A 72,089-nucleotide genomic window follows, 5' to 3' on the forward strand; every position below is an offset into this window, starting at 1 on the left:
TATTAATGGAAGGACAGAAGGACCATAAAACGCTTTGAAACTGCTGGCGCTGTGATATCACTTTACTACCTACATAGGCACAGTTTTTCATAAGCCCATTTCCTCTGTGCTGCATTGTGGACTTCTTGTTGCAGGAAGGAAGTCATGTCCCTCCTTCAGGGCTAGAGCCAGGTTTGAAAATTCGCAAGCATTTTTAGCGCAAATTTCTCCTAATACACATAGTTTTGTGTGCAATTCTGCCTAACGCCTTCATTTTTGCAAAGCAATTTCCCCTCATATAATGCATTTTTTGTATGTTCTTTTCACTAGCATATCAGTTTTCACACACACCACCCAGTTTATGCATTTTTGTGCACGTTAGTTGGCTGGAAAAGTGCATTGCAAAATTCAGAGAAGTGCAAATTTTTGAAAAATGGCTGTGCTTCAGTTCACATTTAGTTTGAGAAAGAGCAACATAGGTAAATTTGCCTTTAAATGCAAATTGAATTGAATTTCATGCCTAGTGATACAATGAATTTTGTGCTGCTACACATCAGAGCCTAACTTCAGTTGTTTTTTTTTAGGCTGAAGTTTGAATGGTTCTCATTTCTTTGAACTCTCAACCGCCTTGAAGTCGAGAAATGGGTGAAGAAAAGTACAATGATTGGCTTTTTCCGAAAAGAGGAACAAAGCTTTCATTATCATCCAGCAGATGGTGCCACTTCCTCGATTTAAAATGCAGGCATAGTCTGAAAAAAACAAGCAAAATGGCATCTTACTGAATCCAGCCTCTCTGGAAAGGTCTATTTTGAGAGCTATAAACTATTTTAAGCCTGTTTAAAACGTCAAAAGACAATAACAAGATTTAAGTGATGTCATCTGCACCCAATTAAAACACAACATGTACAATGATTGCCAACAAATTTCAGGTACCGTATTGGCCCGAATATAAGCTGCACCCGAATATAAGCCACACCTTTAAAATTGGGGGGGGGGGAGAAAAAAAGAAAAAATACCCAAATACAAGCTACTCCATTCCTCGCTGCTCCTGGCTGCATACTGGGCGGGGCGGAGGGGAGCCACGCTGCCTTGGTGGTGGCTTTCCCCCTTCCTCGCTCTCTCCCTTCCCGGCTTTGGGGGAAAGAACGGGGGACTACGCATGGGGCGGGTGCCTCTTTGCTGCACTCCTGGCACTGTTTGCCCCGCACTCCTGGCTGCCTACCGTAAGGTTGCGAATATAAGCCGCACTTTAACTCTTCATGGTAGGAATTTGGGGGGAAAGTGAGGCTTATACTCAGGCCAATATGGTGATTTTCTCACCCATTTGCTTGACCGAAGCAAGTATTCCCCAAACATATGTATTATGTTCTCTTTCCCCAGTTATGTTAATAAATCTAATGCAGGGGTCAGCAACCTAAGGCCCATGGGCTGGAAGCGGAGGTCGTTTGACTGACCCACAAGCTGCCCCCGAACTGAGCTGCCCGCTCACACACCTCGCTAAACCGGCACAGCGCGGCACAGGGACTTGCTTCCGCGGTACTGAAAATCTTGTCTGTGCATGCACAGATGTCAAAAATCGCACACACACTCGTGCACTCGTAATCCGGCCCACAAAGGGATCTCTGCGGGACCGATCCGGTCCAGGCAAGATTTCTGACCCCTGATCTAATGGGTTCGCCCATTGGGCATTAACTTTGCAAGCCTACGCATTTCCATTCAACTCAATAGTGTTTAGCCCCAGGCAAGTGGATATAGGATTGTGGCCTTAAAAAATTACTTAAAGGCATTGATGACTACTTTAAAATGTCTTCGGATGAGGATGGGCATATCTGAATGTGAACAGGGCCGACCCTATCGTGAAGCAGAGTGAGTTAACTGCCTCAGGAGGAATATACTAGAGGAGCAGTGATGGCAGCCCCACTTCCTCACCTGCTTGAGGCCAGAACTGTGTGTGCTCTGCAGCCTGCCCTGTGTTTCCTCAGCTGTGGTGGACATTGCTGCACCATCGCCAGTATTGAAATAAGATTAAATGTTCAGTCTGGTTGGTTTCTGCATGTGGAATGGGGTGCCGCCGCCATCTTGTTTCTTTACCTCAAGAAACAATATGTCTTGGGATAGCTCTGTTGCTGACACCCATTTGTTGATTCTAGCATTAAAACCAATTGGATAAAGTGGTTAGAGTGGGCTGGACTTGGATTGGGGACACCTGGATTCAAACAACCCCCCACATGATTAATGTAATTTTAAAATAAATGATCCATAATGAATCAGAAAAAAAATGTTTAAAAGTACTTTCCCAGAAAAACCAGAGTCCTTTCTGTTGGGGATAATTCAGACTGAAATTCCCAGGTGTTAAAAAAGGTTATTTATGTATGCCACTACTGCGGCCTGTGTTTCGTTAGCCCAAAAATGGTCCCAACCAAAGAATAATGGCAACTTAAGTTGACAGAATTTGCGCAGCTTGCAGACCTAACATATAGAATACGAGAAAAAGAAAAACATACGTTTAGAGAAGATTGGAAAACGTTTATTGAATATATGGGAAGTAACTGTGTACAGCTGTAAACGTTGGCAGCATTAAGATAAATTTAGGAGTGTAAATAAGTTTTGATAGATGTAATAATGGAATACTGAATGGTATAGTTTTTGTAAAATATGCAGGGATTTTTGATATGTCAAATGAACCATGGAAAGAGAAGAAGGGAAGTCTTTGATATCTTAAGGATGTAAAAATGAGTACTTTAAACTGAAAAACAGAAAATTTAATTTAAAAATTATATACAAAAACAAAAAACACCAACCATATAGTGCAGTTTTGAAAGGGTCAGTTATCCTGTCTTGCTTCAAGATGGTGTCCAGTTATATCCAAACATAGATTGAAACCTGCTCCTTGATCTTAGGAACCACCATTTTTTGATCACGACGTTTTACAAAGCGTCCAAATGCATGCCTACAGGGGTGGGCTTTGTTAATCTTTTGTAATTTGGCACCCCAAAATGGATCTTCTCAATTATGGATCTTCTTCATTTTGTGACCCCCTCAAGTACTGTGCCCTGTGCATGGAAACTGCCCATACTGCCGCCAATCCAGCGTCGATTGTAGGCAAACAATGTTCTAAAACAAAAAGTAGAAATATGTGTGTGATGTCAGGCTTCCCAGCCAAAAGATACAAGATGGCCACCATTTTGTAAGAAGCGGGGCTGAGTCAAAACCACTGATGTTGTTTCAGTTTTGCTATTACCACTCCCGCCACTAATTTGAACACGTCAGTCATCATGTGGAACCTCACACAATTAGGGGAAGCCTCACTCACAATACATTTTTGCTCTCCAAACTGAAGAGAACATTTATAATAATTATAAAAATAATTTATTATTTATACCCCACCCATCTGGCTGGGTTTCCCCAACCACTCAGGGTGGCTCCCAACAGAATATATGAAAAACACAATAAAACATAGAGCATTAAAAAGTTCCCTAAACAGGGCTGCTTCATTTCCTTCAAGACTGATGTTTATTATATTTTGCAACCAGCTTTGTATTGTTTGGAATCCTCCCTGTGGTTGACTTGGCACTGCAGATTGTTAGAGCAAAAGGACACTCCTTGGTATTTAGGGAAGTGAATAATTTTGTTCTTATCAGCAATCGGATATCAGTATGAGGGTGGATAGGCATGATTATTCTGTCATCTGAATATAATGTTTATGAATAATGTGTATGATACATCATTCATAAATAAGGATGGAGAAGATTTTCTCTTTTTTTGCATTTAAATGAGAAACTACCTGATGTATACTTCTTGAATGAATATGAGAATTGAAATTCGCACTTCTCTGAATTTTGTAACGCAGTTGTACAAAAATGTGTACAAAAATGCACAGTGAAAAATAACATACCGAAATGCATTATATTCAGGGAAATTGCTTGGTATACTAGTCAAAACTGCAAACAAAATGTGTTTGTTAAGAGAAATTCACACCAAAATGCTCATTTTCAGAGGGATTTTTATTTATTTATTGCACACAGTGGAGATCTGAATTTAAGACTGGAGAAAAATGAGAAACTTAGAGGACTAAAATGGACAGATTTTTCCATTCTGATAATGTTATCTGTTTACCTCACACTGAATAAAGAAGGGCATAGGGAGGTACCACTGAAATTTGAAGCCACTGATACTATTACATAATGTATGGGTCATGACCATAGACTGATAGGTATGAAACTGTTTCATCCCTGAGACGATCCCTTTTATTAATCCACCTGAGCTTTTCTGTTGCAAGGAACATTGCCTATATAGAGTGCTGTCTGTACTTTAATCTGGCCGCGCTGTCAAAACAGTCAATCCAGTCTTAACAGGAATCTCACCAATCAACATTCCTTTCCTATGTGAAAAAGACAGGATTCCTGTCTGTTGTGGAAAATATAATTGCATATTCTATGATTGCTTAAATGACTCAGTGCACTTCATTTAGCTTAGCTACAATTAAAATTTAAACTACGACGACTGCCTCGTTGTGTTCCTGAAAAAAACAAACACTTGCTACGCATCTAAATGTGAGGCCAAACACTGGAATTGACCGTACTCTTTCAAATGTTTTTGCAAACTGAAAATTGCTCTCCGAAGCAGGAGTGGAAAACCCCCTTTTCAGCCCAAGGGCCACATTCCCCCATGGGAAATCTTACGAGGGCCGGATTTCAGTGATGGGCATAAGGTAAGGTAAAGGGACCCCTGACCATTAGGTCCAGTCGTGGCCCACTCTGGGGTTGCAGCGCTCATCTCACATTATTGGCCGAGGGAGCCTGCGTACAGCTTCCGGGTCATGTGGCCAGCATGACTAAGCTGTTTCTGGTGAACCAGAGCAGCGCACGGAAACGCCGTTTACCTATTTATCTACTTGCACTTTGACGTGCTTTTGACCTCTAGGTTGGCAGGAGCAGGGACAGAGCAATGGGAGCTCACCCCGTCATGGGGATTCAAACTGCGACCTTCTGATCGGCAAGTCCTAGGCTCTGTGGTTTAACCCACAGCGCCACCCGGGTGGAGCCTGAGGTAAAGGTGAGCAGGACAATGAATGTAATCTGTACCTTCGTATTGTGGGTTGCATCCTGGCCCTGCAAAGCCAGATGTTTCTACATGCAGGCATATCTCTCCATCCCTTATCCAAAGAAGATGAATGATCATATACAGACAAAAGCACTTGAGGGCTCACAGCTGAGTCAGCGAGGGTGTGACCTAGGGAGAGTCGGGAGGGCTGGACAGAGAGGACTGGAGTGCCAAATTTGGACCCTGGGTCTGAATAATAATGATGATGATGATGATGATGATGATGATGATGATGATGATGTAGTATATGCCACACATCTGACTGCAATGCCACAGTCACTGGTTCTAATGGTTTAACTCCATAGCAAAACATGTTTGTGTATTTAGGTGTTTTTGTCAGTTTAGAATCTATTTAAGCTACTTTAGTAGTCACAAGGCTTTTTTAATAATATGGAGCATGGCAGCTGTAAAATAGTTTTGACTTAGGTGTCCTAAATTTCTAGGGGAACTTTCCACTTCCTTTTTTTTAAAAAAATCATTTTTATTGATTTTCCAATAAAAAACATCCAATTAATATATTCAATCATAATACTCCAATTAAAATAAAAAAGACCAAATTATAGTCCAAATTATAATTATTAATTTTTCGGAGCTCCCCACGGTCTGGATCTCTGAAGCATATCGCCACATCTCAGTCCTGCCTCTCTTTGTTGTTTCCACATTTTCCACATCTCATTTTTGATGCTTTATAATTCTCTGTCCCTGAGTCCACAATTCTCAATCATGTCAAACACCATATACTTTCATCCATCGAATACAGCTTTATTAGTACCTCTGGTTATGTACTTAATTTGTTCCGGAGGTCCGTTCTTAACCTGAAACTTTTCTTAACCTGAAGCACCAGCTAATGGGGCCTCCTGCTGCTGCCGCACCGCCGGAGCACGATTTCTGTTCTCATCCTGAACCAAAGTTCTTAACCCGAGGTACTATTTCTGGGTTAGTGGAGTCTGTAACCTGAAGCGTATGTAACCTGAAGCGTCTGTAACCCGAGGTACCACTGTATATATTTTTCCAACTGTGGAAACTATTCACTTCCTATTTGGGTTGAGTGCCGGCATTCAAAGGTGCCCTCAAACCATCTCTTAACATCTCATGGCCCACATTTACACACCCACACCCACACACCATGAGAATGATGTTATGTGCTCATGGAATGCCATTCCCAAGTGACTTCTGGGGAAAAAATGGCAGCTGCAGGTGGAGTCCCAGAGGAGCATTCTTAAGGCACCCTTGAATCATTATTTCAGCTTTCACCCCAAGTTTGTGCCCTGAAAAATGTCAAAGCCACTCCCATTTCATGGTTTGTGAATGAAGTATTAAAATGGTGGTGACATATTTATTCATTTTTAAAATAATTGTTTCTATGTCATTTTTTTTTTCAGGTAAGAAAGAACATTTCAAGTGTAACAAGAACAACAATGTATAAAGGACAAAACAGGCATTTGACCCTGAGAACCGTTCTACCCTTTCTTCTCATCCTGACATAATATTTTTGAACATTACAGTATTTTGAAACAGCAACTTGGCTAATTCATTTATTTAAAAATATATATATTAAAAATCCAGAACTTAACCTGAGATGCAGATAGACCATAGAATAATGATCATTTGTTTATGTACATAACAGATGGAAACAACAAGATTCTGAATTAAAATCCTTCCCCCCTCCTAGTTCTTTACATATTCTAGTTTTATGTGTAGATTTGTTTGTTTTGTTTTTTGTGCAGGTGGAATATCATTCAGGTGAATTTTTTTAAAAGGGTGGAATGATTCTTGGTACAAAGTTTTACTCATTGAAATTAATGAAAACACTACTAAGTTAGGACCATTAATTCCACACACTTTCCTTGAATGGAGACCTCTCCTCCAGCTCCTGTCTGCTCAATCCTGCAATCTTTCTGGATTTCAAAAACTTATGAAAAATGCTTCTTTCTTTGGACCAGGCATTTCCCAACTGTTAATTGTTGCCTCGTGTTGCTCAGGATTTACAGTGTTTTTAAAGTTCTTTAGTTTTGATATTTGTTATTTGTAGGTCTGTGTTGTGCTTTAATGTATGCTTTAGAGTTTTGGCCCTCTTAATTACAAACCATTTTGAAATAAAGGAGGTGGCCTATGGCCTCAGCTACATTTGTCCAAAAACAGTGTTTTAAATATGTTATAAATATGTTATATGAAGGAGCGTCTCCATCCCCATTGTTCTACCCGGACACTGAGGTCCAGCACCGAGGGCCTTCTGGAGGTTCCCTCACTGTGAGACGCCAAGTTACAGGGAACCAGGCAGAGGGCATTCTCGGTAGTGGCGCCCACCCTGTGGAACGCCCTCCCACCAGATGTCAAAGAGAACAACAACTACCAGACTTTTAGAAGACATCTGAAGGCAGCCCTCTTTAGAGAAGCTTTTAATGTTTGATGTATTACAGTATTTTAATATTTTTTTGGAAGCTGCCCAGAGTGGCTGGGGAGGCCCAGCCAGATGGGCGGGGTATAAATAATCAATTATTATTATTGTTATTATTATTATTATTATTATTATTATTATTATTAACATGCAACACCAGAGGGTGCTGTAGTAGAGCACAAAACTTTTCTATGCAATTTTACATAGCATTTTTTTCTTTTGTTATATAACAATTTAATTCATGGCTTATTTATAGTGTCCCCACCACCACCATGTGTAGATCCACCCTATCCATTGATTACATAAAATAAATAAAAGTGCCATGTATGATAAATAAAACTTTCAAAGCAAGCTAAAAATGGAAAGGAAATGTAATAACGTGCTAGTGTTCTAAACTGGATATTATTTATTTAAAATGGGGCACATCTGCAGGCTCATTCCCATAATGTCACTTAGGCATTGATGTGCTCGGACAATGCCACATGGGAACTGTAGTTCCTAGATAAAGTAATGGAGAATAAGACTACAGTTGTATCTTGGATCCCGAACGCCTTGTGAGTCAAACGTTTTGTCTCCTGAATGCCGCAAATCCGGAAGTGTGTGTTCCGGTTTGCAAACGTTCTTTGGAACCCGAACATCTGACACGGCTTCTGTGGCTTCTGATTGGCTGCAGGAGCTTCTTGCAGCCAATCAGAAGCTGTGCCTTGGTTTCCAAACGTTTTGGAAGTTGAATAGACTTCCGGAACGGATTCCATTCGACTTCCGAGGTATGACTGTATTGGTGTCTACTAGCCTTGTTCTCCCTCCACAGTTGGAGACAGTGTGCCTCTGAATTCCAGTTAGTCACTGGGAGTCACAAGTGAGAAGAATGTTGTTGCAGTCAGGTCCTTCTCATGAGATCCCCATAGACATCTTGTTGGCCACCATGAGCAGAGAAAGCTGGACTAGATGGGATGCAGAACGGCAAGGATGGTAAGTCCTCTCTCCTAGTCTCCCAGCCCTTGTGTCTGCCAGTGCTAGCCTTGGCACACTCTGAAGGCCAGTTTGCTTTCGTGGTGATGGCAGTTGTCTTGATAGCAGCTGTTACGCTAGTGGTCAAAATTGTGGAAACCTTTTGGGAAAAGTGTATTTCTGAGGTCTGATGGCTCATAACACCACTTTTTTTTGAGTAATACCATCAAATTACATATCAATGGCAAGATGATTTAATGAAGAATGTAATGCAATAACTTTGATGATTATTTATGACAACAACGGTCCTAAAGAATAAACATGAAACACACAGAAAAAATGACATATACAGAAATTCTCACCATGTCAGTTAATACTTAGTTGGGTAAGCTTTAGCTTTAATGATGGCCTTACAACACCTTTCCAAGAAGTGAACCAAGTTTTTTAGTTCTGCAGTTGTAATAATGTGAAACCAAGATGGAATTATTGCCTCTATTAATTGGGTTTTATTGCTGGGTTGCTTCTGACTAACAAGTTTCTTTAGTCTGCTGTCGTAATAAATAATCCTTCATAAAGGTTATTGCATTACATTCTTCATTAAATTTTCTTTCCATTGATATATAATTTTATGGTAAAAGGTAAAGGTAAAGGGACCCCTGACCATTAGGTCGAGTTGCGGACGACTCTGGGGTTGCAGCGCTCATCTTGCTTTATTGGCCGAGGGAGCCAGCGTACAGCTTGCGGGTCATGTGGCCAGCATGACTAAGCTGCTTCTGGCGAACCAGAGCAGTGCACGGAAACGCCGTTTACCTTCCCGCCGGAGTGGTACCTATTTATCTACTTGCACTTTGTGTTATTACTCCCCCCAAAAGTGGTGTTATGAGCCATCAAACCTCATAAATACTTTTCCCAAAAGGTTTCCACAATTTTGGCCACTAGTGTAGGTGGGAGGGAAGAAGGAAACAAGACCCCCTCTGGTGCCTGGTGATGCTGAACTTACCTATGAAAGTGGGAAACACGTGACTTTGATTTCCATTCTTTAGCCAATCTGCTGTGTTCCACGCTCTCTTCTTCATTATACGGTTCAGCATTTGAAAACAGCAACAACAAGGACCGTGCTAATTGGAACGGAACAATCTTGCATTTTGTGCAATTATTCAAGGCCTAGTAGATGAAATTGCCCCATCCTCTCCGGATCGTGTTAGTATCTCATTAGTTAACAGCATGCCCAATAGGAGGACGACGAGGCTTTAATATAAAATGCAGCAGCTAGCGTATGTCGTTCTGCCAAGTTTTCTTCTCCTGATTGGCTCTCTAGACGTAAGTACCACTGTCTTCGTCAATAAATATGTATAAACAGCACAGGGTTTTTGGGTGTGCTTAGAGGCTAATGGCTTTAAACTCCTGAAAACTCCTATTTATTAATAGAATTTCACCCCCAGTCTTACAATTTGACCACAAGCTCAGCTTTGCTAATATATGATTCTACTGATTTGTCTAATACCTTGTCTCATAATATGGATTTTTTTAAAAAAGTGTGTGCCATGAACTGTTTGTTTTATATTGTCAGCATAGAAATGTTTGCAAATAAATTAAAAAATGTGGATTATAAAAATTGAAGGAAACCTCACTGGACATAAACTTCAGTGCTCAATAATGCCAGTTGTTTCTAATTTAAATGTTTCAAGATATAAGTACACCCCACAGTGCTCTGAAATAGAGGCATAGGGTTAGGTTTATCTAATTTGATAATGTTCAAAGATTTTGAATTGTAGATATAGGTTTCTAGGATTTTTAATATTACGGTTGAAGCATTAATAATTGGGCCCGGGTTTAAAAATGAGACAGCATGCACTGATTTCAAAAAGCCGCCAAAACTTCCTACTTATCAGATATTCAGGGAAAGATCAGAATTTGCTGTAAATCTAGATTCAAACGGGGGTAGAGTAGGGAAGTCATTCATTAAACAACAAAGCAAAATGACTAGTTGGTTGGATCTTGAATACTTACAATATGAATGAAAGGATCATTTAAATGAGCAGGCAAGATGTGCTGTGAACATCTCAGGTACAAACCTCACTGAAATGAATGGGGAATTGTGTTCTTCAGTAGTCCCAAGTATTGGCGCCTTGGCAAATATATATTCTTCGTAGATGGTGCTTCATGTCTTCAACCATAAATATATGCTCAGTGTCCCACTAACTAATGTGAGTTGAACCTACAAAATTTAGTGGGGCTTACTTTTGACTAAGCATCTGTAAGATAGGGTGATTTTCTTGAAACCCAGGCTAAATGGTTGTAGATTCTTGTAGAAGCAGGTTGTAAAAACTTGAATGGTTCAAATGATCTTTGCTTTTTAGTGAGATGAAGTGCACATCTCCTGATTTTATTTTCAGGGGGATAAAGGACTAAGGATATCAGGAGTGACCATATTCTGTTCCTTTATTGTGCCTCCATTTTGCCCAAGGAACTCCAAGTTTGATTCCATTCCATTATACCCAGTGTTCCGTTCCTCCTGGGCACCAGTTTACCTCAGAGAACTTCCACAATTAGTTGCAGAATTGAAAATGCAGCCATTTAAGGTAGCTCTCAGTTTCTTCAGTTCATTGTGTCTTTTTCAGTAATGCAAAATGCACTTATGTCATGGATGGAGAACCTGTAGTCATCTAGATTTTGCTGGACTGCAACTCCCATTATGCTTGATTATTGGCCATGCTGACTGGGGTTGGTGGAAGTTGGAGGAACAATATGTGGCAAGCCATAGGTTCCCAATGCCTTATTTATATGATTTCATGCATTTTCTTTTTATACAGTATTTTACAGATGTGCACATCAGTCCATGCACATTATTGAAATGCCACAGAGAAGAATCTTGATACTACTGTGGATACAGTCACATTGAAATTTACATTTTTTGTAGTGTTTTATCAGTTCACATTGTTAAAACACCAATACAATGAATTTGATGTAGTAGTGCATGTATTTTTGGGGTTATCATTCATTTTGCGGTTTCCCCCCTAATGCATACATACAAATTGGATGAAGACATGAAGGAAGGAACTGAAAGCTGTGGCAAGCTCCTTAGGTACAAAGCTCTGTACAGTGGTTCCTTGGTTCTCAAACGTAATCCGTTCTAGAAGTCCGTTCCAAAACCAAAGCATTCTAAAACCAAGGCACGCTTTCCCATAGAAAGTAATGCAAAATGGATTAATCCGTTCCAGACTTTTAAAAACAACCCCTAAAACAGCAATTTAACATGAATTTTACTATGTAATGAGACCATTGATCCATAAAATGAAAGCAATAATCAAAGCACTGTACTATAAAATAAGACAGATAATTTTTTTAAAAAGATGATAAAAAAATTAATTTCCCCCCTTACCTGCACTGATGATAGTCATTGTTTAGATGGGGGACTTTTATCCATTTCAGTAATCACACGATCAATCAATCAATCAGTAGCTTGATTGAACTCAGTTCCACACCATCACAAAAACAAATTAACTGAAAAAGGCTCAAAAACAAAAATGCAAAATAAATAGCAAAAACAAAAGTGCCAAGCTTAATCTGTTCCAGAAGTCTGTTTGACTTCTGAAATGTTCGAAAATCATGGTGCAGCTTCTGATTGGTGCAGGCGTCCCGGAAACAATAGCCGACAGCCTCATCGGATGTTCAGCTTCTGAAAACCGTTCGAAAACTGGAACACTTACTTCCGGGTTTTTGGTGTTTGGGAACCAAGGCGTTTGAGAACCAAGGTACCACTGTACACAATTTAGGAATAAAGAACAAAATAATAGATAATCCCTGATGCAGTTGTTCGGGTGCAGAAGATGGGCAAAGCTGGGTAATTTGGACCTCTAAAATCTGGGTGAAAAATTGGTTGAGGAACATTTTGGAAGTATCACTAAAAGGGCAGGGTCTTTAGTGCCCAAGCCAGTAGCAGCCAGTGTGATGGGGCAGAGTTTACCTGGACAGGGTTGAGGTGGGACAGGGTGGCAGTGAGATTGTACCTGTGTGGATGCATTGAGAGAGGCAATATGGTACTCTTGCTGGTGCCCTCATGCAGCCCTGTCCTCACCACTGTCCTTGCCTTTCCCTTGCTCTGTCCAGGTAAGCTGTCGCAACATCAGCATTGGGAGGGGACTTCCTTCAGCTCTAATCCACCACACCAACCGCCAATGCCTCAAGCATTGGTAGTAAAATCCAATTTCCCTTTGCTAGCCCCATTGCTACGATTAAGGACATGTATGTAAGGCCAGGGGCACCTATTGGCTAGTGTCAGTAACATCACGTGAGGTGTGATACATCATTTCTCTTGTCTGTGGCCATGCAAAGGTTGCTGTTGTTTTAAAACTTCCACTTTCTGTATTTTTTTAAAAAAACATTGCTTTTATTTAAAAATATGTCAGCATCAGAATATTGATGTGGCATTGTGTTATAATGCCTTAAATGCGCATAAACTATACTGCTTTATATTGAGTTTGAATGACCCAGATTTCCCTTGCCACAATGTTTTTCTAAAGGATAAATTAATTTTGACGTGATTTAAAACAACATCATCTTTCTAGTTCCCTATACAGTGGTACCTCGGGTTACAGATGCTTCAGATTACATACGCTTCAGGTTACATACGTTTCAGGTTACAGACTCCACTAACCCAGAAATATTACCTTGGGTTAAGAACTTTGCTTCAGGATGAGAACAGAAATTGTGCAGCGGTAGCGCAGCAGCAGCAGGAGGCCCCATTAGCTAAAGTGGTGCTTCAGGTTAAGAACAGTTTCAGGTTAAGAACAGACCTCCAGAAGGAATTAAATTCTTAACCTGAGGTACCACTGTATTCTTGGGCGAGATACATCCCTCACTTTTCTCTACTGCTGGACAGAATAGGTAACCATCAATGTGTGCTAAATAAAAGCTCATTTTGGAGATGCTTTATTCCAGGCTGAGTTGTTTCTTTGTTTCTCTACATGAGTGCTGATAAAACCCTTTTAAAAAGCGGCATTTGTGAGCATGTTCCCCCTGCAATTTCCAGCTCCAGGACTTTGAGGACATTCGAGCGTAGTGTCCGTAACTGACCTCTGAGACCTGGAAGAGGAGGGGAATGAAAACTGAAAAATTTCTCGTGTTGCCTTTGACCATCATGGATGTGGTGCTTCTGACTGCCTTAGATATCCTCCACAAAGTGAGAATACCAGCTGTGTCCGTAAAAACAAATCAAAATTTGCAGCATAAAACACCAAATATAGCAGTAGGCTAATAATACCGGTGATATTGTCTGGGCAACTCATAGAATGAATTAACTGTTAATTGGAATGTGTATAAGCTATAAATTCATATACACGTTACTTATACACGTAATTATGTGCTGTATTTGAAAAAAAATATTTCCATGTTTCCAGAAGGAAGGAAACATTTCAAATAATGCAGCCAAGTGTCACGTGGGACCTTAAAGACATTTATTATGGCATAAGCATTCACGGACAGGAAACGATTCTTTAATACATTTAAACCATTCCCTTTGTGAGAGTAAAACCGAGTAAATCTTTCTCATCATTTGCTGAGGAAATGACAGGGGAAGATAAAGCAAGTTGATGTATTGTTTGGCAGACCACATCAATTTGCTGACTATAGTTAATTTTGTGAATCAAGGATCCCTTTGAAATGCTCCCATTGGTTTCGGGAAGCTTGGACACAAACCTTTAACTCTTTCATTTTCAGGGGACCTTTTTGTGTTTAAAATATGGAGCAGAAAAATTTCTGCATGCTTTTCTTTTTGGGACTCTCCTATGACTAGGAGAGAGATGTGCATCCTTTGGATGTTTAACTAAGCATGACAATGTGGTATTGACTGAGAAATGTCGGAGAATCTGTACCAAGCTGATAATGAGGTAGCAAACTGAATCATTAGCGCCTATGCTCATTACAGAGTTTGGGATTAAAACTATGCAAGATAGCCGTAGAAGAAAAAGAAGCGGCAAAAGGAATGAAAGACACCAGTGCCCCTTTTTTTGAGCAATACACAATAATAAGCAATTTATTTATCATGGGATTTGGATACCACAGATTATTAATTTCCCTAAAATTCAGCTTTGCATGGTTCAAAATGTGGTTTTTACATATCACAACTGTAGGAAAAATCTCAGCGATACGATTTCTCATTATTGCGTAGATAGGCAGAGTCCCTCAAACCCTGCCCCCCCCCATGTGGAATAACAACTCAAGACAACGTGCTATGGGATTCAATTGGTCACAACTTTATTATATTTCAGATGTGGGTAGACCTTGGCTCAGGCATTGGGCGTTATCCCTCCCCAGTCCCCAGCCAGGGATCTAGGGAACATCAGGATTATCCAGTGTGTGTGTGGGGGGGTGGTGGTGGGCCGGCTCTGGAGAACATATGTTCAAGCAGAGATAGCCGCCTCCATTACGCCGCCATCGCAGGGGAGAGCAATGACGACCTCTCGGCGTACGGTTAAAGCTTCCCCTCAGAAACCCCTTTAACGGGGAACCCTGGTATCGCCGCTGCAAAGAGGAAGGGAACGTGGGTCATTGCTGCACTATTGTGTGGGCAGGTAATCCCTCCCCTACCTGGCCTGGTTTCCTTGGCAACGCTTCCCCCAGACGGGATTGGACAACTGATTGAGGTAGGTGGAGACCTCCAGGTATCCCACCTGGGGGAAGGCGAAGCCAAGCCTGTGCTGATGGAGCCGCACCGGCTCCAGGGGCTGCGTGCGTCCACGCAAAGGACGCCCCCCATTTAATGCGGGGAGCGGTCATTATTGAAACAGAATATGGAATATTTTATGGCATCTTCCAAAGACTTACTGTGCCTTCCAGTGAAGATTTGAGTTGGCGTAATGATGTCAATTTCCGTGGGAAATCCTGATCGCTTAAAAGCAATAGAAAGGTTGCCTACTCATAGCCTAATCTCACGAAGCTTCATTAACAGACAGTTTCATTGGCACACCCAGGTGGCTTCACAACTTTGGAGATGGTAGAGACCATGGTTTTCCCAAGGGAAGGTCTCAAGGCTTGCTTGGGGAACATTGCCTTTGTGGGGGAAGAGAGCTTAAAAACAAAGAAAGAAAGTGGTGATGGAGGAAGAATCTTGGATAGCTAACAATAGCAGCTGCAACAGCCTGTTCACAATCCCCTCTAACAGGTCCCACACCACGCCTACCAGGCGATTCACATAACACCATTCTAAAATGACAGATTTAAGGACTTTCAGCATTTCTAGGGTCCTCCAGATGTGGAGAAACTGCTTTGGGCTGTTGGGGAGAACCTGATATGGCCACCTGAATATTCAGCACCATAAGGCTGTGCGAATGGAGCCCATGGACAGGTGCGACATGAGAACTAGGGCATGTGGGAAGACCATGCTGAAGTTCAAGGAACCAGCCTTTCAACCTGCCTCACTGGAGCAAGCATATGAACATGGCCACCCCTCCCAACACTAATATCCAATGGAGGGGATCGTGTAGATGTGGGAAGGTGGTAGAAAAGGAGAGCACACTGTGTGTGGAATGGTCATATGTTCAGCTTTCCATGTGGCATACTGTTCATAAAACTGACCTCATGCTCCATCTCTTTTACCCCAGCTGCTGTGGTGGTAATAATAATAATAATAATAATAATAATAATAATAATAATAATAATTTATTTATACCCCGCCCATCTGGCTGGGCTTCCCCAGCCACGCTGAGTGGACTTCAACAAAATATTAAAATACAGTAACGCATCAAACGTTAAAAGCTTCCCTAAAGAGGGCTGCCTTCAGATGTCTTCTAAAAGTCTGGTAGTTGTTTTTCTCTTTGACATCTGATGGGAGGGCGTTCCACAGGGTGGGTGCCACTACCGAGAAGGCCCTCTGCCTGGTTCCTGTAACTTGGCTTCTCACAGTGAGGGAACCGCTAGAAGGCCCTCGGTGCTGGACCTCAATGTCTGGGTAGAACGGTGGGAGTGGTTGTTGCCACCTTCACTGCTATCACTGTTGCCACACAATCCAGTGCTGTGCCATCACTGTAGAGTAATTTGGCAGCTACTTGGCCCGAGATGCAGAGGCCTGGTAGCTTAAAACAGTGTATTGTGGAAGCTGACGGATGCGCATGATAAGAATGGGGAATCTAAGAGGTACCTAGTGAAATTCCTAACTATAGGAATTATCCCCTGCCAGGTTCCTTCTTGCGTTTGAGGGTTCGGAAAAATACGTTACCAACACCCTTAAATTCTCGTTTCTTGGAAGATGTCAACAGGCATGGAAACCAAGGAGAAATAGAATGGTGAGATTATAATGGAACAGAACTTCAGTACACAGAAGGATCTGATGAGGTATGAAGGACCAGGGATGGCTACCACCAAACCTGTTGGAAGCATCAGAGGAAGTGATGAGCAAATAATCTATCTCCTTGGCAGTCCCTGCTCTGCCTACGTATAGGGTTAGTGTTCGGGCCATGAAAAATATAACAGAGTCAGAAGCAATAGTGTAGTGTAAATGGCTTGGCTCTTCAGTGGGGCTGGGGGAAGATGATGGAGGAAGTCATTTCCCAGTAAGGGGCCTCCAAGGAGTCTGCCTGCCTCTTCCCACTCAGCCGCCCTACAGCTGAGGGGGAGGCGGCGGGCAGAACATTTGGTGCAGCGTGGAGCCTGTGAGCATCCAAGCCACCGCGTCACTCCCAGGAGAGATGCGTGGCTTGGGCACGCTGCAGGCCCCACGGTGAGTGCCACCCTGCATTTTGTCACTCCCCTCCTCAGTGGTGACACCCGGGGCGACCCGCCACTACCACGCACCCCTTCCTCCACCCCTGGCTAGGCTACTGTACAAAGGCAAAATTTCCATTCATTGATCTACCCACTTTGAATGAAGGGATTTGAACTATTCTACCCACATAACACAGCATGACAAATATAGGCATTATGGTGGCATGACAGCAACATCAAAAAATGTTGCAAAATGATGAGCCAGTGGAAATGTTTAGCAATGAGATATTGCTGTTGTGTGATAAATTTCATCTTGTAAAACACTTGCTGGAACAATTTCTACGTTGTCAATATGTTGTGCATTACATACATTCAACAGCTAGTAATAATAATAATAAACTAATAAGAACCAGTAGGAGGGGGAAATGTATGTTTTATTTAATGTTTTTATAGTAATCAAACCGACATAGCAGGGATTTGCTGATTAGTGATGGTTATTTTATCCATTTATGATGTGCTTTTAGAATGTTATTGGAAACCTTGCAGGGAACTCTATTGCAATTCTGTTTTTGGAATTGAACTTTCATCAAATGCGAAATACAGTGGTGCCTCGCTAGACGAAAATAATTCGTTCCGCGATTCTCTTCGTCTAGCGGTTTTTTCGTCTTGCGAAGCAAGCCCATTGACAGCTTAGTGGATTAGCGCTACAGCTGTCAAGTGGCTTCCAGCGATCAACTGTTAAGCGGCTTATCAGCGGAACAGCTGATAAGCGGCTTAGCGGCTTAAGAAAAGGGCAAAAAAGCGAAAAAACCCCGCAGGGGGATGCAAGATTTTTTTTCGTCTTGCGAAGCAACCCCATAGGGAAATTCATTTTACGAAGCGCCTCCAAAACGGAAAACCCTTTCGTCTAGCGGGTTTTTCGTCTTGCGAGGCGTTCGTCTTGCGGGGCACCACTGTACTGGTTCGCACAAACAAAGGCACACATTTACCCCAGAGTAAGGGAATATAGGGCTGGATTCAACTAAGTAGGGGCACTATTGAGAACTACCACAAGTCCTACTTGTGAAACAGGGCTTTCTCTCCCACCAACATATGCCCTGTGCACAAGAGGAGAAGAGAGGAGAGACATTAGGCAAGTAGAATGGTAGTGTTGATAGAATTGTTTGTGTTAGCGCACAACTTGCATAACATCTGAGTAGGCAAGAACATTACAGTGCAATCCTATGCATGTCTTCTAAGACTTAGTTCCATGAAGTTCAATGGGGCTTACTCCGAGGAAAGTGGATATGGGATTGCAGCCTTTATCCCAGAGAAACCAATGGAACACTTTAGTAATGACTAACCGAAGCTCCATTGATTTAAATGGGATCAAATCATGACCGACACTACAATCCTATGCATGCCTACTCAAATGTATGCACCACTTAGTTAATTTCACTAACTCCAAGTTTATATAGGATGACAATTGGATCAATCTGCACATATTTTTCCAGGTCTACAACTTTTAATTCAGGCATGGTGAACCTTTGGCCCTGCAGATGTTGCTGAACTACATCTCCCCTCAGCCTCATTGAGCATGGGCAATGGCCAGAGGTGATGGGAGTTGTAGTTTAGCAACATCTGCAGGGCCAGAGGTTCCCCACACCTATTGATCAATTCATGTCAGCGTCTGGGCAGAGGAGGAATGGTGGAGACCGCCTCCCCAGCCTGACCCTTAAAGAGAAGAAGGAGACAGTTCAGAATTACAACACGGGTTTGAGGGAAGTCACAGCTCAGAGGCAGATGAGGGGGAAAGCTGGGAAATAATGGGAGAGGAGAAGGAAGAAGCACTAGTGGAGTGACAGCTGACAGACTCAGTGTCTTTAGAAAGCATTCCAGACCCGCCCCCTTCTCCCAAAACATTGCGGGCCTTGAAAGTAGTAGAGCAAAGAGCTCAAAGGCCGAAGTTGCTTTCCAGCACCCATAGCAATGACTCATGAGGAAGTGGGAGAGATGGGTGGGGTAGGGTTTCACTCAGAGCAACGCCATTATTCTGAGGGGCCACGTTCCCAAGCCTCTCTCTGTGAATATTGAATAAAAGCAGATTGCAAGGTGTTGGCTCCTCTGCCACCTGATAATAATAATAATAATAATAATAATAATAATAATAATAATAATTTATTATTTATACCTCGCCCATCTGGCTGAGTTTCCCCAGCCACTTTGGGTGGCTTCCAATCAAGGGTTAAAAACAATACAGCATTAAATATTAAAAACTTCCCTCAACAGGGCTGCCTTCAGATGTCTTTTAAAAAGAAGATAGCTGCTTATTTCCTTCACATCTGAAGGAAGGGCGTTCCACAGGGCAGTTGCCATTACCGAGAAGGCCCTCTGCCTGGTTCCTTGTAACCTCACTTCTCGCAATGAGGGAACCGCCAGAAGGCCCTCGGAGCTGGACCTCAGTGTCTGGGCTGAACGATGGGGGTGGAGATGCTCCTTCAGGTATACAGGACCGGGGCCGTTTAGGGCTTTAAAGGCCAGCACCAACACTTAGAGGGGCCAAAGACTCTTGGTTGACACTGTTCATTACTGTTTCTTTCTTATCTCTTTCAGTTTTTCCTTTGATGAAGTTACCTCATACTATGAGCCACCTGTGGATTGAATACCTAGCACTGTGGGTGTTGCTGATGGTCGACAACGGAAGTGAAATTATGCAGGCGAGAGCGCCACTGTTCCCTAACAAACCATTTCTAGTAGTTTGGAATGCACCTACTGAGCAGTGTCGGCGGCGCTACAAGGTCGATTTGGACCTCAACGTTTTCGACATCCTGACAAACCCAAACGAGACCTTGAGCGGCTCCAGTGTGACAATATTCTATCACACTCATCTCGGGTACTATCCCCATGTAGAAGACAATGGCGAATCCATCAATGGCGGGGTGCCGCAAAACGAGAGCCTCATCAAACATCTCATCAAAGCCAAGGCTGACATTGAGCATTCCATCGCCATGAAGAAATTCCAGGGACTCGGGGTCATCGACTGGGAAAACTGGAGACCCCAGTGGGATAGAAACTGGGGCCATAAAGCCATTTACAGAAATAAGTCTCTTGAACTTGTCAGAAAGCAGCATCCTCAGTGGCCTGAGAACAAGATCAAGAAAGTTGCGAAGGAAGATTTTGAAAATGCAGGGAGGGGTTTTATGAACAGCACCCTTTTCCTAGCTGAAGATATGAGGCCAAATGGGCTCTGGGGTTACTATCTCTACCCAGACTGCTACAATTATGATTACAAGAACCACCCAGACAAGTACACAGGCAAATGTCCAGACATTGAATCGTTCCGGAATGATAATCTACTTTGGCTGTGGAAAGAAAGCACTGCCCTTTACCCTTCCATATACCTGGAACACATGCTGAAGTGCAGCCCAAACGCTTTGAAATTTGTACACCATCGGGTTAAAGAAGCAATGCGCATTGCTTCGATCGCTCGGAAGGACTATGCTTTGCCTGTTTTTGTGTATGCTAGGCCATATTATGCCTATACATTCCATGAGTTGACGGAGGTAAGGATGCCGGTATCTAATAAGCTCCCAGATCCACCAACACGTGTTACCCCTTCTGATATTCTTGCATATTGACGGGATTGTACAGAGGTGAAAACCATAATGTTAGAGAAAGGGACTTATGGAAGATGGCAGGACAGCTTTTGCTAGTAATCTGTACTTTGAAACCAGGACTCCCTGCTATGGAAGGTGGACTGCAGACTTCTCTTAAATCTGAGGGTACACTAGTGATGCCAAACATTCACATGAGCAGCAATGTGCATAAAAGAGACTGCAAAGGTGATATGGGAACCAGGGCCTAGCAGTTAGAGGTCCTCAAATATGTTTCTTTATGGCAGGCATAGGGAACCTGTAGCTCTCCCAGACATACAACTCCCATCATTCCTTTTTTTTAAAAAAAACATTTATTAATTTTTCAGGTATACATTTTCCACAATTAAATATACAATACATCAAATGACTTCCCTTCTTCTCATTCCATGGTTCCTTAGACTTCCAAAATTAACTGCATATTCTATTTCCTCCATCTAGTTTCCCCCTTTCCATTATATCTTAATCTACATTATACTGTTGAATTTACAATTTTCACTTGCTTACATTTGTTTTTCCAAATACTCCACAAATATTCTCCATTCCTCTTTATACACCCATTCTTATTGTTCTCTTACCTTGCTGGTTAGGCCTGCTAGCTCTGCACATTCCATCATTTTCAGTTGTCCCTCCTTCTCTGGACCTTCTCCCACCTTCCGTTTCTGAACTAATATAATCCAAGCTGCTGTTGTTGCATACAGAAATAGCTTTTTTTGCCCCCTGTCTGTACCATACCCAAAAGAAATGCCTCTGGGGTTTTTTTTGGGTGGGGGGGGGGAATGTTCTTTTAAACAATTTTTTCATTTCATTATAAATCATTTCCCAATACAGTCATACCTTGGTTTTCGAACAGCTTAGTTCTTGAATGTTTCGGCTCCCGAACACCACAATAGTTCAGTTTGCGAACTATTTTTGGAAGCCGAATGTCCGGCGGGGCTTCCGATTGGCTGCAGGAGCTTCTTGCAGCCAATCAGAAGCCATGTTTTGGTTTCTGAATGTTTTGGAAGTTGAACGGACTTCCGGAACGGATTTCGTTCAACTTTCAAGGTACGACTGTACTCCTTAACTATTTTGCATGACCACCACATATGATGAAATGCGCCTTCTGCTTCTTTCCATTCCCAACAGATACCTGCAACTCCCATCGTTCCTGACCATTGGCCACATGGACTGGACTTGATGGGAACTGGAGTCCAACAACATACAAGTTTCCCATCCTCGTTTTAGGGAAATGCATATTAAGCCTATCCCCAAGGCTTCATTGAGAGGGGAGTGGGACTCACCTGTCAAAGCACTCACTGGTGACCATGCCTCAAAGTTTTTGCATTTGGCATCTGTGAGGATGGGGTTTTATGTGGGTACATGTTCATGCTGTTGGGAATCCTGACTGAACCTGGGTTCTTGACGGTACGTGTAACATCAGGGAACTGTGGGTGGCAGGCATGTTAATCCCATTCCTCTCAAAAATTCACTAAAGTTGCCAGTGCCCCATGGGAAGGTGCTTATGTATATACCTCAGCTTGACTGGCAAACTGTTAAATGTCTCATGTAAAAGCACTGATCTAAAACACAGTGGTACCTCGGGTTATGAACTTAATTCGTTCCGGAGGTCCGTTCTTAACCTGAAACCATTCTTAACCTAAGGCGTGCTTTCGCTAGCCACTGCCACTGCGCCGCCGGCATGCGATTTCCATTCTCGTCCTGGGGCAAAGTTTGCAACCCAAGGTACTATTTCCGGGTTAGCGGAGTTTGTAACCCAAAGTGTTTGTAACCCGAAGCGTTTGAAACCCGAGGTACCACTGTAACCAGAATAATTATGCAGTGATAGATTGAACTATTTTTATACAATCATGTGCATTCTTTGTAAAGTAATGTATAGCGCTGCATTTTCGCAGTCCACTCTATTTTCTGTGTTGGCCGGTGTGAGGAATAATACAGGGCTGGCAACAAACAGAGGCTGGTGTGAGGTGTATGAGAATGTGAGGGGAGAACGGTGTGTGATTTCTATCACCTCAGTGAGAACAAGGCCTCAGAAACTGCATCCAGATAAATGCAGTGTAGAATACATCAGCTTTATTTGGTCAAAGAAACGTCACAAGTTGACTGTGGTCACCTGCTGAATTGCAAAGGCCAGAGTGAAATTGCCAGAAGCAGTTAAAATGACAAGACCAGATAAAACAAACAAACAGAAAAGCACACCACTGATCCAGCGTAGTACTGAAACTCAGCAGTAATTAGTAATCAGCACCATAAAATACAATACAATATAAAAATAGCTCATTAACCAATGCAGAAAGAAAATATTCATCATAAATGTGCACGTAAGGACGATTGAAAGCAAAGCATTAAAAACATATTTTTATTAAAATGTTTCCAGGCTATGTCTCATCTTGGGGAGTGCACAACAGTTAATGAAATAAAAAATACTAAAACCATAAAAAGTCTAAAATCAAATATACAATGATTGCAAACAGTACAGATCTCATCCCTCCACAGATGCTCGACAGCACAGAAACATTTTCATGTGGCAATGAAAATTTGGAAAAACAAGCTTTCCCCTTCCCAGCAGTTTTTTTTAAAAGAACTGGCAATATATATTTCCATTTTCACTGTCACTCAGAACCTGCAGAACATGTAGTTTCCAGACCATCGTCAAGAGCAGCCTTATGTAAAGTACGTCACAGTTGTGCCTTGCTTTTCAAACGCTTAGCGACTCAAACATTTTGGCTTCCAAATGTGAGTGTTCCAGGTTGCAAACGTTTTTCGGAAACCGAACGTCCGATGCAGCTTCTGCGGCTTCTGATTGAGTGCAGGAAGCTCCTGCAGCCAATCAGAAGCCACACCTTGGTTTTTGAACATTTTTGGAATTTGAGCGGACTTCTGAAACGGATTCCGTTCGAGAACCAAGGTACGACAATTCTAGGAAGCAAAGAAGTTACTACTACTACTATTAATAATAATAATTTTTATTTATACCCTGCCCTCCCCAGCCAAGGCTGGGCTCAGGGCGGCTAACAAGTAATAATAAAAACAAGTTAAATGAATACAACTTAAAAACAAGATTAAAATACAACATTAAAATATTGAAAGTTTAAAATATTAACATGCAGCCTCATCACAGGAGGAGAAAGGAAAAAGAAAAAAGAAAAAAGAAAGAGGGGGAGGGAATCAAATTGGCTCCAAGCCAAAGGCCAGGTGGAACAACTCTGTCTTACAGGCCCTGTGGAAAGAAATCAGATCTTGCAGGGCCCTGGTCTCATGAGGCAGAGCATTCCACCAGGCCGGAGCCAGTGTTGAAAAGGCCCTGGCTCTGGTTGAAGCTAATCTAACTTTCTTAGGGCCTGGGACCACTAGGGTGTTGCTATTTATGGACCTTGATGCTCTCCGTGGGGCATACCGAGAGAGGCAGTCGCGTAGGTATGAGGGTCCTAGGCTGTGAAGGGCTTTAAAGGTCAAAACCAGCACCTTGAATCTGACCCTGTACTCCACCAGGAGCCAGTACAGCTGGAAAAGCACTGGGTGAATATGCTCCCATGGCAGAGACCCCGTGAGGAGCCTCACTGCAGCATTCTGCACCCACTTGGGTTTCTGGGACAGCTTCAAGGGTAGCCTCATGTAGAGTGAATTACAGTAGTCAAGCCTGGAGGTGACCGTCGCATGGATCACTAGGGTTTAGACCATCATGGCTAGGCAACTCCAGGAAGGATTTCAGTTGGCAAACCAGCCATAGATGGCAATAGCTTTTGCTGCATCCACCTGGGTTTCCAATGCTGCTTCTGGGAGTATGTTCACCCGATTATGCAGAGATTTCCACTTCAGACCTCCCACATAGGTTTGACACTGAAGCTGATGGAGGTGTTGGTGGGTAAAGTTAGCATGCAGAGCCCCTTCCTCTCTGTCAACATGTAGGAGGAGGCAGGTAGAGCAAGTGATCAGGGCTATGTTGTCTAAATTTTCTATCACTTGTATACATTCAAGGCAGTTCTGGTGGATACAAAATTCCCTACATTTCAGTTCTGTATTCAAGCTGTGTACACACCATACGCTTAAAGCACGCAACTTCCTCTGAAAAATCTGGGGAACTGTAGTTTATTATAAGGGTGGTAGAAATTGGAGCTCCGTAGGAGATAAACTAGGATGCAGGTGGCGCTGTGGGTTAAACCACAGAGCCTAGGACTTGCCGATCAGAAGGTTGGCAGTTCGAATCCCCGTGATGGGGTGAGCTTCCATTGCTCAGTCCCAGCTCCTGCCCACCTAGCAGTTCAAAAGCACGTCAAAGGGCAAGTAGATAAATAGGTACCGCTCCGGCGGGAAGGTAAACGGCGTTTCTGTGCACTGCTCTGGTTTGCCAGAAGTGGCTTACTCATGCCGGCCACATGACCCGGAAGCTGTACACCGGCTCCCTCAGCCAATAAAGCAAGATGAGCACCACAACCCCAGAGTCGGTCACGACTGGACCTAATGGTCAGGGGTCCCTTTACCTAGGAGATAAATTTACAGTTCCCAGGATTCTTTGAGGGCAGCAATCTACTTTAAATGTATGGTGTGTACAGAACCTCTCAAAGCAGGACACTTATGTCATCTGTAATTTGGGGTTGGTACAGGCATGGGATATCACAGGATCAGTGCTGAATTATATAGCTGTCATGGGATGGGGGTATAGCTTTCTGGATTCCGAACTTTTGAGTTTAATGGATGGTTCACTTTGCTTCAAAGGTTATATGTTTACTGTGCTCTAACCTGGTCATTTGGGTGTCTCTTGAAACTGCCACCATTGCTTTTACTGCAGACAGTGTTTGCTTATTTTTTTAAAAGAGAGTTGATAGTGGTGCGAGAGAGGTATTATTGCCTATGATGTGTGCATTCAACTCACTGAGATCTCTGGCAAACAGGCGCTTCAGAGTATTATTGTAGTGTTTCAAAAACCATCCAAACTTGTTTCACAAGAGGTGACCCCCCCTGAAAAAAATGGGTGGATACAAAATGGGCAATGATGCTTTGACTGTGCATCATGCTCTATTAGGGTTGCCATGTGTCCTCTTTTTGAGGGTTGAGATTTCTGTCTGGGTGGTTTTTTTAAATAAATAATTGTGTTGCGAGTTCCTGCCTCCCACCAGTAGAAATAAAGACACATGACACTGATATTTAAGGTTAATGGGCCAAATTAGGCCACAACTTTATTGGTTACAGGTAAAGAGCGGTATTGGCTTAGGCACTGGTCCTATCAGACTACCCAGCTTCAGCCTGCTTGCTTGAAGACCGGGAAGGGTTAACACCAGCAGGGAGAGCCCTGCTGATGCACATCAACTAGGGACTCCCCTGGGGTCACCGCTCGGGGGCGCACTTTAGGCCCTGGCCTCCATAGGCTTCGGACGAGGCCATGCCCCCCGGAATCCTTTACCGTACTACCCTTCAATATTTGGGGGAGGTGATGGCGCTCCTCCCCCCAACAGATCTACATAACAATACCCCTACCAATGCCTAACCGCCAAAATCAAGTGAGTTGTGACGATTTGCTACGAGGTAGGCGGAAAACCAAATGGCCGGTACCAATTTGCCAAGTGGAAAAAATTCCTACGAGGCCCCTTAACGGTGACCAACCGAGGTCCATGGCAAGGTCAAAAGGGAAACCTTAAAGGGCGAGTGGGTGGGAAACCACAACAGCTGTGCGGACCAAAGAGGGAGATCCCAGGGCCGCGCTTGCCTTAAATGAGGCAAGCCACACACCCCGAGCCAGCTGATTGGCTGGCTCAGGGGATGACGCAGCCTAAGGATTCCCCTGTTCACACGGGGGCTGGAAGCCAGCCTCTGCGCACGTGTTGGGGGTGTGAAGGCCGCAACACCACCTCCTCCTGATGTCGGAAGTGGCTTTGCCAAAATGTCTCTGGCTATACTTTCTGGATGAGATGTAGACATGACGGGTGGCTGAGGACTTGCTTTCCTCTTCTCTTCTCCTGACCCCCTCAGCAATATATCACAGCTTCTATAGCCTACATGTCATAGGGGTATTTAGAATGAGAGCTGTCACAGCATCCTCTTTTTTGCTCATCAAAATATGGCAACCCTATTATATTATCCGTATCCGTGGCTTACTTTTCAGGAAGACTTGGTGAACACTATTGGTGAGAGTGCAGCCTTGGGGGCAGCAGGAGTTGTCCTGTGGGGAAGCATGCAGTATGCCAGTTCTAATGTAAGTGAATTTGGGTTAAGAAAATGAGCTGAGTTTTGCAGGAATTCTCGGGACACCCCCTCCTCCGATACATACCCCCAATCCCCAAAAGATGGCAGCAAAGATAGCAGGTTCTTGCTATTTCTATGGTCCACAGATCTGGCAATGGCAACATGCATTTCAAGATTGGCCTTCCCAGAAAAAAGATCTCCAATGGTTTAGCTCATGGGTAGGCAAACTAAAGCCTGGGGGCCGGATCCGGCCCAATCGCCTTCTCAATCCGGCCCATGGATGGTCCGGGAATCAATGCATTTTTACATGAGTAGAATGTGTGCTTTTATTTAAAATGCATCTCTGGGTTATTTGTGGGGCCTGCCTGGTGTTTTTACATGAGTAGAATGTGTGCTTTTATTTAAAATGCATCTCTGGGTTAGTTGTGGGGCCTAGGAATTCATTCATTTTTTTCCCTTCCAAAATATAGTCTGGTCCCCCACAAGGTCTGAGGGACAGTGGACCCGCCCCCTGCTGAAAAAGTTTGCTGACCCCTGGTAGCTCATACAAATCCCCAAATCAAATTTATTTTATTTTATTTGTTAGTACTGATCCAAAGATATACAGAAATACGTACCCATTACAAAGTATCTTTTTATAATATACTGAAATAAAATGACTAATTGACCTAAAAAAGAGCAAAGAAAATACAAGACAATGAGAAATCTAAAGGAGAAAGAAAAAAAGAAGGAAAAGAAAGAAAAATACTAAAGAAAGAGTAGAATAAAAGGATTTCTGCTCTCTGCAGCTACATATAACATTCATTCTTTAGAATGCAACCATTCTATCTTTTATAAGCTAGTATGTTTTTCAACCTTCAAATCCAGATATTACAAGTTCATTTTCTCTTTTATGCAAAAGTCCAATCCTTAACAAATGTTATTAATGGTTTTTCCTCTAATTAAGCATGTTGGTTTAGCCGTCTCAGCTAAGTCCAATAATTTTATCAGCCATTCTTCTGTAAGAGAGTAAGGCACACTCACACATCAAATTTAGAATACACCTGAACAGGACAAGCTCGGTGGCTCATCTGAGTGAGAGGTAAACCTGGAGATTTGCATGTGGTTGTTGTGCGCATGCATTTGGAAGAATACAGGCTCAGCTACATTAGTAAAGAAAAAGCGTTTTATATGTGTTATAGCACTGTGACGCCAGGTAGCGCTGTAGAGTTCCGTCTTTTGCCAATGTGATTTCCCACTTTGAGGTTTACAACACGTTTTCCTGAAACGCTTTCCTGATGTGTCTAGATCCAGCCTATAGCAACACTCAGGGTGTCAAATGTAGAATGCACGGGCTGTGCAACATTTTGTGCTGAAGAACTCAAACCCAAATTTTAGTTTTTTTGTAGCGAGTAAATAGAGATATTCTAATGAATGTACTCATTTTGTGCATGTGCAATTTTGGCTTCAAAGATCTGTGATCTACCAAACCTATTTATGCCAGACTTTGAATGGGGAAGCAAAGAGGAAGTTACTACTTGCCTATAAGAGACTGGAGGATGGGGAGAACTTGGTACTGGGATTAGCAAAAGTCAGACCAAACACTTTCCTTACCCACACATTTTGTCATTGTCCTCTGTACTCCAGAAATTTAGGAATAAACAAACAAAGCTGAGATTTTTGCAATTCAAAGAACTTTCATAGTCACTCATGACTGAGTCCATTTCACATCCCCTTGAACAAATATCTGCGCTAGTCATTTAGACAATACAGTGGTACCTTGGTTCTCGAACGAAATCTGTTCTGGAAGCCCGTTTGACTTTTGAAACATTTGAAAACTGAGGCACGGCTTCTCATTGGTTGCAAGAGCTTCTTGCACTCAGTGGAAGCCATGTCAATGTTCAGGTTCCAAAAGACGTTCGAAAACTGAAACACTTACTTCTGTGTTTTTGGCTTTCGGGAGCCAAAACGTATGATAACGGAAGCGTTCGGGAACCAAGGTTTGACTGTAGTGCCAACTGCTTAGAGGTGGAATCCTATAGTTCCACTTACCTGGGAATAAGATCCATTGCACTCAGTGTGACTTATTTCTGAGAAGACATCTATAGGATTGCTCTGTCTTTGTTTTCTTTTAGGACAGCTGTTTAACTGTGAAAAAGTACGTCGATGGTCTCTTGGGACATTACATCATGAATGTGACCTCTGCGGCCAAGCTCTGCAGCAAAGTTCTCTGTAAGAAGAATGGAAGATGCATTCGTAAAAACAGTGAATCAGATGCCTACCTGCACTTGTCTCCTGACAGTTTTAAGATTTGGCTCAATATCTCTGAAACGGAGAGAAGAGTAGTTGTACAAGGAAATCTGAAGCAGGAGGACATGGAGGTCATGAAAGAGAAATTCATCTGTCAGTGTTACCAAGGGTGGATGGGGTTATTTTGTGAACTGCCTACTCACCACAAAAAGCGGTGCAAACCTAATTCAGTCTAATATTCAATATTTCATTACCAAACTCTTACTGTGGAGTGTTAGTCAGATTTTAATCAAAAGCAGACAGACGTTTATTGACGGATGAATTCCCCAATACAAAGCAAATTACCCAAGAACCCAAGTATATTCATAAATCCATTTACTCTAAAATCAGCAAGTTGCGTATCCCATACAATTAACAGAACTGTGGAATAGTCTTGAGTGAATACTATGCTGCAGAACTCTCCGAACTTTTCATGCTGGTGACCAATGCTTTTCTAAAAAAATGTTTAGGGGTACTCTCATTTTGACTTAAAGAAAATCACCATTTTATAGGTCAGACCAGGGAAAATAAATACAGAAAATGTACAAAAGTACAAAGATTCACAAAATGATTAGGGATACGCATACCCCTACATCCCCCCAGAAAAAAAGCACTGCTGGTGACATGCTTTTTAGATATGCATCATTTCGTGACACCGTAATTCAGCTTTATTAGCAAACCAGAGGTTAAACTAACCTCTTTCCAGCCCCGGGAGGAGCACAGGGAGTGTTTGCACGACACAACTACACACTGCAGCCGACACGATGACGTGTCACAACATACGGTTTGGAAAGCTCTGCTATACTGGGTCCAGGAGGATAATCCTCTCAGATTCTGTGAGAACAGGCTGAAGCTATTTCTCACGTTGAGATACCCAAATCTTCCAAAGATCTGTTAAGGAAGTCCTTTTAAAAAACTTTCTACATGCAAAGCTTATGTATCTCAGCTGCTGTGCAGAATTAGTGATAGTTCACCTGTTCTCAGAGGGCTTAAGATTGTCCTACCAAAGGGATATAAAAAGGTAAAGGGACCCCTGACCATTAGGTCCAGTCGAGACCGACTCTGGGGTTGCGGTGCTCATCTCGCTTTATTGGCCAAGGGAGCTGGCGTACAGCTTCCGGGTCATGTGGCCAGCATGACTAAGCAGCTTCTGGCGAATCATAGCAGTGCACGGAAACGCCGTTTACCTTCCCGCCGGAGCGGTACCTATTTATCTACTTGCACTTTGATGTGCTTTCGAACTGCTAGGTTGGCAGGAGCAGGGACCGAGCAACAGGAGCTCACCCCGTTGTGGGGATTCGAACTGCCGACCTTCTGATCAGCAAGTCCTAGGCTCTGTGGTTTAACCCACAGCGCCACCCGCATCCCTTACCAAAGGGATATAGCTCAGCAGTAAAGGAACGCAGACACCAGTATCCCCAGTTAGGATTACTGCCGGTCAATACTGAGGTCGATGGACTTGGTATAAGGCAGTTCCTATGTTCCTTGGTGGATAATTGTTTTATATGTCTTAGCAGAAGAGCTGGTACCCACCCCAGGTTATCTTGTTTGTGCCTTCAGGATACACTTATTATTATTATTATTATTATTATTTATTGAATTTAGATACCACCTTATACCTGGAGGTCTCAAAATTGCATGTAGTATTGTGATCATTGAAATGTGCATACGTGGTGTGTCGTCGTTTTCAAAGTAACATCACCTTTATAAGAAAACACAAGCCGCGATGAATGATGTGTTGATCTGGTTTGCATGTAACACTAACACTAAATCTTTTGTAAAGTTCCTGAATTATCTATCTCATGTATCTGTTTCCACTCAGGTAACAAACCAGAGCTCATTCACTGCCTCATTGATGGCACAGAGGTTGCTGTCACTCCTCAATGAAAGGCATAAACAACACTTAGCTTCTTGGCTTCCTAGAAACATCAACCATTCAATATGCCAAATACCGTATTTTTTGCTCTATAAGACTCACTTTTTCCCTCCTAAAAAGTAAGGGGAAATGTGTGTGCATCTTATGGAGTGAATGCAGGCTGCGCCGCAATCCCAGAAGCCAGAACAGCAAGAGGGATTGCTGCTTTCACTGCGCAGTGATCCCTCTTGCTGTTCTGGCTTCTGAGATGCAGAATATTTTTTTTCTTGTTTTCCTCCTCCAAAAATTAGGTGCGTCTTGTGGTCTGGTGCGTCTTATAGAGCGAAAAATACGGTACTCTGCTAAACATAGCTCAGCATGTGAAAAATGACACCAGACAAATGTTCTACCCAACATAAAAACCAGCACATCCCATTTTTGCCTGCAAGGGAAAATTCCATTTGTGCCAGGCATAGACAATGTGATTCTGACACAGCCCCCAGGCAGCATGGCCAATGCTCAGGGATGACAGAAGTTGCAATTCAGTCCAGCAACATCTGTAGGGTATCAAATTGGCTACCCTTGATTCATGACAACTTTTCCCCCATAAGAACAATGCAAGATTCACATTGTGGGTTAATATTAAAGGTGTCTACTGCAGCAAAAGAAAGAAGTACATTCTTCATTAGATCTAAAAGGACTTATGGAATAAGGAGGCATTCCTCTGTTCTTGAGAATGGGCATCAATACTGTGGGAATTTTTTCAATTATATGCTCTCTTTAAAGTTCAGGTTCTATATTCTATATTCTATGGCTCCATTTGCACCATGTCTTTAAATCACTCTTATACCACTTTAACAGTCAGGGCTTCCTCCAAAGCATCATGGGAACTGTAGCTGGTTAAGGGAGCTGAACATTCTTAGGAGACTGCTATTCCCCTCACAGAACTACAATTCCCAGAATTCCCTGGGAAGAGGGATTGATTGTTAAAATGGTTCCCCAACAATGTTTATGCCCTTAACAAACTGCAATTCTTAGGAGTCCTTGCAGGAAGCCATGATTGCTTAAAGTGATATGATGGTGCTTTATGTGTATAATGCAGACCTTATAGCAAACTCCTTTTTCCTGCTCAATTTTGGGTTGTGCCACTTTCTAGCGGCTTTCCAAAACCCCATTGTTGTCATTGCTAGTTTTAACTTTCATCATTCTGAAGTAAGATAAGAAATACTAAAGGACTTGAATTATCCACAGTATTCATTTCCCTGTGTGCCATGATTTTGTAGAACCAAATCTCTTACACTTCTCATATCTCCCACCTGCACATTTTCTTGGACTCCTTTTTGTGTGGTGCTTGCCCCTACATAAGACCTGTTTACAAGATTTTTCAGTGTGTTTGATGGTCTGTCATGTTCAGTGTTTGCTCTATCCAGATTGCAGAAGAAGAAAATCAGAAAATCTTCCCATCATTCATTCATATTGCAGCAATGAGGTTTACATGACTCTGAATCATACTGTTTATTATTTAAGATCCTGTTCAGCTACGTGGTAAAGGCTCTTGTATTTTTAAGTTTCAAAAGAGTTGAAATTTGAATTTGGTATTAATATATTTACCTAATTTGACTATTGATTCTTTAGCTCATTAAACTCTAAGAGCAGCATCCAGTGCATTTAAATTCACGTATCATACCTGGAGTCAACGGGAAATAATTCTCAAACAAAAACTTGTGATATTTTCCCTCCTCCTTGTCACAACTCTTTATTTCCTCATATTCACAGGGTCAAAAGGAAGAAGGGGGATAGCTCTCTGTCTCTGCTTCTTGTAGAAACTTTATTGCTTTTTCCTAGTGTTTATCCTAGGGAGAATTTTAATAATGCTTCCCTCTTGAAAACTGTAGCAGAAAAGATGAGTGAGTGTTCCGGTTTGCGAATATTCTTTGGAACCTGAATGTCCGACGCGACTTCCAAGAGACCTTGGTTTCTGAAAGTTTTGGAAGTCAAATGGACTCTTGGAATGGATTCCGTTCAATTCCTGAGGTACCACTGTATTGCCCAACATGCTCCTTGATTAATTTCACCCCGGAAGAGACTGGGTGATTTGTAGAAGCCAAGTTACACATTACAGTGGTGCCTCGCAAGATGAAAAGAATCCGTTCCACGAGTCTCTTCGTCTTGCGGTTTTTTCATCTTGCAAAGCAAGCCCATTAGCAGCTTAGCATTATTAGCGGCTTAGCGGATCAGCTGTTAAGCGGCTTAGCGGATCAGCTGATAAGCGGCTTAGCGGCTTAGCGTCTTAGGAAAAGGGGGGGGAGGAAAAAAACCCGCAGGAACTTGCAAGACATTTTCGTCTTGCGAAGCAAGCCCATAGGAAATTCATTTTGTGAAGCACCTCCAAAACCCCTTTCGTCTAGTGGGTTTTCCGTCTTGCGAGGCATTCGTCTTGCGGGGCACCACTGTATCCCATGTGAGTTTTTCTTTTTTCCCCTCATCCAGAAGGACACCTAGATTTTTTGATGCAACTGTTCCACCTGGAATTTGGGAGAGGGGGAAGATACCCCAAAATTCATCTGGTAGCAGCATTATTGTATTTTTTCTTACATGTATATCCAACCTTTCTTCCATTCTGGAACACATGGTGGCATGCAAGTTGTCTCTCATCTGGGTAGCACTGACCAAACCGAGACCTGATTAACTTCAGGTAGACAGTGGTTTGACTGATGTTATAAGTCCCACTGAATTCGCTGAGTTGTACTTCTGCATAGACATGCTTAGGATTGGCCTACACGAGTCATGGCTCATAATAGAATCGTAATGAATATTTTAAGGCGGTAATGGCCAGTTTAAACCAAGACACATAAGTGGGACTGACTTCAGTTAAATAGAGATTTAGCGAAAGTCTCCAGTTTTACTCTTTGCCCTGAGTCACCTCTGTAATGACATGTTTGGTAGAAAGCAAACAGAAAAAGGCTTGACATTCAACTTCTCTCTTCTGCATAGGATAGCTGGTATGACTGATGGCAAATCGGAAGGTAATCATAACTGTATTTTTCATTTAAAATGCGGACCTGTTCTTTTAGAACCAAGTTGAAAGTCTTGAGATTTCTGTTATTTATTTTACCTGTCTAGGGTTGACTTTTAGTATCCATTGTTTTTGGGGGTTTTTTAAAATCATGGTGCATTGCAAATTTAGCTAAACAAATTTGTTAGAAGACCAAACTTGCTGGTGCCATTTCTGCCTTGGGCAAAATTAATCCAAACTGTTATTTTGAACAACATGGAATTTAATATACATCAGGAATTATATTCTTAGATCCTACGGACATCCCAACAATACAGAAAAGTGCTCTTAGATGCTACCTGCAAGAGACCTAAAATTGGCAGTGGTAAGTAATCTTGGGGAATAACTGTATTGCTGAGAATAATTCATTTTTCATTTCTGCATTATGAACAACCCTGTGTAATTCCAAAGCTTGCACACCAAAATAGCAACTTTTGTACTTTAAGATTCAAATTTAACAGGTGCAACTTTCCAAATGGGCGCAACCTTCAAAAATAAAATAAAATGTTACAGTCTTCATTAAAGGGTGCAGACTACTCATTCCCTTCAAGCAGGTTATTCCACTACCGCTCCCATTCTACATTTCCTTAATCAAATTGGCACTCAATATTTCACAGCTATTGGGCATGCTCATTTCCCATAGAGCTTTTTTTTTTTTTGCCCCATAGGTTTGTTTTAAAACTTTTTAAGTTTACGTCTGCAAATTTTGGGGTTAATACCTTCTTCCCATTTTTTGGTGGCCCCATTTTGCCTCTAATCCACCCATTCTCTGAGGGAATGATGATCATTATGCCGTTCATTCTGAAATGTTTGCTCTTATTCCATTCTGCACATGCTTGATCTGTTTAAATTTAGAAGAATGAAAAACCAATTAAAACATACAGGAGTCCTAGAGAGCCAATGTGGTGGGATGGCAATAGATTGTTGGACTGGGACCTGGGAGACCAGCTTTCAAATCTCCACTCAGCCATGGGTGATGGTGGGCCAGTCACTGCCTCTCAGTCTAACCTACCTCACAGGTTGTTGTTGAGAATAAATGAGGAGGGGAAGAACAATAGATACCATCTTGAGATCCTGGGAGGAAAGGTGGGGTATGAACAGAATTAATAAATATACTGCAGTAGCACAAATGAAACTAAATTTTATATAGAATACATATTCAGATTATGACAGATGTTTGTCTGATTTCTCCTCCCTTAACAACCCAAAATACATGTGAATTCCAATTACCCAAACCTTAGATAGCTGTGGTCCTGATTTCCGGAATTGACCGTATGCTACTATGGCCAACAAGGAAACATTCAGATAAATGGGCTATTTTATTTGCCACATTTTAATGATGCACTTCCTCAAAGCAGCTCAGTCTAACTTGCATGGGATAATTCCATTTTATCTTCATAACATCCCTATAGGATAAAATAGGTTGATGAAGTAGGTTTGCTGAGGGCTGCCCAATGCAATTGATGGTTGAGTGGAGATTTGATCCCAGGACTCGGTTTCCAGTTCTAATATTCTCGCAATTGCACCAGAAGACCCAACTTTCAACTAGGCATGTGAATATTGCATTTCCTCCTGAAGCATGATTTGCCCTTGGGCAAAGTTTACCTTCTTGAGTCAATGCATTTGAATAGTTTGTTACTGAAGCTGAACTCATACCCTCCAACATTTCTCCGATGAAAATAAGGATGTCCTATTTAATAATAACAATATAATAATTTTATTATTTATACCCTTTTCTCTGATGAAAATAAGGATGTCGTACTTAATAATAATGATGATAATAATAATTTTATTGTTTATACCCTGCCCCTTTGACTGGGTGGCTTCCAACACATATAAAAACATAAAATGTTTACAAATTTCTCCATACAAATTTCTCTATTCAAATGCCTTCTAAAGGTTATATAGTTACTTATCTCCTTGGTTCAGGGGTCACATGACCCTCCAATGAACATTTCTCCAGTGAAAATACAGATGTCCTAAGGAAAAGCGGGACATTCTGGGATCAATTCAGAAACTAGGACAACATCTTTAAATCAGGGACTTTCGCTGGAAGATATGGAGACTTGGAGGGTCTGTGAACTGAGGCTATCATTTCAATAAGCATAGGAGCCAACTCCTAGGGGCTGAGGTTCCTTCACCTCCCCAATAGAATATTTGAGAACCACCCTACCCCAAGTTAATGGGCATTGCCATTCAAATGTACACATAATGTGATTGATGATGTGGGGTGGGGTTTACCTGCCCCCCCCATATTTTATTCAAGTTAGCACACTTGGCAATAAGGGGTACATTTTCATTGCCTCACAGAAATAACGAACTGTCTACAATTATAGTTGATTGCCAAAATCTCTGCAGTGCAAGTACAATATATTCCAAAAAGTAGCTTAGTTTAGAATACAGTGGTACCTCTGGTTACAGACGCTTCAGGTTACAGATGCTTCAGGTTACAGACTCCGCTAACCCAGAAATAGTACCTTGGGTTAAGAACTTTGCTTCAGAATGAGAACAGAAATTGCATGGTGGCGGCAGCAGGAGGCCCTATTAGCTAAAGTGGTACCTCAGCTTAAGAACAGTTTCATGTTAAGAACGCACCTCCAGGACAAATTAAGTTCTTAACCCAAGGTACCACTGTACTGGCTAATTGTACAATTCTATACATGTCCATTCAGAAGCAAGTCCCACTGAGTTCATTGGAGTCTGCTCCCAGGTTACTAAGTTCACAGTTTCTACTATGAGAAAGTAATACAGTGATACCTTGGATCCCGAACACCTTGCGAGTCGAACATTTTGGTTCCCGAACGCCGCAAACCTGGAAGTGAGTGTTCCGTTTTGCTAATGTTCTTTGGAAGCCAAATGTCTGACACAGCTTCCGATTGTGTACAAGAAGCTCCGGCAGCCAATCAGAAGCCACGCCTTGGTTTTTGAACATTTTTGGAAGTCGAACGGACTTCTGGAACGGATTCTGTTTGACAACCAAGGCACGACTGTACCTTATAAAAAGACTCAGCACCTGAAACTGATTAAAAATGATACCTTCCCAAAGGGTTACACATACTGTATTAGCAATCGCACTCTAAACATTTTTTTTTAATGAGACACTTGCAGAACACAATTCGTTAGGAAATCAGATACAGCTTTTATGTAGGCAACACATTTCTCTTTACATTACAGGAAAAGTCATTTCCTGTCAATCTGTGCCAGGTTCAGAGAGTGGGAGTGTTTGCAAATACAGGTTGTGCTAAAAATAAATTGGAAATGATAGTTTTGCACACAGAGAATGAGAGTCTGGAAACAATTTGGGGCTTCGGGAAAAAACAACAACCATACCAACCTAAGCTTCTATAAAACACGGTCGCTCCAATCAAGATAAGGATGCAATAAGGATTCCATGCATAGAACATCTGCTGGATTCAGATCCATGAGCAGGAACTAGATGAGCATTAGATGCCCATTTGAATGTGCAGCTGTTATCCATCTGTACTGAGTTACTTTCTATGGGCTTCAGGGAAGAGTGTTTGCCTTTATTGCATAAGATGAAGTCATTACCTCTTTATATTTTTATTGCACAAGATCAAGACATTACCTCTTTATATTTCAAGAAACGGCAATACCTTTTGCATAAGATTCAGGCATTGCTTTTTTATATTTAAAGTGGCAACAGTACTTTTTAAATTTCCCATTAACAGCATAATACATATGCCATTTTCACTGCAAGGTCATTTGGTACTTGGCAATCGCATTCAAAGTCCCCCCTGCAAGCACTTATACTACTCCTGCCATATGTCTGGAATTTTCCGGATATTGCCAGGATTTGTCTACAAAAAACAGTGTCTGGGTGGAATTTTCAGAAGTCAGTTAAAATGTCTGGGAAAACCAGAAGTGGGGGTGGGTTTTTTTTGGCAAATTTCCTCTAAAAATAGCTTTAAAACTTCAATTTTTACTTTTTAAAATATGACAACCCTAAATTATGCACATTTGCAGCTGAGGTTTTCTATCTTTATTGGGCCTCAGTAGCTCCTCAGCCGCAGGGAATGTCATCTGACTCAGAAACCATGGGGGATGGTAGAATCTGCCAATTTCACTTTGAGAATTTCCAATTTCCCCCATCTTAAATCAAGTCCCCCCCCACAGTTTTTCACCTTTTTGTAGCAATTGACAATTAAAAAATAAATACAAATAAAAACCATTATGAAAATTCATTGGAAGTTTAGTACGAATTTCGCATAAAAACATTGAGGTACCCAGTTTTGACAAATCTACACATTTTTGAAAAGCAATTTCCCCTAATATAATGCATTTGTGCATGTTCTTTTCACTCACCTATGCATTTATATGCATGCACATTTTTACCCCATTTGTACACATTACCTGGCTGGGATTGCAAAATTCATAGAAATGCAAATCTCAAAGGTTTGCTGTGTTTTTGATTTACTCAGAAGTATTGAGCTCAATGGGACTTTCTCCCAAGTAAGTATGCATAGGTAGCTTTAATTTCTATTGAACTCCTACTTCTTTAGCAATGTTTTTCTTGGCTAGTATAGGCTCACCTAACACACACAGGTATTATTTCCTTCTTGATCTGTACTTTTAATTATAGTTCACCCCCCTTCTCCATTTATTACACTCTGGAATGTCTCTCTGCCCTTATTCCTTATTCCCTTAGAGACCTCGCCCCTAAGCAGAAGATTAGTCTTTGTTCTGCTTAGTTCCTCCTGTCACTTAGATTAACCTCTAAGCCACATTGCATTTGGAAAATACTTCTTAGTTTCAGCTGTATTCCAGTTTCCATACCCATGGAAAAGACCAAACACACATATACACACATATGCAAAACTGCACAATTTACTGACACTCTCTTTTACTGTATGTAGCAGCAGAAATTAAATCAGCACCCACGTTAAATTGAGATCCCCTATCACTGCCAATTAGGGACGCAGGTGGCACTGTGGGTTAAACCACAGAGCCTAGGACTTGCCGATCAGAAGGCCGGCAGTTCGAATTCCTGTGACGGGGTGAGCTCGCATTGCTTGGTCCCTGCTCCTGCCAACCTAGCAGTTTGAAAGCACATCAAAGTGCAAGTAGATAAATAGGTACCACTCCGGCGGGAAGTTAAACGGTGTTTCCGTGCGCTGCTCTGGTTTGCCAGAAGCGGCTTTGTCATGCTGGCCACATGACCCAGAAGCTGTACGCCTGCTCCCTTGGCCAATAAAGCGAGATGAGTGCTGCAACCCCAGAGTCGGTCACGACTGGACCTAACGGTCAGGGGTCCCTTTACCTTTATCACTGCCAATTAAACTACTGAATAATTTCATCAACTTCAAGAGTATAACTTTGGATTTGTCTAGTTGTTCAGCTGGTACCTAACCTTTGAGAATTTTTTTTTTGGGGGGGAATCTCTCATACACATGTTGGAATGATTATAATTTTTCCCTAGTCACAAAATGCTAAGCAGACTTTCATAGTGTTCCAACACATTCTTTCAAACACTGACCTGCCATTTATTCCCCCTTTTATGCTGGGCTACATTAATATTACTTCCTCTTGCTAAGACAAATGTTCTCACAACTACTTCTTGCTGTGAATAATGCATAGCGATGCCGTGAGCTTTCCGCACATGCAATGAAGTGATGAGCAGAATGCCCTAATGGCATAGCACTGCAGTGAATATCTTGCGCCCTGAGGCTTGAGCACAACAGGGAGAAGTTACTCACCTCAAGATTATGCAGTGAACAACTGATGACTGATAATAGGAAGTTGCATCGTTCCAGGCTGTGAACAGGAACATTTGGATAGGAAAACAAAGCAGCACATGATGATTTCGGCAAGATCCTTTGTTGTGCTCATAGGTAAAGGGACCCCCGACCATTAGGTCCAGTCGTGACCGACTCTGGGGTTGCGGCGCTCATTTCGCTTTATTGGCCGAGGGAGCCGGCATACAGTTTCCGGGTCATGTGGCCAGCATGACTAAGCCGCTTCTGGCAAACCAGAGCAGCGCACAGAAATGCCGTTTACCTTCCTGCCGAAGTGGTACCTATTTATCTACTTGCACTTTGACGTGCTTTCGAACTGCTAGGTTGGCAGGAGCAGGGACCGAGGAACGGGTGCTCACCCCGTTGCAGGGATTCAAACCGCCGACCTTCTGATCGGCAAGTCCTAGGCTCTGTGGTTTAATGCACAGCACCACCCGCGTCCCTTGTGCTCATAGGTAAAAGGTATCAATAACATTCCACCATTTTTTTGATAAATCAGGATCTCATCCCCAACATAGGCACCAACTCTAGAAGGGTGAGGTATCTTGAGCCCTCCCCCACATGTCTATTGAGATGGGGCTGAGCTCCCCACCCCAATCTTGAGGGGCAGAGGAGGCTCTGATCTTGACCTCCTCCAAATGGTTGGCCGCCTCTGCCCAGCCCCTTTCTTGCAATGGGGCAGCTAGGACTGTCCAGAGTGTCCCGGGGGTGTTATATCATGAGGTTGGGGTCCTCACAAAGTTTCCTGGAGGGCAATGAAAGTATGGCTGCCCTTCCCAGCCCTGAAACAGTGCTGTCTGTTATGTATTCAGTGGTCTGTGTTTGATCACTGTCTCTCAAAAGGTCTCCGCCTCTCTCCTGGTCCAGTCACCTTGGCCCTGGTTGCCCCTCCTTCAAGCTCACTTCTGCCGCAGGACCAGTTGCAACGAGGCCAGGGAGCCAGGAGATGAGCCAATGCAGGGTGCAACTTGGCGCCTTCTATCCCCATGAGAAGCCTCCTATCTCCTCACAAGAAGAGAAGACTCCCTGGAAAAGACTCTGATGTTGGAACAAAAAAAAAATAAAATCCTTCCAGTAGCACCTTAGTGACCAATTAAGTTTGTTATTGGTATGAGCTTTCGTGTGCATGCACAAAGATGGAGGGCACAAGGAGAAGGGGACGAAAGAGGACGAGATGGTTGGACAGTGTTCTTGAAGCCACTAACATGAATTTGACCAAACTGCGGGAGGCAGTACAAGACAGGAGTGCCTGGAGTCCATGGGATCACGAAGAGTCGGACACAACTAAATGACTAAACAATAACAACAAATCCCCAAAGTTTGCGAGAGATTTAAACCAGTTGCTGAAAGACCAATTTAAAGAACACTTAAAAGTATAGTTGGGGGGGGGGTCTTCTGTTTTTAGGACAATTCATACACGGCTGCCGCACAATTTCTCCTTCCTGTTAGGAACTGCATTATACCAGTGAAAAGACCAGGTTAGAAAACTTATGAGTGGAGAAAACAACAACTACTGTTATTGTTATTTGCTGTTTGAAAGCCAAGGCACGGCTTCCATCCAATTGACTGCAGGAGCTTCCTGTACTTAGCTGCGGAAGCTACAGCGAATGTTCAGCTTCCAAAAAACATTTGCACAGCGGAACACTTACTTGCGGTGTTCGGGAGCCGATTTGTTCGGGAGCAAAGCCGTTTGACAACCAAGGTACCACAGTTTTTGTCACTTACTACAGAAAACGTCTCAAGCAATTTACAGTGGAACCTTGGTTTTTGAATGTAATTCATTCTGGAAGATCGTTCGACTTCTGAAATTTCCAAAAACTGAGGATCAATGGGCGGTTGGCAAAATCCATTGAAAAAATGGAGACTTGCAAGGTGCATTTGAATATGGAAGCAATTACTTCCGGGTTTTTGGCGTTCTGGTTCCGAATCGTTTGGCTTCCAAGACACTTGAAAACCGAGGTTCCACTGTATAGTTTTATAAAAGCATACAAAACCATGGCAGCTTAACAGAGAATTGTCCATGGTTAACAATCCAGTTAAATTTAGGATTGCTGTGGCCTTTGAGGAGATTTTTATCTAGTTTTCTGCTGGAGAAGTGAAGAATGATTCCCTTTTACACCCAATGCCTGTCTCATCATGAGGATTCCTGGGTTTGCTGCTTAAGGAAGCAGCGCTCAACAGTCCCAGGAACTCGTCAGAACTCCTTCACCTTTAAAAAGTATATTTTTCTTGCTGGATTTGATCTAGGAGATCTTACAGCCGCTATTCTATCAAAGCAGAATTCATTACCTCCCAGTGCCATGGATGACCAAAGCAAATCTCTGCAGTTAGCTACAGTTTATCCTGTGCAATCGATCACCTGTGATGAAATCTGGGGAAATGGATGTAAGGGGGTTGATAGCAGTCGGAGCAAAAAGCAGAAGATATGGAGTTGACTATGAGCTTATAATGGGAGGAAGACTGCACTATGATCCCACAGATGGCAAATGACATCACTTTAAATTATTACATTTTCCTTTGGGTGTTGTAGATCAATTCCTCTTGACAGCTGGGTAAAAAATTTGATCTATTTATAAAGCTCAGATGATGTTATGCTTGCTTGTAGCTACTCCACCCTGACATAACAGCAAAGGTCATAGTCGTTTGCCAGGGGCAGTTCTGAAAATGTTTGTTTTCTGTTTCAAAACCCAGTGTTAAAAAAGCCATATATTTTTAAACAGAGGCATTCCCGTGCCACTTTGGTATGTTATTACTGTTTAGTAAGAACCCAAATTAACAGAAACCCATTCATCTAAGTCCAAACACTTGTCCTTAAACAGCTTTGTTTTATTTAAATGGCCCATGAAATAGACTGGCAGTGACATCCAGTGGCAAAATTGAACAGCTACAACTTGGTGTGGAGTAAAGTGCCACAATTTCTAGGCCCAGATTTGTGACTTTCAGGCATGGGTTCAAGCAGGGTTTGGGTTTTTTGTTTTGTCCTGCCAACTTCACTGGGGAAACCTGCTTTTTACTGCTGAATTGGAACAATAGTCAATTGGGTTTTCTGCAGGTTGACACCAGTTCCGTGGTAAATAATGGGTTTTTCCAGGGAAGGCAGCAGGTCAAAACCCCCACAAAACCTTGCTCAGACCTGTGCCTAGTTATCACAGCAGAAATAATTTTATTTGTGTTTTAAAAAACATTTATGTTTTCATATATGTTGGAAGCTGCCCAGAGTGGCTCGGGCAACCCGGTCAGATAGACAGGGTATAACAACAACAACAACAACAACAACAACAACAACAACAGCAACAACAGAATAGGACATCCCTATTTCCCTCAGATAAATGTTGGAGGGTATTCTATTTTCCAGGGACAGTCCCAGGTTTACAGAAGCCATCCTGGTTTCTGATTTGATCCTGGAATGTCCCTTTTTTCCTTAGGACATCCCTATTTTCATTGGAGGAATATTGGAGGGGAGGTCTCTATTTTCATCAGAGAAATGTTGGAGGGTATGCCAATGGCCCATTTTCTTTGTAAAATTATTATTATTATTAATTGAATTTATGTACCGTTGTATACCTGGAGGTCTCAAGGCGGTTCACAGAACAAAATCAGAATATAAAACCACAAAATATATAATCAAAATAAAAACAACCCAATAACACTCCCCAAAAAACCATCACATTTTAAAAGAGCATAGGATGTCAATCAAATCAGCCAGGATATTCTCTGAAAGTTTCTGAAACTGGGGGAGCCAAAGATCACCTCTGGCTTAGGTGTTATATTCAGCTTTAGATAGTTTTTGTAGTTCTTTATTGTTAATTCTCATTTTATTTTCCTTTGCACTTGGTAAAGTTGGGAGATGTACTTGCAAACATTTTCCTATAATGGCAGGACAAAACAAAAAAACCAAATATTGCTTTCTATTATCCAGCAGGTCCACTTCACAACTTGGATACATATGACATTTGTGTGGAGTTCTACTTTCGCCATGAAGCCAGCTCAGCTCCCTGTTTTCCGAAGGAAGCCTTTTGTGGCAGCGTGGAACGCACCGACGGATCATTGCTCCATCCGATACAACGTAACAATTAACCTGGAAATGTTCCACGTGACTGGAAGCCCGTTTGCCAAAGCGAGAGGGCAGAATGTGACAATATTTTATGTCAACAGGTTAGGATATTATCCGTGGTACACACCACAAGAAATCCCTGTCAATGGCGGCCTCCCTCAGAATTTCAGCTTGCAAATGCATCTGGAAAAAGCTCTCCAAGACATTGACTACTACATTCCCGATAAAGATTTCACTGGGCTAGCAGTCATAGACTGGGAACACTGGAGGCCGCAATGGGACCGCAACTGGAATACAAAGGATATTTACAGGAGGCAGTCGAGAAAACTAATTTCTGAAATGCACGAAAATGTTTCGGCAAACGCCGTTGAGCGTCTAGCTAAGCTTTCCTTTGAGCAATGTGCTAAGGCGTTCATGAAAGAGACAATTGAGTTGGGGATTAAAAGTAGGCCCAAGGGCTTGTGGGGATACTACTTGTATCCTGACTGCCACAATTACAATTTCCATGACCAGAACTACAGTGGTTCCTGTCCAGAAAATGAGGTTTTGAGGAACAATGAACTGTCATGGCTGTGGAACAGCAGTGCAGCCCTGTATCCTTCCATTGGCATTAAGAAATGCCTTGGAAACAGTGATAATATCTTACGCTTTTCACAGTTTAGGGTGAACGAATCTATGAGGATTTCCATGATGACATCACATGGTTATGCTCTTCCGGTATTTGTATATACACGACTAGACTATAGGGATGAACCTTTGCTATTTCTTTCCAAGGTAAGCTATTTGGGGGGAAAGTAGGAACTGTTATGTTAGACCTGGTTTAGCATAAGGTAAAATAAGGACCCCTGGATAATAATAATAATAATAATAATAATAATAATAATAATAATAATAATAATTTATTATTTGTACCCCGCCCATCTGGCTGGGTTTCCCCAGCCACTCTGGGTGGCTTCCATAAAAACCAGAAATACACTAAAATATCACAGATTAAAAACTTCCCTGAACAGGGCTGCCTTAAGATGTCTTCTGAATGTCAGGTAGTTATTTATCGCTTTGACATCTGATGGGAGGGCGTTCCACAAGGCGGGTGCCACTACCGAGAAGGCCCTCTGCCTGGTTCCCTGTAGCTTTGCTTCTCGTAATGAGGGAACCGCCAGAAGGCCCTCGGCGCTGGACCTCAGCGTCCGGGCAGAACGATGGGGGTGGAGACGCTCCTTCAGGTATACTGGGCCGAGGCCGTTTAGGGCTTTAAAGGTCAACACCAGCACTTTGAATTGTGCTCGGAAACGTACTGGGAGCCAATGTAGGTCTTTCAAGACCGGTGTTATGTGGTCTCGGCGGCTGCCCCCAGTCACCAGTCTAGCTGCCGCATTCTGGATTAGTTGTAGTTTCCGAGTCACCTTCAAAGGTAGCCCCACGTAGAGCGCATTGCAGTAGTCCAAGCGGGAGATAACTAGAGCATGCACCACTCTGGCGAGACAGTCCGCGGGCAGGTAGGGTCTCAGCCTGCGTACCAGGTGGAGTTGGTAGACAGCTGCCCTGGATACAGAATTGACCTGCGCCTCCATGGACAGCTGTGAGTCCAAAATGACTCCCAGGCTGCGCACCTGGTCCTTCAGGGGCACAGTTACCCCATTCAGGACCAGGGAGTCCTCCACACCAGCCCGCCCCCTGTCCCCCAAAAACAGTACTTCTGTCTTGTCAGGATTCAACCTCAATCCATTAGCCACCATCCATCCTCCAACCGCCTCCAGGCACTCACACAGGACCTTCACCGCCTTCACTGGTTCTGATTTGAAAGAGAGGTAGAGCTGGGTATCATCTGCATATTGATGGACACCCAGTCCAAACCCCCTGATGATCTCTCCCAGCGGCTTCATATAGATGTTAAAAAGCATGGGGGAGAGGACTGAACCCTGAGGCACCCCACAAGTGAGGGCCCAGGGGTCTGAACACTCATCCCCCCCACCACTTTCTGAACACGGCCCAGGAGGAAGGAGCGAAACCACTGTATAACAGTGCCCCCAGCTCCCAGCCCCTCTAGATGGTCCAGAAGGATGTTATGGTCGATTGTATCAAAGGCCGCTGAGAGATCCAGCAGAACTAGGAAACAGCTCTCACCTTTGTCCCTAGCTCGCCGGAGATCATCAACCAGCGCGACCAAGGCAGTTTCAGTCCCATGATGAGGCCTGAATCCCGATTGGAAGGGATCCAAATGGTCCGCATCCTCCAGGCGTGCCTGGAGTTGTTCAGCAACCACGCGCTCAATCACCTTGCCCAAGAATGGAAGATTTGAGACTGGGCGATAGTTGGCCATACTGGCCGGGTCTAAAGATGGTTTTTTAAGAAGCGGTTTGATGACCGCCTCTTTCAGCGGATCTGGGAATGCTCCCTCACAGAGGGAAGCATTCACCACCCCACAGAGCCCATCGTCCAGCCCTTCCCGGCTTGCTTTTATTAGCCAGGATGGGCAAGGATCCAGGAGACAGGTGGTTGGTTTCACGCATCCAAGCAGCCTGTCCACATTCTCGGGGGTAATGGATTGAAATCGATTCCATGCAACTTGACCAGACAGAGCTCTAGCACTCTCCCGCCCCAGCCCTGCTCCCACGGTGGTGTCTAGCTCCTTCCGAATATGAGTGATTTTATCTGCAAAAAACTTTGCAAAATCATTGCAGGAGATCTTGGGGTCTTTACAAAGCCCCGGTGGTAAAGGTGGTTCCGTTAAATTACGAACCACCTGAAAAAGTCTCCTGCTACTATTTTCTGCAGATGCAATAGAGGCGGTGAAGAAAGTCTTCTTCGCCGTCGCTATCGCCACTTGGTAGGCTCGACGTTGAGCTCTGACCTGTGTCCGGTCAGATTCGGAGTGAGTTTTTTGCCACCGACGCTCTAGCCGTCTCAGCGATTGTTTCATCGCCCTCAGCTCCAAAGAAAACCACGGAGCTGTCCGGGCTCCATGCAATCGGAGAGGGCGCTTCGGAGCCAGACAGTCGATAGCCCTGGTTAACTCCGCATTCCAGCGGGCCACCAGGGAATCAGCTGAAAGGCCATCAACATGGGATAAGGCATCCCCTACCACTCTCTGGAAACCATTTGGATCCATTAAGTGGCGGGGGCGGACCATCAGAATTGGTCCCACCTGGTTAAATCCATTCAAAAGCAACTATGGGGTTGCAGCACTCAACTCGCTTTCAGGCCGAGGGAGCCAGCGTTTGTCCACAGACAGTTTTCCGGGTCGTGTGGCCAGCATGACTAAACCTCTTCTGGTGCAACGGAACACCGTGATGGAAACCAGAGTGCACGAAAACACTGTTTACCTTCCCGCTGCAACGGTACCTATTTATCTACTTGCGCTGGCGTGCTTTCGGACTGCTAGGTTGGCAGGAGCTTGGGCAGAGCAACGGGAGCTCACTCCGTCACAGGGATTCAAAGCGCTGACCTTCCGATTGGCAAGCCCAAGAGGCTCAGTGGTGCAACCCCATAGTCGCCTTTGACTGGACTTAACCATCCAGGGGTCATTTACTGGTTTAGTATAATGAGTCCTGAACTAGGAAAACCTTCTTCACATTTTACCTCAGCCAAGAGCTCAAGAGATGGACTTAAGCAACAAATTATTTTTCCACCATATCTGTGCATCTTTAACAGGGGTATAATAATAATTTTGGCTTACTTAATACAGTGGTACCTCTGGTTACAAACTTAATTCATTCCTGAGGTCCATTCTTAACCTGAAACTGTTCTTAACTAGAGGTGTGCTTTCGCTAATGGGGCCTCTTGCTGCTGTTGTGCCACTGGCAGACAATTTTCGTTCTCATCCTCAGGCAAAGTTCTCAACTCGAGGTAACTCTTCCAGGTTAGCGGAGTTTGTAGCCTGAAGCATTTGTAACCTGAGCCATTTGTAACTCAAGGTATCACTGCATGGGCTTTTGTAAAACAAACAAATGGAAAAAAACACCTTTAGATAATGTCTGCGAACTGCTTTATATGTTCAGGGGAAAAAACAATATATAAATGTTAAGCATTATTTCACATTTCACAGAAAGGCTTAGTGCATTAGACTTGGGCACATAATTATTTATTTGAGTTGACTGTGTTAACAAACTTCATTTTGCGCTCTTCTCCAGAGTATTTAGACGGTTACAAATTGTTTTTTAAACCGAAGTTTTCACTATGGTTTAGGGAAGCTTTTGATGTTTGATGTATTTTAATATTCTTTTGGAAGCTGCCCAGAGTGGCTGGGGAAGCCCAGCCAGATGGGCGGGGTATAAATAATAAATTATTATTATTATTATTATTATTATTATTATTATTATTATTATACGCTGGTGTAATAGATGATAAGAGCGTATTCTAAGCCTTGGTTTGCTATATTTAAGGTAATTCCAGGAAGGAGTGAAGATTTTGAGTGTTACAGTTTGCCCCAAGACCTTCCAATACAACAACAGGCCTCCTGCTGCATTATGGGAAATGTGACCCCAGAGTACAGAAATACAAGGGGGCATCCAACTAAGTCATTATTCTAGTTTTACAATTCTAAAAAAGAAGGCCTAGAAACAATACGCATTAGCTCATAATACTTGAATTATTATTTTCTTTGATTTTTGAAAGAGACAAGTAAACCTACTACTAGGCTGTAGACTAGTTCCTTGAAGAGTTGCTCCTTGTCCACATGGCCCATTTATCAGTTTTTTTAACTAACTGTTTCCCCATCTTTAGCAAAATTTGTTGCGAATAAACAGTAATAGACACTGATGATGTTTCCTTCTGTTTCCAATACAGCAAGATCTTGTTAGCACCATTGGAGAAAGCGCTGCCTTAGGAGCTGCGGGAATTGTTATTTGGGGAGACATGAATTTAACGTCATCTGAGGTAAACCCATGCCTTGGTTCTTCCTTGAGGATATTATTTAATCTAGTAGACAGAATTTCTATTGTATGCCATTTTATTTTATTTTATTTTATTTTAATTTAATTTTATTTTATTTTATTTTATTTATCTTTTGAGGTGCAGTTTATCTGACATCTCATCCATAGCTAGCCTGTCAATAGCATATGGAATGTGTTCATGGGTCACTGATAGGAAGGAGAGAGTGGCTGAGTCTAGGATCTGGATCTAAGTTTTGAATAACTGTCTGTTTAAGAATTGACATGTCTTTTTGCCCAGATGGACAGATACTTGAAGTAAGAGAAGGCGACTTTCTTCTTATAGTCAACAAGGCAGGTCATCCGCAGTACTGTACAGTGGTACCTTGGTTCTCAAACTTTATCCATTCTGGAAGTCTGTTCCAAAACCAAAGTGTTCCAAAACCAAGGTGCGCTTTCCCATAGAAAGTACTGCAAAATGAATTAATCCGTTCCAGACTAATAAAAACTACACCTAAAACAGCAATTTAACATGAATTTTACTATCTAATGAGACCATTGATCCATAAAATGAAAGCAATAATCAATGTACTTCACTATAAAATAAATAAGACAGTATTTTAGATGATGAAAATGAATTTTTCTTTTTCTTCCCTGCACTAATGATAGCCATTGTTTAGATGGGGGGCTTTTATCCATTTCCGCAGTCACACAATCAATCAATCAATCAATCAATCAATCAATCAACCAATCAATCAATAGCTGAACTGGCTTCTACACAGTCACAAAAACAAATTAACAGAAAAAGCTTCAAAAACAAAAACGCAAAATAAATAGCAAAAACAAAAGCACCAAACTTAATCCGTTCTGGAAGTCCGTTTGACTTCCAAAATGTTCAAAAACCAAGGCACACCTTCTGATTGGTGCAGGCACCCCAGAAACAATAAGGAACGACCGCATTGGATGTTCAAAACTTGCCGATATGAAGGTCGGTGGTTCGAATCCCCGCGACGGGGTGAGCTCCCGTTGCCCGGTCCCTGCTCCTGCCAACCTAGCAGTTCGAAAGCACATCAAAGTTCAAGTAGATAAATAGGTACCACTCCAGCGGGAAGGCAAATGGTGTTTCTGTGCACTGCTCTGGTTCGCCAGAAGCAGCTTAGTCATGCTGGCCACATGACCCGGAAGCTGTACGCCGGCTCCCTCAGCCAATAAAGCGAGATGAGCGCCTCAACCCCAGAGTCGGTCACGACTGGACCTAATGGTCAGGGGTCCCTTTACCTTTACCTTTACCTTTATACTATGCTGAATTGATGTTAATTGAGAAGGGCATGCCTTCACACAATTTTGCAACCTCTTATTTTTCTTCTTGCTCCGTCCAGGTCAACTGCACAAAGGTGAAACAATTTGTTGCTTCCGAGTTGGGCTTCTACATCGTCAACGTAACCAAAGCGGCCGAGGTGTGCAGCTGGCATCTTTGTCACAGCAACGGGAGGTGTGTTCGAAGGAACTGGAAAGCCTTAGATTACCTCCATTTAAATCCTCAGAACTTCCAAATAGAAGCGTCAGGCGGCCTGGGCTTTACTGTAAGAGGGGAAGCATCGCCTGTTGACCTTCAAATAATGGCAGAGAAATTCTCCTGCCATTGTTACCAAGGGTTTGAAGGCGCTGATTGCAGGGAAATGAAGACTACGGGCAGCCAACCAGGAGATTCTGCCAATTTACTCCCATCTGGATTGGTAGTTGTGATAAATTTGACTTTGTTTATCTTTTTAATGCCTGAGACTTCCGTCCTAAGAGTCAAATTGCAGTGAGTCCCTCAGAGATCTGTTACATCAGAGGAATTAAAAATCAATTGCCCTATGCATTTTTACCGCCGAAGCAACATGCAAATAGTAAGCAAGATAAAAACTTCCTTGCATGGGAAGACACAAGATTTGCCCACGCTGGAGGAATGGCAGACGCAGTTGATGGACTATATGGAATTGGCTGAAATGACTGGCAGAATCCGAGATTTGGGAGAAGAAGCAATGGAAGAGGACTGGAAAAAATTTAAGGACTATTTACAAAAACATTATAAGTTGTATGAATGCTAAGAAAATGCACCTTTTAGGAAATCTTAGCCCCAGCAATAGCAATTAGGTGAAATGAAAATTAAGGTATAAGAAATTTGAGGTGGAACTAGGAAATAATTTTATTGTGTTTTAATTAAAATATATAAGAATTGGTGTACAATATTTGGAATTTGATAACATGATAAATTGAAAGATACAATAAGTTATGAAACAAGATGACAAATTGCTGAAGTTTGTATTATAAATAATGCAAGGTCTGGAGGATGTGGGGAAGTCCAGTAGATTTGATAAAAGGATTACGGAAATTTGAAACTTTTATATTCTTTTTCTTTTATCTGTTTTTCTTTTCTGTATCTCTGTATTCTGTAAAATTAATAAAAATATTTATTTTTTTTTTTAAAAAAAACTTCCTTGCATGGATCAGCTGTATCATATGGAGAGATTAAAAGATACCAAGAACACCATTGGCTAGCAGAAATGTCTGACAGTGTCACAAAACTATTAATGTGGTAGAGGTGATCAACACAACAAGTCATTGCCCATTGTTTTTCAGCTGAAACCATTTCAGATAGCCTGGTGAAATGTGTAGACCAGCTGTCCACATTGGCGCAATTTTTTGGGGGGGGGGGTGAGGGGGCTTCTGAGTGATCCATTCCCCTTTCAATCCCCTTACAGTGCCAGTTTGACGCGAATATGTTGATATGGACTTAGATCCTAATATAACAGAATCTGCAGCGCGATCCTATACGTGTCTGTGCAAAAGCAAACCCTTGCTAATCCCAGGCTAAGGGAAGAAGTTGCTTGATCTGAATTTTTGCAGCAGACCAATCTGATCCAATGTTCCTAATTTTTTTTTGTGGAACGGAATGCAACTTCCCATAGGATCATGCAAGTCTCTTGATTTTGCAGCACAGTTTGGGTTCATAAAAGTGCGAACAATGGATTTTTATGTAAAGTTGCATAAAAAGTGTGCATTTTATGGGGGAAAAGTGTTGAAAACTACATATTTTACAGTAAAAAAAGTGCGTAGAATTTGTGCAAAAATGTGTAGAATTTTAAATGTGGGTTTTGGGTGTGTTCTTTTAAAATATCTGCACAAAATGGGGTGGAACAGACCTTTGATTGAGTGCTAACAAGGCTGAAGCAGGACAGAATCAGCTGCTCAGACCATCTGGGCTCCCAAGTAAGTGGGTAGAAGATTGCAACCCTAAGGAAGTTTGTGGAAGGAAAGTTCCCTGTCTTCACATTTCCCCTGCAGCCACCTGTGCCCCTAAAAAGCCTCCTGAACAACTTGGATAGGGTGTAGTGCAGGGCTTCCCCATTTGTCCTGCAAGGCAGTTTTGGGCAAGCTATGCCCACCCATTGTAACTGGGACAGGTAAGCAGGGGCTTCAAAGCAACACTTGAACACTTAAAGTGATCTCCTGATTATTTGCTTGCTGGAACAGCTGGTGGGTGGAGAGACTATGCCTTGGTCCAGGAGGGAGAAGTGGTCTCCACTGAAACTGCTGTTAAAGTGGAGACAGAACCTCCAAAAACTGGATGCTCCAAGATGGGGCTGTTTAAAAGCCCTTTGGCAAACAGCCCTGTTCTCTTCTTTGAACCTCTGGGATTTGGAGATTTAAAGATTAGTGTGGGGCTGTTGCTCAAGGGGCTTTTAAACAGAGCCACAGCGTGCTTTCAGGACATGAAAACCAGGGTTTCATAGTGAAGCATCAGCTGATGTCATCATGACACCAGGTGATTGACAGGTGGGCAGCCATATCTCCCAGCAAATTTGGACCTCCAGCCAGAGGGAGGGGGCAGAAAACATTCCTTTTGTAAACCTTAAGTTAATTTTTCTTAGGATCCAAGCCACTGTAATTATATGTGTGTTATTGTCCCAGAGAAGCAAGCAAATTTATTATTATTATTATTATTATTATTATTATTATTATTATTATTAATACCCCTCCCTCCCTGGCCAGAGCTGGGCTCAGGGTGGCTAACACCAGTAAAATTACAGTAAAAACATAATAGGGGAAAAAAATATTTCCCTGTTTTGCAGTCTAAGTGGGATATACTGCAACCCTCAACATGTCTACTCAAAAGCAAGCTGCATTGCGTTCAATAGGATTAACTCCTTGTCCAAGACAGGAAAAGGGTTTCATTTGAATTTGTCTAGTGTTTGAGGCACTTTTGAAAAACTGGAAAAAGTTAAATCCTTACATCTAAACAATGGCAGATGGTTTAATATTTTCAAGAATTATAATATTACCAGTATTAAAATAGGAAGGTATATCATCACTCCTAAAACATTTGGATGTTACAAAAAAAAAAAAAAAAAAAAAATCTATTTAGGAAGCTCAGCACTTTCCCCCTGCTCTGTTCTATAGCTGCCATGATTCTTTGTGCAATATTACAAAGACTTTTATTAACCACGAAATAAATATTGATCTAACAAAGAGGGAAAAAATGAACAGTTTTATGATCCAGCAAATTCATTATGAATATCCCCATCCTTTGGGGTGGGGCCATGTCTTTTCAAGCCCCTCTATAAATTGGGGCTGCAAACTATCATCAGCTTAATTGGGAGATGAATTAACTCAAGCTTAATTGTGACATTACAATCATTAGGCTGTTTGGTTGTAAGTCAGCTTGAGTATTCGACAGGGATGTGATTGACTGATGCTGTAAAAAGAACAAATAATGAATTACTTGATGAATTGGTGGAGGCATGTAATTGGCAAGGTAGCATTAGGACGCTACTATAAACACACCATCAAACTGTGTGTGTGGTGTATGTGTGTGTTTAATTTACTAAATTATGGGAATGCTTCTCTCCAACCAGGACTCGATTTAATGGACTTCAGTTACAGAAAGAGAAATGTCTTGATAGTAATTGACCACTTTTAGGGCTGCCATATGCCCAGAATTTCCTGGACATATCTGGGATTTGTCCACTGGAAACAGCGTTCAGGCAGAATTTCCAAAAGTTGGTAAAATGCCCGGGAAAACCCTGGCGTGTGGCAACTTTGCCTCCCCCACCCCCAAATAGCTCAACAACTTTTGCGTCTCTCCCTTGTATAGAGATATCTGTTGGGAATGCTCTGCTTCACGGGGCAGGAAAACAGATGAAATGACTCGCGAAGCCCCCTCCAATTCTATGAATCGATGGAATTCAAAGCACTTTTGAAATATACTCGGAGTCGAGTGTGAATTTCAAGCTCTTTATTCAGCTCATAGTAGTAATGAATTAATCTTTCCTCAAAATGTCTAGCTATATATACATTAATTTACACAATGGGCCCCGCGTGATTGGCTAATTCCGGGCTGCTCCTGTAGGCCAATCAGGTTGCAGATTCACCTCTTCCAGAAGCCTGATTGGCTGCTCCTGCAGGCTGATCAGGTTGCTGATTCACTTTTACCTGGTGCTGGATTGGGTGGCTCTTGCGGACCAATCAGACTGCTGTATTCTGGATCCTATTTTTCTAGGATTCATCTTTTCATTCATTTTTACTTATTTACTGAATATGTATAGGCCCCCAATCAACATGTCTCCTCTCATAGCCAAAGGAGAGAAGGAAGCTGAGTAGACCGCATGTTTGCATGCACCCACTGACAAGTAGAGACTCTCCTCCCTGAAAGAGAGGGGAGTGGTTGTGGGCGGGAGCCCGAGCACCGCCCAGCAGGGGGGCATTTGCCCCCTGCCTCCAGCTCACCTGGCTGGTGCTCACGCCCCCTCCTGTGGCCATCCAACCAGGTGCCACAGAGGGGGCGTGTTCAGCAGCCTTTTGCTGCAGCACTAGCCTCTCCCTGGCCTCATTCCTCATCAAGTTTAAAACGGGCAACACGGAAGAAGAGTCAGAACAGCCTATGTGCCTTATGGGGGGCCGCCACCGTTAGCTATGATAAAAGTTCTGAAGGAAGGCTTCCAGGATCCCGCAAGCACGCTGGGACCAATTTGGAAGGGGCATCTGGTCGGTGGCGGTCATCCCGTATGTTGAGAAGAAGCCATTAGATTCTCATCGCATGGGTAAGCCAGACTTAAGAAGGGAGCCAAAGCGCAAGGTGCGTTGGTAATTCAATAAGGGGTCATGCCAAGGCAGTCTGGTAGGTAACCCACGAATGCGGGAGGTGTGCAGGGGCACTCCCAGCCACAGCGTGTTACAAAGAGAAGCAGCCCTTTCGGGGAGGTCGGGGGTTCCACCATTCTAGACGAAAGGGACCCTCCGGGTCTAGTATTTCCACTGATCCAGCTCCCTCCTCTCCGCAACCTCTTGTCTAGCTATCCAGACGGAAGCACAGCATCCTTTCGTTGGAAGGGTTTTGTCAGAGGGTTTCAGAATACCAGTAACCGACTCTTTAATTGCAAAGGATTTCCCCTAACCAGATGTCAGTAAGGGAAAGGCTTGAGGTTGCAGAAGTAGAAAATAGCTAAGGAAGTGGCCGCAGGGAGGGTGGCTGGTCCATTCGTACTCCTCCCTTTCCCAAATCTGCATATCTCGCCCCTTGGTATTGTACCCAAAAAGACCCATGGTGAGTTTAGATTAATCCACAACCTTTCTTACCCTAAGGGTCTCGCTCTCAGATGTCTCGCTTCCGGTTGCTAGCACCTGGAACTCATGGGCTTCAGGTCAGGGATATTGGGGCTTTTGCCTAGCGTGCGACCCACCACGGACGACATTCTGCAATACCTTTTCCATCTTGATGTTTTGGGACGGGACCCCAAAACTTTAAAGATACGCATAGTCGCCATCAGCTTCTTTGCTAAAGCCATGTTTTCCTCTGTCCCGTGTAGTTACTTCCTGATCCGCAGAGCTATTGAGGTTTGGGGCAGGCTACAACCCCCCTAGAGCCGTAAGCCAATTTCTTACGGGCTGCTATCTCAGATACGCACAAAGCTTAGGTCAATCTGCTGGGCCAAGTTCGATCGCCTCATTGGTGCCTTGAGGGTTGGTGAAGTGGTAGCCGAGGTTAACGCAAGTGGGAGGAAGTGCAGTTGACCGAAGCTAGCATGACTGTGCGCATACGTCAATCCAAAACAGACCAGACAAGTATGGGTCCCCTCGTAAAAACTTACAGCTTCAGTGCAGCGGGGCCCATGCCCGGTCAAAAGACACTAGATGGTACCTTTACCTCAGACTGCCCGGTCCTGGCCCACTCCTGGTTCACGAGGATGGGTCACCTTTGTTGAGACACCAATTCACAAGGGCACTCCGCAAAGTTATTGATGCCTGTGGTTCATCTTCCCAGGATTATGTGGCACACTCATTCAGGATTGGCACCGCCATAACAGCTGCACGCTTGGGCCTGCCAGTGGATGAGATTAAGGAAATGGGCTGGTGGAATCCGACGCTTATAAAGGTTACATTCGTTAGAATGCGCCTTGCTCCTTTACCTCTACTTATCTGTAATTATTATTATTATTCCCCCCCCCTCTTTTCTTTTTTCTTCTCTTTTAACCTCGGATTGCCACCTGGAGTGCGAGTTTCCTGGTTTTCGTGATGAGGCATTGCTTATGCCTTTGCTGAGAGGGAGAGTTGCCACGTTTGGCCATCCTGACACCCACCTGGAGTGCGAGCTTCCTGGTTTTCGTGAAGAGGCATTGCTTATGCCATTGCTGAGAGGGAGAGTTGCCACGTTTGGCCCTCCTGACACCCACCTGGAGTGCGTGTTTCCTGGTTTCGTCACGAGGCATTGCTTATGCCATTGCTGAGAGGGAGAGTTGCCACGTTTGGCCCTCCTGACACCCACCTGGAGTGTGAGCTTCCCGGTTTTCGTGACGAGGCATTGCTTATGCCATTGCTGAGAGGGAGAGTTGCCACGTTCGGCCCTCCTGACACCCACCTGGAGTGCGTGTTTCCTGGTTTCGTCACGAGGCATTGCTTATGCCTTTGCTGAGAGGGAGAGTGCACCCACCTGGAGTGCGTGTTTCCTGGTTTTCGTGACGAGGCATTGCTTATGCCATTGCTGAGAGGGAGTGTTGCCACGTTTGGCCCTCCTGACACCCACCTGGAGTGCGTGTTTCCTGGTTTTCGTCACGAGGCATTGCTTATGCCATTGCTGAGAGGGAGTGTTGCCACGTTTGGCCCTCCTGACACCCACCTGGAGTGCGTGTTTCCTGGTTTTCGTCACGAGGCATTGCTTATGCCATTGCTGAGAGGGAGAGTTGCCACGTTTGGCCCTCCTGACACCCACCTGGAGTGCGTGTTTCCTGGTTTTCGTCACGAGGCATTGCTTATGCCATTGCTGAGAGGGAGTGTTGCCACGTTTGGCCCTCCTGACACCCACCTGGAGTGCGTGTTTCCTGGTTTTCGTCACGAGGCATTGCTTATGCCATTGCTGAGAGGGAGAGTTGCCACGTTTGGCCCTCCTGACACCCACCTGGAGTGCAAGTTTCCTGGTTTTCGTGACGAGGCATTGCTTATGCCATTGCTGAGAGGGAGAGTTGCCACGTTTGGCCCTCCTGACATACTTATCCTTCAATTAGGGGGAAATGACCTTGTTAACAGAAGAAGTGGGAACTTGTCGTGGCACATAAAGAGATTTGGATGAGGTGGCTGCCTTGTGTCCCAGAACAACGGTGTTCTGGTCCTCCTTCCTGAAGAGAATTGTGTGGCACGGTGTGCAGAACTGTATGGCCATTGAAAAATCCAGGAAACTCTTAAATCGTGCAATAGCCCGTTGGGTGCACTTTTTGTATGGCCGAGTCATTTATCATGACCGTATCCGGATCGGCAACCAAGCTTTATACCGGAATGACGGTGTCCACCTATCGAATCTGGGGAACAAGATTTGGTTAGCTAGTGTCAGCAAAGCATCTGGGATTGGTTACAGCTTGGAGGGTATTGGCGGCGAGCCTTTCGGCTCGGGTGGCGGTTAGGCATTGGAATAATGTGTTGTGGTGTGTCGAAGAGCTAGGTGTGGCCATCGCCTATGCCTTCAATGTTTAGGGGTATTCCGTTAAAGGAATCTGGCGGTCGTGTATTCTGTCCGATGCCTGCTTGGCGGGAGGCCATGGCACGACCCTCGGTGACAGCAGGAGGTGAGGCTATAGTTGGATCAGCATCAACAGGCTCCACCTACTGGTGAATAAACCCACTTGTTTCGATCCAATGCCTAAGCCAATACCTTTTCATTGCTGTAATCAATAAAGTTGTGGCCTTTTCTAGCCCATTAACCTTATATCACGTGTCCTTGTGTCTTCATTTCACTTCGCGGGGTCGGGTCCTCGAACCACAACGATGTGTTGCCATATAACTGGAGGCATGCTTTCATTTTATCTAGAGAGAGAAGGGAAAACAAAGCTATAAACTATTTTGTGTTTGAAAATGCTCGTTTGCATAAGGGGAATCAAATGTAAGCAGCTTGTTTTACAAGACACAGGTTAATGCATGAACAGGACACTGCGTGGGGGAAAGTTATTATACAAATAAGACATGAAGCTGCTAAAAGCTTCATAATAAAACAGCCAGTAAGGAGTTTGTTTTTTTACTGAGGACACAAAAACATAGTGCATGCTTTAGCAGAAATGAAGTCCCAGTGGTTTCAGTGGGAGATACCCTTGCTTGCAAAGTAGTAAACTTTGTAACTCCATGATATCTACTTATAGATTTGAAATCCCCTTTGTAGTCAAACACATAAGTTGCTCCCGGCCGCCATTGTTTGAGACTTGCTAAAAGTTCATATAACAATACAGTGGTTTCTCTTTTTTTCTTCATGCGAGCACTATAGCAAGCAGTGAGTCTACTATGCTACATGGAATATGTAAATTAAATTGTATTAAATGCTTCGGTAAGCCTCACGTACCCACCCGCATCTCAGGATACAGCATCCTTGCCTGATTTACTCCTCGCCTTGCCTTCTTCCAATCAGCCTGCAGTGGAGACAGGTAAATTCAGGTGTGTCGCTGCATCTGATGTGTCGGCTCATTCATCACTCCTGATATTAAGATGCAGCAGAATTACCTGGCTTCACGAGGCTGCTTGTTGTATGAGCCACTGTTTTGGGCTGTCCCACTGTTCTTTGAATTAGGAGGCCTGCTAAGATCAGCTACAGAGGTGATGGCCTCCTCCTGGCGTAGGTAATTCCCCCCCACTTTTTTATTGTTAAGAGTGAAACGTACCACCAGCTCAGAAAACCCATCTATTTCAAAAGATTGTGAAATACAGAAACCGATCATAAAGTCAAATCACTAGAGGGCAGCAAAGAGATGAAATTTGAAGATCTTTCACAACTGAACATAAATAGTGTTTCCTCCCCCAGCCCTAATTTCTACCTTTATCTCCTCTGTGGCATGCCCATACAGGTGCTTTAGCACATATCTCTTTTTACAAATTTATATAGGAAGGCAAAGCAAGATTTTGAGAAATCTTATTTGCACATAAATAATGGTGAGATTTGCTCAGTGACCTAATCCTGCAATGTAACCAGGGGCAATTTTACACCCCGCTGCAGGTAGAATTAAATGATCCAACCACATGGTGTCAGCCAATGGCATGAATTTTCTCCAAAGAACTGGCATTCCTGCCCTGATCCTCTTAAGGGGGGGGGGGTCACATTATGGCTGTTTTTAAAGAGGTCTTCTTTGGACCCAGGAAATGACTGGCTAGTCTCAAGCAGGGACAGCACATCCTGTTTCACAGCCTGAGGTTAAATAGGAAGTCTCTCCCTACCATTGCCCTGCTGTGTTGAGAAGCCCCCACCAAAGCATCTCTTGTGGGGTGGTTGGTTTAGGTGAGATTTCACTGGAAATTGGCACCAATGCCACATGTCATGGACTGGTTGGACACAGAAAAATGGTGGGAGGAACCAGCTGGGGAACTTGCAAAGGAAGGATGCTTAGAGCCCAGGAAGTGGTGGTGGGACAAGGAAGAGTGGTCAGAGAAGAAGACTGTTTGTTGTTGTGTCCACACTGCGAGATGTGAGGTTACAAGCAGGGCTGGATAATAATAATAATAATAATAATAATAATAATAATAATAATAATAATAATAATTTTATTATTTGTACCCCGCCCATCTGGCTGGGTTTCCCCAGCCACTCTGGGCAGCTTCCACAAAGACCAAAAATACACTAAGATGTCACACATTAAAAACTTCCCTGAACAGGGCTGCCTTAAGATGTCTTCTGAATGTCAGGTAGTTGTTTATCTCTTTGACATCTGATGGGAGGGTGTTCCACAGGGTGGGCGCCACTACCAAGAAGGCCCTCTGCCTGGTTCCCTGTAGCTTTGGAAACCGCCAGAAGGCCCTCGGTGCTGGACCTCAGCGTCCAGGCAGAATGATGGGGGTGGAGACGCTCCTTCAGGTATACTGGGCTGAGGCCGTTTAGGGCTTTAGATGAAGAGAGGCTTTAGGCTACTCCACTTGTGAGGCCCCTCCCCATCCCCCACCCTCACAACTAGAAGAAAATGGAAGAGTTTTATAAGCAAAATTGAGTGAAGCCAAGGATGATGGATATTTAAAATTCTACAATTCACAATTTCATATCTAAAGGCCATAAGATATTATTGTTAAATACCATGGTGATTTTAAAAAATGCATAAAATTAACACTGAAAAACTTTTGCAATAACTGAACTTTGTAAACCTTTTGTGGCCTGGGCAGGTCTGGAACTAGTTCCCATGTTTTGTTCCTCTCTAAGGAATCAAGTTCAGCCTTCGTGGCATTTAACCATGGCTCAGCATCCTCTGAGGTTAAACTCTGGACCTCTTCGAAGCTTGAAGGTTCCAAAACCTTCTCTGAGCTACTAACAAACCCTTCAGTGTACCTTTTGGGTGGTTTGTGGTCCTTTCAGTTCTGCATATTATACACAAGTCTTCCATGTTAGGCTTCTCCTAAAGAGGAGAAGCCTGGGCAGGCCACAGGGTCGTCCTCTAATACAGTGTTTCCCAACCTTTGGTCTCCAGCTGTTTTTGGACTACAACTCCCATCATCCCTAGCTAGCAAGACCAGTGGTCAGGGATGATGGGAATTGTAGTCCAAAAACAGCTGGAGACCAAAAGTTGGGAAACACTGCTCTAATATACCTGCTGGGATTGACAAGGCATCTGACCCTCACCTGAATCTCATAGCTCTCCTGCAGCTGACTCTGAATAGTGTTCATTTAACTCTTGGGGGAAATAATTAGCATCACATGTCATGTGCATGGAAGTTGCCAAACCAATTAACCAACTAGAAGGATTACTGTTAATAGCACCAGTTTTCCTATAACTTGATATCGCTGAATATTTTGATGAACTGCAAAAGCATTTTTTAGTTTGATTTCTGTTGGCACCCTGGAACTTTTCTTTATTAGTGCCACTTTGTTTTGTACGATTCCTTGCAAATGAAGGAAAACCAAATTTCTGAAGGTAGCCCTGCTCAGGGAAGTTTTTAATGTTTGATGTTTTATTCTGTTTTTAATCTGTTGGGAGGGATGCAGGTGGTGCTGTGGGTTAAACCACTGAGCCTAGGACTTGCCGATCAGAAGGTCAGCAGTTCAAATCCCCGCGATGGGGTGAGCTCCCGTCGCTCAGTCCCAGCTCCTGCCCAGCTAGCAGTTTGAAAGCATGTCAAAGTGCAAGTAGATAAATAGGTTCCGTTCTGGCAGGAAGGTAAACGGCATTTCTGTGCGCTGCTCTGGTTTGCCAGAAGCGGCTTAGTCATGCTGGCCACATGACCCGGAAGCTGTACGCCGGCTCCATCAGCCAATAAAGCGAGATGAGCGCCGCAACCTCAGAGTCGGCCATGACTGGACCTAACACTCAGGGGTCCGTTTACCTTTTTAATCTGTTGGGAGCCACACAAAGTGGGCAGGCCACAGAGTGGCTGGGGTAACCAGCCAGATGGGTGGGGTACAATTTAATTATTATTATTATTATTATTATTACTCACTGGTGGGAATGAAATTTAGCTTGACACACCAGTCTATTGGACAAAAAGCCACAATTCCATAATGGAACAGGTACTGTAATGTGAAAAGAATATTACAAAACAGAACTTCTAGCATTATATTAGGAAAACTACTGCAATATTCTCCATGTTTGGGGTTGCAAGCGGCTGTGCAGTGATTGGCGGGTGGGATGAGGAGCAAATGAGAAACTTTCCTACTATGAACATCCTTAAGTTAACTTCTCAGCCGTATAAACCTTACACAACAGATAATACCCAGAGTCTTTCCCCTCAACCTGACAATCAGTGGGAAATTAGGTCATCTGCCTCTCAGGCTTGTGACTTGGTTGGATGCAGCTAGAAGCCTCCAGGTTATCGCTGCTTAGTCAGCTGCAGAGATCCACTGCAGGTTGCGAGGTGGATGAAGGTAAAAATCAAAACACTGTTGCTTACTCTTCCATTGCCTTCCCATGGCTCCTCTGTGGACAGCTTTCTCCCTCCCTCCCTCTGTCTCAGATTGTTTTTACCTCACCAAATCATCTCAGTCTGTTGCTGCAGATTTCTCAAACCCCTACAGCTCCTTCTCAAACTCTGCTAATAAGATATGAACGGGAGAAGGCATATTCTCTTACTAGTTAGCTGTGCGTGCCTCAGTCCCTTGGAAGGATGAGAGTAATTCTTTAACTCCTGTGCTGAAGAAATGGACGTTTTGAAAGCTACTCTAGAAATTCCACAAACATGGGCTGAGGTTTCTGAGGCACTGCAGAGGGGATTTATATTTATTTTTAAGACGCGTGGCCTTCGATTCTGTTGAAAATATCGATCGGAATTCTCATGGGCTTCTTCTGTCCACTATGTTCCAATAGCTACATCCAAAGCTTCCAAAACTATACATTTGACTCACGGCTTCTGAGAATTAGAGTCATTTTGAAGCTTATAAATTATTTCCAGTTTCTCTTATAAAAGCTTCTTTCTTCTATGCTTCTAAACCCATATTAAAGTCAGACTGAGGAACACACTGGCATTTCCTTCACCCTTTCATGTTATTGCCTCACTCCAGTTAGTGAAATTCCCATAAGCGGCAGCAAGGCCAGTCTAAGATATTTTGCTGCCTGAGCCAAAGCAGCAAATTGTTTCTTTCGTCCATTGTGGAGCACAGCACCCAACACTGAGCAAGTTATTTTGGCACCTGAGGTGGAAAATCCTGCATGTGTCTTTCTCTCTTGAAAGTAAAAATAAAACAAAAATAAAGTAACTTATAATTTACTGCATATACATGACACCCCAAATCAGGTGGCTGAAGTGACTATTACACACTGTCAATTGTTAGGGCCGGTCCTGTATGTTGGAAATTTGCCATACTTTTATGCAGTGCTGGATTTACGTATAAGCTAAACAAGCTATAGCTTAGGGCCCCACTGTCGTGGGGGCCCACACAAAATTTGAAGAAAAAAAACCTGGATGTACATTTCCAAAATATAAGATAAAAAACAAATAAAATAAAACCTACATACAGCAACATGATGTAAGTAATAGGTCCTGCCTGCTAGCCTGCTCCCTAAAATATCACTGGTTTGCTCATTTCTATATATAGGGTGCCTACATTCTGCATGGACTGGTTGCATAGCAGCATGTGCAAATGGCTTTAGATACCTATTAGGTCCACAAATTACCGTATAGTAGTAGTAGTAGTAGTAGAAGAAGAAGAAGAAGAAGACGAAGAGGAAGAAGAGTTTGGATTTGATATCCCTCTTTATCGCTACCCGAAGGAGTCTCAAAGCAGCTAACAATCTCCTTCTCTTCCTCCCCCACAACAAACACTTTGTGAGGTGAGTGGGGCTGAGAAACTTCAAAGAAGTGTGACTAGCCCAAGGTCACCCAGCAGCTGCACATGGAGGAGCGGAGACGCGAACCCGGTTCACCAGATTACGAGTCTACCGCTCTTAACCACTATACCACACTGGCTCTCATATATAGCATATATCCAAAACAAAAAACAGCAACAATTTGTTGTTGACAAAGGACAGCTGGACATATAAAGGGCCCCAGCACCTTCAGCAGCTTATGGCCTCATCAAACCTAAATCCGGCCCTGCTCTTATGTAGTTGGGATATCCCCAGTAGCAACTGGGACTCTGTTGTTCTCCTGGCTTCTCAATGCCATAGTTTGTTGGTGTTACCAAGAAGGAGAGGGGAAGGGGTGGTGAGACGTGGTGTCAGGGACTGGATGGATGATGAAGAGTGCTGGGAGGCACCAGCCCAAGGATCCCTAGGGATGACACAGAGGAAGAGGACTTATGAGACCCAGGACTCGTAGACCCAGGACAGTGGTGGTGGGACACCTTTGACCAGCAACACAGTGGTGCAGGGGGAGGTGGAGGATGGGATTCAACATTCCACAGCACTCTTGCAAGATCCCGTCATCATCTCATAGGATCTTGCGAGACGGTAGAAGGGGCTAGATACATTCAAAAGAAACGGGGGTCATTTTGAATGTGAGCTTTCCCATCCTCCACCCTTTGGTGTTAGGGCTTCACTGGGCTCCTGGGTCCCTGGTTGACTGGGCCGGATAGGAATTTTCCCTCCCAACCTCAACTGGCTCTGGTTTGAGAGCTATTCTGCCCTTCCCTCAATGAGTGCTTCATCATATTAGGCATCTTTAGCCCTCTATCACAACTTAGTCTTGTAGAAATGTCACTGGATGGGATCTTAACTCCCCTTTCCCCTGGACCAGGAGAGGTATGAAGCAAGAGGAGCAAAGGCAGACATGCAGGCGCAGTCTCTGATTGCTTGGAAAAAGCACATGGAGAGGAGGAGACATAGGCAACTGTGGGGAGGCAGGGACCTTGACCTGACAGAGATGAGTCGCTGTGCTCATTAGGCCTGAGACCCCTGTGTAGATCCGGTTTCTCTAATAAAGAGTTAAGTACAACTCACTTGGTGTGATTTACTGCTGCTCGCTCCTGTCATTACCTGTGTCAGGAGTGTGTGCAGGAGCAAGGCCCTGTGACTGGCAGGGCTTCCCAGGACTAGGGCTTTCCTAAGTTTGCTCTGAAGAGGTAAGGCACGCCCGCACAGGCGAGGCCGAATAAGTAACTCACAGCATCTGGTGGCAAGAGCCGGGAAGGGATATAAGGTCAGCATTTCCCTTTGGATCTTTGACACAGCAACACGCTTCCTGCCTTGCTGAGTTTGGCTTCTTGACTCCTTACTTCCTGATCCTTGGACCCTTGGCTTCTTGACTCCTTGCTTCCTGACCCTTGGACCCTTGACTCCTGGTTTCCTGACCCTCGGACCCTCGGCTTCTTGACTCCCGGCTCTCTGACCCTCGGACCCTTGGCTTCCTGACTCCTGGCTTACGGACTCCCGTTCCTGCTCCCACCCTGCCGTCTTGCCCCCGGTCCTGACATCCTCCACCAGGACTTTGACCGCCCGTAAACTGGACCGTGACAACCTGTTGTGTAATCAATAAAGTTGTGGCCTGATGTCGCCCAACAAGGTTGCCCATTTTGTTCCATTTCCACTGCGCCCACATGCCACAAATCTGCATCTGTGTGGGCAAGAACCACTCCTTCTCCAACATCTGTCACCATTTGAGTAGTTCCACATTGTGCCGGGCTGTAGTCTAGGTGTTTATTGTACTTGGATATCTCCTGTATGTTGCACTCTGCTTTTAGTTGCACCACACAATCCAGGCTGCTAATAATTAAGGCTACCGCTCAGTCACAAAGCGGGTGCCACAAGATTTCTCCCCCGCTCCAGATTTCTTTAGTATTTAGTTGATTGCTTCTTATGGCCCTGCGTCCCCTAGACACCACCTCTGTAATGTCGCAGAATAAAAGGTACATGGTGAAGTGCTCTGACTCTTTATTAATGTTGAGGTGGGGGGGATACAAAAGACACCACTGCTGAATGATCACAGTGATAGCAAACAGTACATGACTTGTTTACAACTCAGCTTTGTACTTATACGGTGCCTTTCATCTGACTATCTCAAAGCATGTTTCAGAAATGGAGAGGTCTTATTAACCTTATTTTTTTCAGCAGAGAAAGAAAAACACAGAAGGAATTCGAGTGACATTTCAAAGACAATAAGGCTAGATTCTTGGTCTCCTTTGTAATGGCAGGACTAAGGACTCTGACTCAGTTTGGAAGGAAAAAAATGTTTATTTGGCAGACTTTAGAAATACCAAAAAATCTTGTGTATGATAACAAGATTTTGAACAGTTGGGTTCCAGCAATTCAGGCTATTGGGGGAAAATCACCCTCGGTTTTAATAGTTATTCTGAGTTACGTGTGTGTAGGATTTAAGCTACGTTTATAAATAGATGAGAAGCAAAAAAGTGGGGGGATGAGGGTCATAGGAATAATTTTGTAAAAATTCCTTATTAACAAGGAAAAAATAATGGAGCAAGAAGCCACATTCATCAAATCATATTGTACATGCATTTATTATTTTTGTTATACCCATTACATCACTAAATTTGTGTATTATGAGTTGGTTGGATAGTGTGTTTATAATTAGGTTAAACATGAACTGTTTCTGCATACAGTAAGCCTTAACATCTTTTATTACACACACACACACACACACACACAGAGAGAGAGAGAGAGAGAGAGAGAGAGATTATTTTTTTACATATTTTTCCCCCCATATACTTTACCATTGAAATAATGAAGTAAATACAATATGGTAACAATTATAATGCAGAGCATTCTTCATCCATCTTCCAAAACAGATTCCACTCTTTTCTCTGGACTTGCAGCTCCTTTGTTTTTAACAACTGCATGAAAAGCTGACAATCGGTAGGTGAACCTTTTCACACCAGGCATCTATATGCCAGGGAAGGCTGAGCTGCTTTCTGCAAATCCCCAGGCTTTCCATGTGACAGCTAAAGAGAAATGAGAGATGAAGAAAATGGAAAGACACATGGCCTCAGAGGAGGACGCAGTGACCTTTCTTGCCTGAAACCTCTTGAAAGGATGATGATGGTGGTGATGATGATTAAATAAAACATGCAAGAGGCAGATACCTTTGTGTTCTGTTCTTTACAGGGCATAAGAAGCAATGGGGTGCATTTGCGTGGACAGGCGGAGTCCCCCCAACCACAGGTGACCCCCGAGTGGAATAATGACTCAAGACAATGTGCTATGGGATTAAAATTGGTGACAACTTTATTAATTTTCAGATGTAGGGAGACCTTGGCTCAGGCACTGGATGTTTATTCTTCCCAGTCCCCAGCCGGGGATCTGGGGGACATCAGGGTTATCCAGAATGTGTGGGGATTCGGCTGGTGTGACATTAACATATGAGAGTGCTGGAGGTGAAATAGTTAAACAAGTTACCCAATCAGAACCCAGGGGGGTGGTGTCAGAGGGACTATAAAACCAGCTCTGGGAGGGGTGAAAGGGGAGTTCGTTGGGAGTTGGGTGGTTGGAGTGAAAGAGTCTGTGGGTAGGTTGAGTTAGTGTAGAGAAATAAGCTGAGTCAGGAACAGTTAAGAGCTAGGAAGACAAGTAAATATCTGAGAGGTGGTTTAGTGAGTGAGAGCAGGTAGTGGAAGTTATAGGTCTGGATAGGCACCCTATGATTGTAATTGACCAATACCGTTTATGAAACCACACACTTATTAAACTGCAATAAATAAACAGAAGTTTATGTTCCAATTTAAACCTGACTGGACTCAGTATTGTACCAGGTAGGGCCTGGGTGGTGGCAGCGAGAAATCAAGTGGTAGCACAGGGATCAATAGACGGTGAAACGTCCGGGGACCCTGTGTGATCTCCACAGAAAGCTCTGGAGAACATATGTTCAAGCAGAGAGCCCACCCCCTATTTCACCGCCGTCACAGGGGAGAGCAATGACAACCTCTCGGCGTATGGCCAATGCCTCCTCTGAAGACCCCTTTAACAGGGATCCCTGGGATCATTGCCACAAGGGGGGTGTGGGTCATCACTTTATGTCCCCCCCATTTAGGGAAGATAGACTAAAGGATTCCGCCCAGGGCCTGAAACCGCCAAAGTTGTGACGTTTTGCTATGGGGAAGGCAAAACCTGCCAATACAGGAAAATCCCTTTCTGGCCCTTCAACAGTGACCATGATGTAGCAGTGCCATTGTACCTGTGGAGAAGAGGTTAACCTGCAAAGAAGGCTTAACTGAGGGAGGGGCAGGGTGGGAGAAGCTCTGGAGCCAATTGACGCTTCGCAGGTAAGATTTACCCTCTGTTGTGTGGGCAGGGCGGTCCCTCCCCTTACCTGGCCAATCCCCTGGCAACGCCTCTCCAGGCGGGATTGGGCGATTGGCTGAGGTAGGCGGAGACCTCCAGGTCTCCAGACTGGGGAGGGGGAAGCCAGCTTGTACTGCCAGGAGTCACAAAGGATCCGGGGGGCTGCACACAACCACACAAAAGGCACCCCCCATTTGATGTGGGGAGCGGTCATTTTGTTCTTCTCAAGCCTGTGAGCACCTTGGTGCATAAAAACGTTAGAAAGGTCCACCTAATCTAGCATCCTCTTTTCACTGCATCTGGTCTGATGCTTATGGAAAGTCTGCAAGCAGGGCATGAATGCAACTGTGTTCTTCCTCCTTGTGGCTGGGGAGGGCGGGATATAAATAAAAGTTATTATTATTATTATTATTATTATTATTATTATTATTATTATTATTCTCAGCAACTGGTACTCGGAAGTATACTGCCTCCAATGCAGAACATTGCCATCATAGTTAGCAGCCATTAATAGCCACTGATTTGTCTAAACCTCTTTTGAAGCTATACCAGTTAGTGGTCATCGCAACGTCTTGTAGGAGTAGATCCTATAGTTGAACTACGCAGTGTGTGAAGCTTTACTTCATTGGTCCCAAATCCTCCAATAGCCAGCTTTCTTGGATGGCGTTGATGGATGATGGCTTCTAAAACAGGCTCATTCTGAGGAAGAGGTCCTCTGTCTCCTCTTGTGTCTAGGACTCCTCTGTGTAGTGACTCTCCTAGCTCAGTACGGATGGCAAGGTGGCTGCTGCTGTGAAGGTGAGCTAGTTACCTGGCCCATGAAGTTCATCTTCTGTCAACAGAAGCAAGAGTGGCACCAATCAGTAATAATAATAATAATAATTTATTATTTTTACCCCGCCCATCTGGCTGGGTTTCCCCAGCCACTCTGGGCGGCTTCCAACAGAAATGAAAATACACTAAAATGTCACATATTAAAAACTTCCCTGAACAGGGCTGCCTTCAGATGTCTTCTGAATGTCAGGTAGTTGTTTATCGCTTTGACATCTGATGGGAGGGCATTCCACAGGGCGGGCGCCACTACCGAGAAGGCCCTCTGCCTGGTTCCCTGTAACCTAGCCTCTCGCAGTGAGGGAACCGCCAGAAGGCCCTCGGAGCTGGACCTCAGTGTCCGGGCAGAACGATGGGGGAGGAGACGCTCCTTCAGATATACTGGACCGAGGCCATTTAGGGCTTTAAAGGTCAGCACCAACACTTTGAATTGTACTGGGAGCCAATGTAGGTCTTTCAAGACCGGTGTTATATGGTCTTGGCGGCCGCTCCCAGTCACCAGTCTAGCTGCTGCATTCTGGATTAGTTGTAGTTTCCGGGTCACCTTCAAAGGTAGCCCCACGTAGAGCGCATTGCAGTAGTCCAAGCGGGAGATAACCAGAGCATGTACCACTCTGGCGAGACAGTCTGCAGGCAGATAGGGTCTCAGCCTACGTACCAGTTGGAGCTGGTAAACAGCTGCCCTGGATACAGATTTGACCTGTGCCTCCATGGACAGCTGTGAGTCCAAAATGACTCCCAGGCTGCGCACCTGGTCCTTCAGGGGCACAGTTACCCCATTCAGGACCAGGGAATCCTCCACACCTGCCCGCCTCCTGTCCCCCCAAAACAGTACTTCTGTCTTGTCAGGATTCAACCTCAATCTGTTAGCCGCCATCCATCCTCCAACCGCTTCCAGACACTCACACAGGACCTTCACCGCCTTCACTGGTTCTGATTTAAAAGAGAGGTAGAGCTGGGTATCATCTGCATACTGATGAACACCCAGCCCAAACCTCCTGATGATCCCTCCCAGCGGCTGCATGTAGATGTTGAAAAGCATGGGGGAGAGGACAGAACCCTGAGGCACCCCACAAGTGAGAGCCCAGGGGTCTGAACACTCATCCCCCACCACCACTTTCTGAACACGGCCCAGGAGGAAGGAGCGGAACCACTGTATGACAGTGCCCCCAGCTCCCAGCCCCTCAAGACGCTCCAGAAGGATGTCATGGTCGATGGTATCAAACGCCGCTGAGAGATCCAGCAGAACTAGGAAACAGCTCTCACCTTTGTCCCTAGCCCGCCGGAGATCATCAACCAGTGCGACCAAGGCAGTTTCAGTCCCATGATGAGGCCTGAATCCCGACTGGAAGGGATCCAAATGGTCCGCTTCTTCCAGGCGTGCCTGGAGTTGTTCAGCAACCACTCGCTCAATCACCTTGCCCAAGAATGGAAGGTTTGAGACTGGGCGATAATTGGCCATCGTGGCCGCATCTAAAGGTGGTTTTTTAAGAAGCGGTTTAATAACCGCCTCTTTCAGCGGGTCTGGGAAGGCTCCCTCACGGAGGGAAGCATTCACCACCCCACGAAGCCCATCGCCCAGTCCTTCCCGGCTAGCTTTTATAAGCCAGGATGGGCAAGGATCCAGGAGACAGGTGGTTGGCTTCACTCGTCCAAGCAGCCTGTCCACATCCTCGGAGGTAACAGATTGGAATTGATCCCACACAACTTGACCAGACAGGGCTCTAGCACTCTCCCGCCCCGGCCCTGCTCCCACGGTGGAGTCTACTTCTTCCCGAATCTGAGCGATTTTATCTGCAAAAAAACTTGCAAAATCATTGCAGGAGAACATGTGGCCCGTACTGGGCCCCGATGTTACAGGTGGTTCCACTAAATTGTGAACCACCTGAAAGAGTCTCCTGCTGCTGTTTTCTGCAGATGCAATAGAGGCGGTGAAGAAAGTCTTCTTCGCCGTCGCTATCGCCACTTGGTAGGCTCGACGTTGAGCTCTAACCTGTGTCTGGTCAGATTCAGAATGAGTTATCCGCCACCGGCGCTCTAGCCGTCTCAACGATTGTTTCATTGCCCTCAGATCCGTGGAAAACCACGGGGCTCTCCGGGCTCCATGCAATCGGAGAGGGCGCTTCGGAGCCAAACAGTCAATAGCCCTGGTTAACTCCACATTCCAGCGGGCTACCAGGGAATCGGCTGAAAGGCCATCAACATGGGATAAAGCATCCCCTACCACTCTCTGGAAACCATTTGGATCCATTAAGTGGCGGGGGCGGACTATCCGAATCGGTCCCACCTCCCTGCAGAGGGGATGGGTTGCAGAGAAGTCCAGTTGCACCAGGAAGTGGTCTGACCATGGCACTTCTTTCGTTTCACTTTTACTTAGTGTCAGATCACCAACATCGGTTGTCCCAGTGCATTCCCCCCTGTGAAACATATCCCAGCCATTTTGTGGGCTGGGGCCCATTCCCCGGCAGCCCTGACCCCTCCCCTTAAGAACAAAATAACCCCTTTATAAAAAAAACAAAAAAACAAACAAACACACACACACAAATAAAACAGTTCAAACAAAAAACAATAAAAATTACAAAAATTACAAAAACATAAAATCAAACAAATTCCCAGGCCCAATAAACATCCACCCCACCCCACCCACATACAAAAAATTCAAAATAAAAATTTTAAAACATTTTAAAAGCACTCTGCACCCCTCCAGCAGTAACAGCAACTGTCCTAGTGAGGCCCGTCAGGCCCTGCCCTGGGCCAGGTGGTAAGTGGCAGGAAGGAGCAGGGCCCTCAGACACTCACATACAGGAGAGTCCTCCTGGGAAGCAGAGCGCAGCAGTCCTTGTGAGGCTTCAGGCCCCACCCCAGGCCAGATGGTGAGTGGCAGGAAGGAGCAGGGGGCAGTCTTCAGTAGAAGACAGTGTTTTGGGACAGCGGTGCTCATCTCAAATATCAAGTGTCTGTTGAATCACTGCTGCCTACTAAGAAGCAGAGTGGGAGGCAGGTCAGTGTGGTGCAGTGTGATTCCTGCCAGAGATCGGCAAGGTTTTAACAAGTTTAACAGGTTGCGATTCGGTGCTTCTGTGTATTCGACTCAGCCCCAGGGATAGAAGGGTTGAGGACCCCCGGTCTGCACTATGAATTGCCCCTTCCCAGTTCATTCGATATCACATTTGTGTTAGACGTAGCCACAAGAGCCAGTGTGGTATAGTGGTTAAGAGCGGTGGACTCGTAATCTGGGGAACTGTGTTTGCGTCTCTGCTCCTCCACATGCAGCTGCTGGGTAACCTTGGGCTAGTCACACTTCTCTG

General features: G+C 43.8%; 2 protein-coding genes across 5 annotated transcripts; both read left to right on the top strand.

The window, feature by feature from the left end:
• The first annotated feature begins 13,440 nt into the window (after positions 1-13,440).
• On the top strand, positions 13,441-29,436 carry LOC309350798 (hyaluronidase-like). Of its 4 annotated transcripts, XM_081878044.1 has the most exons (5): positions 13,441-13,628; positions 16,565-16,713; positions 19,724-20,673; positions 26,864-26,953; positions 29,058-29,436. In XM_081878044.1, exons 3-5 carry the CDS (start codon positions 19,735-19,737, stop codon positions 29,406-29,408), a joined length of 1,380 nt encoding a protein of 459 aa, XP_081734170.1. In that variant the 5' UTR covers positions 13,441-13,628; positions 16,565-16,713; positions 19,724-19,734; the 3' UTR covers positions 29,409-29,436. The 4 variants fall into 4 exon arrangements, with proteins under 4 accessions (XP_081734170.1, XP_081734169.1, XP_081734168.1 ...); XM_081878043.1 differs by lacking the exon at positions 13,441-13,628 and having other exon boundaries at positions 16,323-16,713; XM_081878042.1 differs by lacking the exons at positions 13,441-13,628; positions 16,565-16,713 and adding an exon at positions 16,722-16,869.
• Positions 29,437-43,802: 14,366 nt separating this feature from the next.
• Positions 43,803-50,648, top strand: LOC309350831 (hyaluronidase-4-like). The gene is made up of 3 exons (XM_081878112.1): positions 43,803-44,702; positions 48,714-48,803; positions 50,176-50,648. The coding sequence occupies exons 1-3, from the start codon at positions 43,821-43,823 to the stop codon at positions 50,605-50,607; spliced, it is 1,404 nt and encodes a 467-aa protein (XP_081734238.1). The 5' UTR covers positions 43,803-43,820; the 3' UTR covers positions 50,608-50,648.
• Positions 50,649-72,089: the final 21,441 nt, after the last annotated feature.

This window comes from Podarcis erhardii (genome assembly GCF_964252035.2).
Source record: "Podarcis erhardii genome assembly, chromosome: 10".
NCBI classification, from domain to species: domain Eukaryota; kingdom Metazoa; phylum Chordata; class Lepidosauria; order Squamata; family Lacertidae; genus Podarcis; species Podarcis erhardii.

What these genes read in the sequence shown, in the direction of transcription:
- LOC309350831 (XM_081878112.1), top strand. Translation starts at nt 43,821, where the DNA reads ATGACATTTGTGTGGAGTTCTACTTTCGCCATGAAGCCAGCTCAGCTC. An exon ending in CTTTGCTATTTCTTTCCAAG is followed by an intron (nt 44,703 to 48,713) that starts GTAAGCTATTTG and finishes TTTCCAATACAG; the next exon opens with CAAGATCTTGTTAGCACCAT. An exon ending in TGAATTTAACGTCATCTGAG is followed by an intron (nt 48,804 to 50,175) that starts GTAAACCCATGC and finishes TGCTCCGTCCAG; the next exon opens with GTCAACTGCACAAAGGTGAA.
- LOC309350798 (XM_081878044.1), top strand. Translation starts at nt 19,735, where the DNA reads ATGAAGTTACCTCATACTATGAGCCACCTGTGGATTGAATACCTAGCA. An exon ending in CATTCCATGAGTTGACGGAG is followed by an intron (nt 20,674 to 26,863) that starts GTAAGGATGCCG and finishes CTTACTTTTCAG; the next exon opens with GAAGACTTGGTGAACACTAT. An exon ending in TGCAGTATGCCAGTTCTAAT is followed by an intron (nt 26,954 to 29,057) that starts GTAAGTGAATTT and finishes GTTTTCTTTTAG; the next exon opens with GACAGCTGTTTAACTGTGAA.